Here is a 72,089-nt window from a genome sequence, read left to right as displayed (position 1 = left end):
CCTGTATTATGTTGCTGAAGATAATGGCTTCCAGCTCCATCCATGTCCGTGCAAAGGACATGATCTCATTCCTTTCTGTGGCTTCGTAGTATTCTGTGGTGTATATTTACCACAGTTTCTTTATCTAGTCTATTGTTCATGGGCATTTGGGTTGATTCCATGTCTTTGCTATTGTGAATAGTGCTGCAATGAACATATGCATGCATGTATCTTTGTAATGGAATGATTTATATTCCTTTGGGTATATATCAAGTAATGGAATTGCCAGGTGAAATGGTATTCCTGGTTCTAGATCTTTGAGGAATTGTCACACCATCTTCCACAATGGTTGAATTAATTTACACTCCCACCATTGGTGTAAAAGTGTTCATATTTCTCTGCAACCTCACTAGCATCTGTTGTTTCTTGACTTTTTAATAATCGCTGTTCTGACTGGCATAAGATAGTATCTCGTTGTAGTTTTGATTTGCATTTCTCTAATGATCAGTGATGTTGAGCTTTTTTTCATATGTTTGTTTGGCTGCCTGAGTGTCTTCTTTTGTGAAATGTCTGCGTCCTTTGCCTACTTTTTAATTGAATTTTTTTTCTTGTAAATTTGTTTAAGTTCCTTGTATATTCTGGATGTTAGACTTTTGTCAGATGGGTAGATTGCAAAGTTTTCTCCCACTCTCTAGGTTGTCTGTTCACTCTGATGATAGTTTCTTTTGCTGTGCAGAAGCTGTTTAAAAGTTTAATTAGATCCCATTTGTCAATTTTGGCTTTTGTTGCAGTTGCTTTTGGCGACTTCATCATGAAATCTTTGCCTGTGCCTATGTCCTGAATGGTATTGCTGAGGATTTCTTCTAGAGTTTTTATAGTTTGGGATTTTACATTAAGTCTTTAATCCATCTTGTATCGATTTTTGTATAAGGTGTAAGAAAGGGGTCCAGTTTCAATTTTCTGCATATGGCTAGCCAGTTCTCTCAGCGCCATTTATTAAATAGGGAATCGTCTCCCCATTTCTTGTTTCTGTCAAAGATCAGATGGTTCTAGATGTTTGGTCCTACTTCTAAGTTCTCTATTCTGTTTCATTGGTCTAAATGTCTGTTTTTGTACCAGTACCATGCTGTTTTGGTTACTGTAGCCTTGTAATATAGTTTGAAGTCGGGTAGCATGATGCCTCCCACTTTGTTCTTTATGCTTAGAGTTGTCTTGGCTGTACGGGCTTTGTTTTAGTTACATATTAATTTTAAAATAGTTTCTTCAAATTCTGCAAAGAATGTCAATAGTAGTTTAGTGGGAATAACATTGAATCTATAAATTACTTTGGGCAGTATAGCCATTTTCACAATATTGATTCTTCCTATTCATTAGTGTGAAATATTTTTCCACTTCTTTGTGTCCTCTCTAATTTCCTTGAGCAGTGGTTTGTAGTTCTCTTTAAAGAGGTCTTTCACTTCCCTTGTTAGCTGTATTCCTAGGTATTTTATTCCTTTTGTAGCAATTGTGTATGGGAGTTCATCCATGATTGGCTCTCTCCTTGCCTGTTGTTGGTGTATAGAAATCCTTGTGACGTTTGCACACTGATTTTGTACCCTGAGACTTTGCTGAAGTTGCTTATCAGCTGAAGAAGCTTTTGGGCCGACATAATGGAGTTTTCTAGATATAGGATCATGTCATCTGCAAACAAAGACAATTTGACTTTCTCTCTTACTATTTGAATACTCTTTATTTCTTTCCCTTGCCTGAGTGCCCTGGCCTGATTGCTTAAATACTATGTTGAATAGGAGTGGTGAGACAGGTCATCCTTGTCTTGTGCCAGTTTTCAAGGGGAATGCTTTCAGCTTTTGCTCATTCATTTTGATATTGGCTGTGGGTTTTTCATGTATCACTCATTATTTTGAGGTATGTTCCTTCATTGCCTAGTTTATTGAAAGTTTTTAACAGGAAGGGATGTTGAATTTTATCAAGTACGTTTTGGTATTTATTGAGACAATCATGTGGTTTTTGTCTTTAGATCTGTTTATGTGATAACGTTTATTGATTTAGGTATGTTGAAACAGCTGCAATTGCATCACAGGGATGAATCCCACTTATTGGTGGCAGATAAGTTTTTGATGTGCTGCTGGATTCAGATTGCCAGTATTTTATTGAGAATTTTTACATCAGTGTTCATCAGAGACATTGGCCTGAACTTTTCTTTTTTTGTTGTAGCTCTGCCAGGTTTGGTATCAGGATGATGCTGGCCTCATAGAATGAGTTAGGGAGGAGTGCCTCCATTTGAATTGTTTGGAATAGTGTGGGAAGAAAGGGTATCAGCTTCTTTTTGTACTTCTGGTAAACTTCAGATGTAAGTCCATCTGGTCCTGGCCTTTTTTTGGTTGATAGGCTATTGATTATTGCCTCAATTTCAGAACTTGTTATTGATCTCTTCAGGGATTCAACTTATACCTGCTTCAGTCTTGGGGGGGTGTGTGTGTCCAGGAATTTATCAATTTCTTCTAGATTTTCTAGTTTATTTGCATAGAGGTGTTTATAGTATTCTCTAATGGTTGTTTGTATTTCTGTGGGGTCAGTGGTGATATCCCCTTTTTCATTTTTTATTGTGTCTATTTGATTCTTCTCTCTTTTCTTCGTTAGTCTAGGAGCCATCTATCTATTTTATTATTTTTTTCAGAAAACTACCTCCTGGATTCATTCATTTTTTGAAGGGTTTCTCGCATCTCTCTCTCCTTCAGTTACCCTCTGAGCTTGTTTATTTTTTGTCTTCTGCTAGATTTGGGATTGGTTTGCTCTTAGTTTTCTAGTTGTTTTAGTTGTGATGGTAGGGTGTCGATTTGAGATTTTTCTAGCTTTTTGATGTGGGCATTCAGTGCTATAAATTTCCCTCCTAACGCTGCTTTAGTTGTGTCTCAGAGATTCTGGTACATTGTCACTTTTCTCATTGGTTTCAAAGAACTTCTTGTTTTCTGCCTTAATTTCATTACTTACCCAGGAGTCATTCAGGAGCAGGTTGTTCAATTTCCATGTAGTTGTGTGATCTTTGAGTGAGTTTCTTAATCTTGAATTTTAATTTGATTGTGCTGTTGTCTGAAACACTGTTTGCTATGATATTAGTTCTTTTGCATTTGCTGAGGGTGATTTACTTCCAATTATGCAATGAATTTTAGATGAAGTGCCATGTGGTGATGAAAGGAATGTATATTCTGTTGTTTTGGAATGGAGAGTTCTGTAGATATTTATCAGGTCCACTTAACCAGAGCTGAGTTCAAGTCCTGAATATTTTTGTTAATTTTCTGTCTTGATGATTTGTCTAATATTGACAGTGGGGTGTTAAATTCTCCCACTATTATTGTGTGTGAGTGTGTCTCTTTGTAAGTTGTTTTTTTGTTTGTTTGTTTGTTTTTGACAGTCTTGCTCTGTCACCCAGGCTGGAGTGCACTGGCACGATCTCAGCTCACTGCAGCCTCCACCTCTCAGGTTCAAGCAGTTTTTCTGCCTGACCACCCGAGTAGCTGGGACTACAGTCATGTGCCACCACACCCAGCTAATTTTTGTACTTTTAGTAGAGAATGGGTTTCACCATATTGGCCAGGCTGGTCTCGAACAACTGACCTCGTGATCTGCCTGCTTCAGCCTCCCAAAGTGCTGGGATTACAGGCGTGAGCCATCATGCCCAGCCTCCCTGTAGGTATCCAAGAACTTGTTTTATGAATCTAGCTGCTCCTGTACTGGGTGTATATATGCTTAAAATAGTTATCTCTTCTTGTTGAATTGACCCTTTTGCCATTATGTAATGCCCTTCTTTGTCTTTTTTCATTTTTGTTGGTTTAAAGTTGACTTTTTCAGAAACTAGGATTATAACCCCTGCTTTTTTCCAATTGCTTAGTAAATTTTCCTTCATCTTTTTATTTTGAGTCTTTGTGTGTTTTTGCATGAGATGGGTCTCTTGAATACAGCACAGTGATGGATTTTGGCTCTTCCTCTAGCTTGGCATCTTTTATCTTTCGATTGGGGCATTTGGCCTATTTACATTTAAGGTTAATATTGCTCTGTATGAATTTGATACTGTCATCATGACTTTAGCTGGCTGATTATTTTGAAGACTTGATGTCATTGCTTCATAGTGTCACTGGTCTCTGTACTTCAGTGTGTTTTTATAGTGACTGGTAATGGTTTGTTTTTTGGGTTTTGTTTTTGTTTTTTTTGTTTTGTTTTGTTTTGTTTTTTTCATATTTAGTGCCTCCTTCAGGAGCTCTTGCAAGGCAGTCCTGGTGGTAATGAATTCCTTCAGCATTTTCTTGTCAGAAAAAGATTTTACTTCTCCTTCACTCATGAGAACTTCACTCTGCAAACACAAGTATCAAGAGCTGAATAGACCACACAGAAGAAAGGATATCAGAGCTTGAAGACTATTTGGATGAAATAAGGCAGGCAGACAAAGATTAGAGAAAAAATAATGAAAAGGAATGAACAAAACCTGCAAGAACTATGGGATTATGTTAAAAGACCGAGCCTATGACTGATAGGATACCTGAAACAGATGGGATAATGGGATCAAATTGGAAAACATACTTCGGGATATCATCCAGGAGAATTTCTCCAACCTAGCAGGACAGTCCAACGTTCAAATTAAGGAAATCAGAGAACCTCAGTAAGATACTCCATGAGAAGAACAAGCCAAAGACACATAATCATCAGATTCTCTAAGATCAAAATGAACGAAAAAATGTTAAAGGGAACCAGGTAAAAGGCCAGGTCACCTATAAAGAAAAGTCCATCAGACTAACAGAAGACTAACAGAAGACTTCTCAGCAGAAACCCCTGAAGAGATTGGGGGCCAAAATTCAACATTCCTAAAGAAAAGAATTTCTAATCTACAATTTCATATTTGGCCAAACTAAGTTTCATGAGTGAAGAAGAGGTAAAATTCTGCTGCCAGACATATTGGAGCTCCATTGTATGTTATTTGTTTATTTTCTCTTCCTGCTTTTAGGATCCTTTCTTTATCCTTGACCTTGGCGAGTTTGGTTATTAAATGCTCTTTGGGTAAATCTGCTTGGTGTTCTATAACCTTCTTGTATTTGGATATCGATACATTTCTCTACTTTTGGGAAGTTCTCTGTTATTATCCCTTTGAATAAACGTTCTACCTCATCTCTTTCTCTGCCTCCTCTTTAAGGCCAATGACTCTTAGATCTGCCCTTTGAGGATATTTTAAAATCCTGTAGTTGTGCTTCATTCTTTTTTGTTCTTTTTTCTTTTGTCTCATCTAACTGTGTATTTTCAAAAAGCCCATCTTCAAGCTCACTAATCCTTCTGCTTGATCCGTTCTGCTATTAAAGGACTCTGATGCATTCTTCTGTATGCCAATTGCATTTTTCAGCTTGAGTATTTCTGCTTGATTCTTTTTAATTATTTCAATCTCTTTGTTAAATTTATCTGATAGAATTCTGAATTCCTTCTCTGTGTTATCTTGAATTTCTTTGTGTTTTTTCAACACAGCTATTTCAAATTATGTGCCTGAAAAGTCACATATTTCTGTTTCCCTAAGATTGGTCTTTGATGCTTTATTTAGTTTATTTGGTGATGTCATGTTGTCCTGGACGGCGTTGATGCTAGCAGATGTTCTTATACGTCTGGGCATTGAATAGTTAGGTATTTATTGTCGTCACTGTCTGGGCTTGTTTGCAACCATCCTTCTTGGTAAGGCTTTCCAGATATTCAAAACAGAACTGAGAAGGTCAGGGCCATGTGAGCTGAGTAACTCTATGAGTCTACAAAGCAGATATAGCTTAGATCACAACACCCAAGTCTTTTTGTATTGTTAACAGTTTTTTTCTGTTGAGACGTTTGAGTTCCTTGTATATTCTGGATATTAATCACCTGTTGAATGAATAGTTTGCAAATATTTTCTGTCATTCTGTAGGTTGTCTCTTTATTCTACTGTTGTTTGCTACACAGAAGTTAGTTTGATATAATCCTATTTGTTTATTTTTGCCTTAGTTGTCTCAGAATAACATTGTATTTAATCAATTGCCCTGATTACTGTGCCAATTTGTCAAGAGCTTAGTTGAGCTGCCAGGTGCCAGAGTAGTCAACTAAGACAATAATCCAAAATTAAAGCATTATTTACTCTCTATGATAGCATAAGCAAGAAACCAAAAAGAAGAAAGCAGCAGCTCCCTTATTGGCCTATTTTTCTCCAAGGAATGGTGCAGGCATCAGTCAGCATTCCGATGTATGAGCACAGATGGTGTAAATCATCTCACTGCAGAGAGGAAGCCCTGAAAGTGAAGATGAGGGAAGAGCTAGCAGTGGAAAAATGCTGAGTTCTGAGTCAAAGGGGAGGAAAACATCATCAAGGTTTTTCTTTTCCCTCTGATGAGGAACTCTCAGTAGAGGTGCATATGAAAGACCCTGGATGGAGCCTTCCAATAGTCATCTGGATGGAGGTGCCTGCTTTAAAAATGCATTTATACACAGGAGCATGGCTGTCCAGAAAGTTCTGAGACTTGAATGGAACTCCATTCAGAGACTATAATGCACTACTTATGAACCAAGTCTGGGGTGAGGAGGGGAACTTTCTTTATAATGCCTGAGGGTATTTTTGAAATTGCCTAACGTTGTGCCAGAAAGATCACACATAGGTTTTTGGCTAAGCAACAGACTCCTCAATGTAAGCTCCATGAGATCAAAGACTACATCTTGTGTCCCTGAACTCTCAGTACTTATCACAAGGCATAGCATCTAGTTCACAGTTATCTTTTAACAATGCATAGATGATTGAGCCTCTCTTCAAATTGAGAGGGAGAATTTTCAATTACACTCTACTTCACATTAACTAAGCACATATTACAAAAATGATTGGAGGAAAGTTGGACAGTCTTCTTCACTTGCAAATCCAATCCCAGATGTATAGAAGTAGGCATGTATACCTACACAGTTATACTTATTGCCGGGGACGCTAGAATGAACTCTTTTGTAAAGAGTCTGAAGCCCAATATGGGAGACGTGTGTATCCCCCATGACATATATTACACTGATATTTAATTGATTAATTGCCTATTTTTCCAATAGATATGAAGTTTCTTGAGAATGGAATGCAATTCTTCCCCCTTGTCTCTCTATGGCATGGCACCATTAAGATAGAGAATGTCTTCTCAGTGAATAAGCATGGCCAGTAGAAGGATATAGGAGCAAGATGCCACCAAGGGACCGGGCGCAGTGGCTCGTGCCTGTAATCCCAGCAATTTGGAAAGCCAAGGTGGTGGATCACCTTAGGTCAGGAGTTTGAGACCAGCCTGGACAACATGGCGAAACTTAATCTCTACTAAAAATACAAAAATTAGCTGGGTGTGGTGGCGCATGCCTGTAATCCCAGCTACTCAGGAGGCTGAGGCAGGAGAATTGCCTGAACCCAGGAGGCGGAGGTTGCAGTGAGCCAAGATCGTGCCATTGCATTCCAGCCTGGGCAACAAGAGCAAAACTCCGTCTCAAAAAAAAAAAAAAAAAAAAAAAATACCACCAAGGGATTTAATCTAAACTAAATCACATGTCATTAATTACCCTTGTTATGGAAAATAGGCCTATGCCAACAGAATTTCCAATATATATAGATTGCCACTTCTCCAGTTAAACTAATTAAGGGACTATGATAAAAGGCTTCAGTTTAAGATGTATGGCACTTCTTAAATTTTTTCAAGTTCTTCCAAATGTACAAGGACTGTTGTATATCCTGGATCTGCAACATCTGCCTCCACTAAATGTGACCCTACCTGACAGGAAGGGCTCCTCCTCAGTACACTAGGAGAGCATGTTCCTGGCCCTAGAAAGCTGTGCCTGGCTTTGTCAGGGAGTTGTTCTTGAATGTTCCTTTCTGCTTGCCTCCCTTTTGTAGAAGTTTTGGGTCTTTGATCAGCTGGGTATAGCTGCATTGAGGCCAGGTCTCTGGGCTTAGCTGTTTCCAGGGACTTTCTGAGATCTGAAGGAGCATTCTTCTAATAATAAACAAATGTGTGTGCATATTTGTGTACACATGTGGTATGAACAAGTGTGTGTTTGTGTGTCTATGTGTTTTGAGGCTGCTAATCTATAAAATGGGATTACAACATCTATTGTATAGAAGAGGTACTGGTATTTGCAATAATGTATATAAAGAACCAGGGCTTTGTATGATTATGTGTTCTACAAATAGCAGCTATTGTAAGGTGGATAAAAAGTCATTTGTAAATTCAGTGGGGAGTTATTGGGTACCTGCAATGTCAGACACTTGTCCTAATTCTAGACAAAAAGAAGTAAATGGAATCACCACATTTTCTACTTTTGTGCAGTTGACATTCCAGTGAGGGGTGGGGGAACAGACAATATCAAACAAACTTTATTTAAGTTAATTTCTAAGAGCGGTGAATGTTATGGAACATTGTGAACCAGGGTTGTGTAATAGAGAACAAGTGATGAGGTGACTTGTGGAGGAATTGACCCTTTGAGGAAAGCTGGTCAGGGAAGGCCTCTGAGCAAAGGGACATCTGAATAAAGGCTAATTGATAATGTAAGGTAGGCTAATGAAAGACTTCAAAGAGTAGTGCCACAAGGAGGAAGACAAATGAGCTGGGGAGAACCATGATGATAGTGATGATGAGAAGAAGGAAGACAAAATGAATGTCTATGTGCAAATAAACAAATTCATTCATTCCTCACCATTAATCCTTTTATTCCTTGGATAAGCATGTATTGAGCATATACTCTGGCACTCTGTGCTAGGCTCTTTGAGTCAGAAACATTTCTGGCTCTTAAGGAAAAATCAGCAAAATGAAAAGGCAACTTATGGATTGGGAAAAAATATTAGCAAATCATTTATCTGATAAAAGGTTAATAGCCAAAGTGTATGAAGAACTCATACAACTCAATAGTGGAAAAACAATTTAGGAAAGGGCAAAGGACCTGAATAGACATTTCTCAAAAGAAGACATACAAATGACAAATAGGTGTATGAGAAAATGCTCAACATCAGAAAACCTCTTCTATACATTGGCTTAGGCAAAAAATTCATGGCCAAGGACCAAAAAGCAAATGCAACAAAAATAAATCGATGGGACCTAATTAAACTAAAATGCTTCTGCACAGCAAAAGAAATAATTAACAGAGTAAACAGACAACCCTCAGAATGGGAGAAAATAGACACAAACTAAACATCTGGCAAAGGACTAATATCCAGAATATACAAGGAACTAAACAAATTAGCAAATAACAAATAATCACATCAAATGAATGAGTTAGGGAGAAAACCCTCCTCCTCCTCAATTTGTTTGGAATAGTTTCAGTAGGATTGATATCAGTTCTTTGTACATCTGGTAGAATTTAACTGTAAATCCGTGTGATTCAGAGCATTTTTTGGTTGGTAAGTTCTTTATTGCTGATTTCATTTCAGAAGTTGATAATGGTTTATTTAGGGTTTCTGCCTCTTTCTGTGAATCCATGTTTTTTTGAAGTTCCAGCAAAATAAGCTGGGCATAAATGGATTCTGTCAAACCCTTAAAGAAGGAATATTGACAATTCATCCAAACTCTTCAAGAAAATAGAACAGACAAAAATACTTCCTGTGATAATTAATATAGAGTGTCAAATTGATTGGATTGAAGGATGCAAAGTATTGTTCTTGGGTGTGTCTGTGAGGCTGCTCCCAAAGGAGATTAACATTTGAGTCAGTGGGCTGAGAGAGGCAAACCCATCAGACCCACCCTCAATCTGGGTGGGTACCATCTAATTAGCTGCCAGTGCAGCTAGGAAAAAAAAAAAAACAGGCAGAAGATGGTGGAAGGAGCCGGCTTGCTGAGTCTGCCAGCCTTCATCTTTCTCCTGCGCTGAATGTTTTCTGCCCTTAAACATCAGACTTCAAGTTCTTCAGCTTTTGGACTCAGACTTACACCAGTGGTTTGCCAGGGGCTCTTGGGCCTTCAGCCACAGACTGAAAGCTGCACTGTTGGCTTCCCTACTTTGGAGATTTTTGGACTCAGTCTGGCTTCCTTGCTTCTCAGCTTGCAGATAGATGGCCTATTGTAGGGTTTCACCTTGTGATCATGTGAGTCAATACTCTTTAATAAACTTTCCTTCATATATACATCTATCCTATTACTTCTGTGCCTCTAGAAAACCCTGACTAATATACTTCCCAACTAATTTTATGAATCCATCATTATCCTGATACAAAAACAATATAAAGACATTATGAATAAATGAAATTACACACCATATTTTTTATGAATATGCACACAAAAATTCTCAAAAATATTGGCTAATTGAATCTAGCAATATATTAAAAATACAAAAGTACAATGAGGAAATGAGGCTTATACTGAAAATTCAGGGTTGGTCCACATTTGCATGTCATATGATAATCTCAGTAAATGAGAAAAAAAAGCATTTCATACAATTCAACATCCATTAATGTTAAAATCTCTCAACATCTAAAATGTGAAGAAAAATATTTCTTACAAAACTGACCATACCAAATATTACCTGGGATATAATGCAACTGATACTTGTATATATTGCTAGTGGGAATGTAAAATAACCAGACACTTAGGAAAACAGTTTGGCGATTTCTAATAAACTGTCTTAGTCCATTCAGGTTGTCAAAACAAAATATCATCGATTAGATGGCTTATAAACAACAAAACTTTACTTCTCACACTTCTAGGGACTACAAGTCTGAGATCAGGGTGCCGGCATATTCGAGTTCTGGTCAGAGCTTTCTTCTGGGTTCATTCTGACCCATTCATGAGGGTCCCACCCTCAATACCCAATTACTTCCCAAATATCTCATCTCTTAAAACGATCACATTGGGATTTCAACATACGAATTTGGTGGGGACACATTCAGTTCATTGCATAGACTTAAATATACACTTGTTAGATGATCTAGCAATCCCTCTCCTAAATATTTATTCAAAAATGCCTTCACAATAGTCTCCCAAAGTCTTAACTCATTCTAGCATTAACTCAAAAGTTCCAAGTCCCAACTCTCATCTGGAGATGAGTTCCTTCTTCCTATGAGCCTGTGAGATTAAAAAACAATTTATTTACTCCCAAGATACAATGGTGGTACCAGGCATTGGGTATACATTCCCACACCAAAATGGGGAAATGGGACAAAAAAGGGGGCTACAGGCCCCAAGCAAGTCTGAAACCCAGAAGGGCAGTCATTAAATCTCAAGGCTCCAAAATAATCTCCTTTGATTCCATGTCCAACATCCCGGACACACTAGTGCAAGTGGTGGGCTCCCAAAGACTTAGATAGCTTCATCCCTGTGGCTTGCAGGGTGCAGCCCCTGTGGCTATGTTAATGGGTTGGAGTTGAGTGTCTGCAGCTTTTCTAGGCCCAGCATGCAAGCTGCTGGTGGCTCTACCATTCTGAGGTCTGGAGGGTGGCCTCCTTTACACAACTCCACTAGACAGTTCCCTGGTAGGGACTCTGTGAGGGGAAGACTCTAACCCCTTATTTCTCCTCTGCACCACTCTAGTAGATTTCTTTAATGGCTCTGTTTCTATGGCAGGCTTTTGTCCAGGTAGCCAGATGTTCCTGTACATCCTCTGAAATTTAGAGGGAAGCTGCTAAGCTTCCTTCACTCTTGCATCCTGTGTACCCACAGACTTAGCACCACATGGAAACCTCTAAGGCTTATGGCAGTTTGTGCTCTTTAAAACAGTGATCTGAGCAATATCTGAGGGCCTTTTCACTGAGGCTGGAGCTGGAGCAGCCAGAATGTGGGCAGAAGTGTCCCAAGGCTGCGCAGGGCAACAGGAACCTGAGCCTGGCTGTCAAATCATTATTTCCTTCTAGACCTCTGGGCCTGTGATGGCAGAAGCTGTCTCCAAGATCTCTGAAATGCCTTCAAGGCCTTTTACCATTGCCTTTGATATTAACACTTGGCATCCTTTTAGCTATACTGACCTCTCTAGCAAGTGGCTGCTCCGGAGCCTGCTTGTGTTCTCTCCTGGAAAATGCTCCCTTCTTTTCTACTACATGGCCAGGCTGTGAATTTTCCAAATTTTTATGCTCCATTTCCTTTTTAAATATAAGTTCAACTTTAAGTCATTTATTTGCTCTTGTACCTGATCACATGTTGTTAGAAGCAGCCAGACCACATATTGAACACTTGGCTGCTTAGAAATTTCTTCTGCTAGATACCGTAAGTCATCACTCTTAAGTTCAAACTTCCACAAATCCCTATAGCATAGACACAATGCAGCCAAGCTTTTTGCTAGGGTGCAACAAGAGTGGGCTTTGATCCAGTTCCCAATAACTTGCTCATTTTCATCTAAGACATTATCAGCCTGGCCTTCACCTGAGACGTTATCAGCCTGGCCTTCCCTGTCCATATTTCTATCAGCATTTTGGTCACAACAACTTAACAAACCTCTAAGAAGTTCTGAATGTTCCCTTGTCTTCCTGTCTTCTTCTAAGACCTACAAACACTCCCAACCTCTGCCCATCACCCAGTTCCAAAGCCATTTCTACATTTTCAGTTATCATAGCAATGCCCCACTCCTTGGTACCATTTTTCCGTGTTAGGCCATTTTTACATTGCTATAAAGAAATACCTGAGGCTGGATAATTTATAAAGGAAGGAGGTTTTATTGGCCCATGGTTCTGCAGGCTATAAAGGAAGCATAGTGCCCACATCTATTTCTGGGGAGATCTCAGGAAGCTTATAATCATGGCAGAAGGCAAAGAGGGAGCAGGTGTTAACACTAGGTGAGAAGCAGCGATAGAGTGAGAGGGAGGACGTCCCAGACTTTTAAACAATCAGATCTTGTGTGAACTGAACAAAAACTCACTTATCACCAAGAGGATGGTGCTAAACAATTCAGGAAGGATCTGCCTCCATGATCCAATCACCTCCCATCATAGCCCATCTCCAACACTGGGAATCACATTTAAACATGAGATTTGGAGTAGACAAAATATCCAAACCACATTATAGATCTTTACAGTGGTTTTATCTCCAAGAAAGGAAAACAAATAAAATGTCCTTCAATTTGTCCTTTAATAAAATTATGTTAAATCCATACAGAGAAATGCTATTCATCAATAGAAGGAACAAAGTACTTATAGACAGCATGAATGAATCTCAAATGGATAGTGAAAAGTAAAAGAAGCCAGATGTGAAAAAATTAAATTCTATGATTTTATTTCTATGACATTCTACAAAAGGCCAAACTGTAGTGATGGAGAACAGATCAATGGTTGTCAGGGGATAGAGATAGAGGAGGAGGTTGACTGAAAACAGGCAGAAGGCAAAATTTGGGGATGACAGAACTATTCTATAGCTTGATTGTGGTAGTACTTATACACTGCATGCATTTGTCAAAACTTGAACTGTAGAACAAAAGAGTGAATTTTTCTGTAATGGAATTATGCCTCAATACTAAAAATATTGTCATAGAGTAAACTGAGGCACTACAAAGTAATTCAGATGTGACCCAGTTGATTGAACTATTGCACATCAAAGAATCTCATGCCAACAAATCCAAGGTATGCTTGGATGCACACAATATTTACTCTGAAACAGCTAAGAGTGTTGGAAGGTATGTTCAGGAAGACAGCGTACTTCAATTGGGTTACCTTGGAGGAACAGGCTTCAGTCTTCAATGCTGATGAATCATTGGTAAAGGTTTGGCTTAGGAACTGTTGAATTAAGTGAAAAATGTAGCAGTGGAAAATTAAGCAATGGCTGTTACCAGTACCACCGAAGCATACTTTTTGTGAAGGAAGCCCCTTTACCCAGCTGCAGCACACTGTCATCCTGTGAATCTTGGAATTTTAGGTGCCTATGACTCTAATCTGAGCTGAACGTGGAGGGGCTGCTGCCTCATCATTGGATTCTCAGCCTCGTGTTGCCCAACAGATACATCTGGTAATCTCTCGTCCTCCATGAGGTTTTCTTTCCCTATGTCATAGACTAATTTGTATAATTATATTCCTCATCTAGAGAAGATGATCCCAGCAGCTGAAATAAATATATATTAGACCTCAAGGATCCCTTGCTGATGGAGGCAGAGCAGGGGGGGCAGAGGGCTGGCATCCATCTTCAGTATGGCTTCTGACCCAGCCACATAGTTCCTGACAAAAGTCTATAACCCAAAGCTTGAGCAACAAAAAAACATTTTCTATCACCTTTAGTGGGTAGACTTGAGAATAAATAGGCCAGACTTTATGGGTTTATCTTTATCAGTGGAGAAAACAATAATCTCTCCATTTTTATTCATTCCTCAAGTTTTTCTTCTTCCCCAGACCCAAATTTCTGAATCAAAGACAGTCATCAGATGACTTGGAAAGAATAGCAGGAATCAGTTTTCCCTGAGTTTCAGCATGCCCCAAATTGAACTTAGTTCATTCAAAGCACTCCAAGCAAGGTCAGTACAACTTAAGAATCCCTGCTCCCCATGGGCTATCTTTTTATCCTTTAAAAAAAAATTAGGTTGTTGTCAAAGTTGGTGGGGGGGGAGCTGGTGGCAGTGCCTGCAAGTCTATGGGCAACATACAACTCCAGTGCTGTGTACATCCTTCCATAGAAGAGGGGGAAAAATGAGTATCCAATAAGTTTTAGGAAGTTGCCTTCACTTTGGTACCAACAACGAGTGCTCAATTGGTTAAGCTGTATACTTATATTTTAGCTATCAATTATGAAAAAGTAGTTTTAAAGACTCTTAGAAATTAGGTAGCAAATAAAAAAGCATTCAATAAAAGACAACAGTGAAACAATTTTAAGTTTTAATAAAGGTGATATAGATTTATATTAAGAAAATCTCTGGATACTGAGAACAGAGAAAAAGGCAGAAGAAATTATCATAGAAATCATGCAAAGAAATGCCCCTGAACAAAGAAGGGCATGATTATCCAACATAAGAGTCTCAGACAAAGGTGTTTTACTGTACACTTTCAGAATACCAAGAATAAATATAAATAGTAAATTCTTAAAACACACACACACACACACACACACACACACACACACACACACACACAAGACAACCAACCCAATAAAACATGTCCAAGGCATTTGAGAATACATATGGATGACAAATGAACACATACAAATGTGCTCAATGGCTGGGTACGGTGGCTCACACCTGTAATCCCAGCACTTTGGGAGGTCAAGGTGGGTGGATCACAAGGTCAGGAGATTGAGACCATCCTGGCCAACATGGTGAAACCACATCTCTACTAAAATACAAAAAAAAATTAGCTGGGTGTGGTGGCACGCTCCTGTAGCCCCAGCTACTCGGGAGGCTGATGCAGGAAAATCGCTTGAACCCGGCAGGCGGAGGTTGCAGTGAGCCGAGATCGCACCACTGCACTCCAGCCTGCGCAACAGAGTGAGATTCCATCACAAAAAAAAAAAAAAGTGTTCAACATATTGAAATGCAAATTAAAAACAAGAGGATATATACTACTACACAACTACTAGAATGACCAGAATTGAAACAACTGACTATACCAAGTGTTCATGATGGTATGGAGCAACTATAGCCCTGATTTACTGCTAGTGGGAATGCAAAGTGGCACAGTCCACTTTGAAAAATGTTTTGCCTGTTTAGCAATAAAGTTCTACGACTGCAAATGAATTCAAGAAAAATAATTTTTGGGACAAGCAAAGCAAACTATACATAGCATGTGAATGTTAATTAAAATATAACAGCATTAAGAACAAAAAGATTGTTATTTAGGTTGGTGCAAAAGAATTGCAGTTTTTGCCGTTACTTTTCATGACTTTTAATAGCAAAAACTGCAATTACTTTTGCACCAACCTAATATAATAAAAGATGCATGTAAACTGAAAGGGCTGAAAACCGGCTGTTCCACTGGCCAAAGATTTGAACCTGAATAAGATACTTACCTTCTCTGATCCTTAGCTACCTCATCTATTAAAAAGAGATAATTGAGTGGAGAGATTTATATTTTTTATGAAAAGGGGAATAATAACCAGAGAGATTAAAAGCTATTTACAGTGAAACTACCTAGAGCACACACATCATCCCCTGGAAGAAGCTCCTCCCAACCACTTGGGTTTACAGGGCCAGCTTCTGTGTTCTGAGCATCCCCTGGCTCATCCCTGTCATTGCTTGTTTTACGTTTGTATTGTCATAATCTTCAGAATGGTTCTCTACTAATTAGACTCTGAGCTCTAAGAACTCTTACCCTGCATGAACCATTCCTATGTCCTTAGCGTCTGTCTAGACTAATGCCCAGAGCCTGATTCCCAGGTTATCAGGCAAGTTTTGGGTTTTTGTCTTCATGTTTGTGACATGTGCTACCCACTTAACCAAATATGCCATTATTAGACCAGCAATTTGTTTACTGTGAATAGTACATTGCAAATGACAAATAACAGAACTATCTTTCCAAACTTATGTTCTCTTAGGCAGGTGTTTCTGGCCTTCATCCCTCACTTTGTCTGGAAGTGCCTAGTACTAGCACATTTCCTATCTTTATGTTCATAACAAATCTTGGACATCCTGGTCAGATTGGCCCTCAGTTAAGGGTTGTATTGGCCAATTCACTGATCTTCTCATATCCAAAGGGGCTGAAGAACAGACCAGTCCATCAGTAAACATTTTTTGAATCAACACAAGACTGTCTATCTGGTTATTTTAGTATTTATAAGTGTAAGGCATAAATGTCACTCAACCTTATGGCAAAAAAAAAAAAATCAAGAATATAAACCCAGTAATCAACAGATATGGGAAGTCCAATCTAGTTATTTTACTCTCACAATAGTTCTTTCCCTTTGACTCTTGATTCTAGGCTACAGTATTCATTGTTTTTGTTGTTTTATGGGCCCCTTGCCTGTGTTCTTCTACTCTTCGACTGGTTTTCTATTTATTTGGCTGTTTCTCAAACTAGAGTGTGGTATCCCTCATGGCAAGTACTTTTCAATTTCAGCATCCCAAACACTTCCTTAACATGGCAGGCATTAATGCATGTGTATCAAATTAATATTTCATAATGACCCTAGCAGTGGAAAGCATCTCCCTCACTTTAGAGTCATTATTGTAGATGTTGTTTGAAAGTCCCACACATAGTCTTTGGTGCCAAACCCTGTAGGGGAATGACTCTGCTATGGTGCCCTGGAAACTCTGCATCTCGCCAGATAGGCCCAGGTATATAGACTTAACTATAGACGGAGCTGAGTCTTAACAGAACACCCAGTGGTTCCTCTTGGAACAAGGGAAAAGCAGCAGCATGGTAAGTAGCTGGCATGAAGTCATTTCTCACCTACCTCCCTATACTGCTGGAGCCTGACACAAGGCCATTACTCATCCATCTCCCTAGTCTCAGTTGGGCACAGGACGTTCCTTCTAGCCCCAACTTATAGTTGTGGGCTACAAAACTGCTTACTGTCATAGATTATGGCTATGGGCTCCTCATTGTCGGAGAGACCCACCACCTAGGCTGTCTGTCACTGAGCACATCTGATTCAGTGCCATGCTGTAGAACTAGAGACACAGGAAGCTGACACAATTTGATCTTGCTTTTTCTTTCTCTGTAAGTTAATAAAATGTTTGGATGCATCAAGCATATTGTCACCTTACAAGTCAAATCTATGGAAGTGTGACAAGCTAACCTAATAATACCAGTAGTGATACTTGTGGCTGTTAGACACTGCAGTGCTGCTTAGGAACCGCTTGACAACTTGACAGACTCTGGTAGTGAGTCATAAGGTGGTGCATAACCAGAACATTGACTTACCTTCCTTGGCATCACACAATACTTACAGCAGATTTTGCCAGGTATGGGTAACTTGCAAACCAACGTTAGAACTGATGCCAGGTCTGATGCCAACTACATCATTCTATTAATATATTCAATTTAAAAAATAAAAACTCAATAAGGAAAAAAAGAAAAAGAAAGTTTAAATCAGTTTAAATCAAATTCATCAAAAAGTTAATTTGATATCCCCTACTTGAAATTCAAAAGCAATATTGCTTGCTAGAAGTATAATTGTAAAGGTTAAAAAATGAAAAAAAGAAAATTTTAATGAAAAATGTAATCTAATGAAACAAATCTATTTATGATGTAATATCTCCCCCATATAGGTTTGCTCACTTATTCATGATAGCAGTAATTTAGTATACACATTACAATTCTATTTTGGAAATATAGATGCAGATCTGAATAATTTAAGAACATTTTCCAGCCAGTATATTTCAGGACCAGGATGGAAACCCACGGCTGTTTCATACCTTGGCCAAAAAGAGACAGTACAGATATGACTCAAGAAACTTTACCTCAGCTTATGGATGCCTCACATATTTTGTGGCAAATTGGAATACCTTTAAATTTAGGCTCATTTTTTAATTTGGAACATAGATCTTAAATCTTTTTGGATCAAAGAAATATACTTAAAACTCTGTAGGGGTAAAAATCATTAACATATGTAATCCCCTGGCATTTCCTAAGCACTGTGGACTCTGAATGAAGTCCTTTGTTGAAGAACTGTTTTATTGGGATGGTAAGATGAAAATGGGAGCTCAGAGATGTAATGTAGAAACTTCAATGTAATTTACTACAGAAACCAATTAATAAAGAAAAGTCCTATGATCATCAGAATAGATGCACTACAAGTGTTTGATAAAATTCAACATATACTGAAGATAACTACTCGTAGCAAACCAGGAATAGAAATTCCTTACTCTGATAATTCCTTACTGCACCCACAAGAAAAATACAGTAAACATTATGGTGAAATGTGGAAAATGATCTGTTTCTGATCAGAAACAAGACAAGGATGTCTACAATTGCCAATTGTATTCAAATTGTACTGGGAAATTCTGTCCACTAACATGAATGAGACAAGTAAATAAAAGGAATAATATTAAAAATGGCAAAAAAACCCTGTTATTATTCAAAGGTTATATGATTGTATATGTTAAAAATCCAAAAAGATCTAGAGGTTAACTTTTGGAATTAATAAGCATAGTCAGCAAGGTTGCAGGATGGAAAATCAATATATTATCTCTATATACCATTTCGAACACAGGATTTAAAACTTCAAAATAGATATAATTCTCAAGAGTATTAAAAACCTGGAAATAAATTTAACAAAAGTGTGCAAGAATTCTTTGCAGAAAAATGTAAAACTTTATTAAAAGAATGTCAGCAGTAAACTTTCCAGTATAAGAGCAACATTCTTGGTTTCAGTCTTCATTTGTCTTGGTTTAAACCTCTGGTTGCCCTTCACCTATAATACAAATATAAAATTAGGGCATGTTACTCAGCAGATTTTTATTTAGATGACACTACAGGTATACAACTACAATGCTGATTAGCTAAAATCAGAACCTTAAGGGTGACCCTTTAGCTTACATCCAGTTAGCCTTTGAATAAACTTTGAAAGTAGCCTTCCAGGCATATTAACAATATATTTAATTCATGCCACTTTTTCTAGTACAATATGGAAACAAAGAGACTATTCGAGTTCAGAATGAATTAAATCAACTGAATCTATTTTTTATGTATAAGTAGAAAGCAAAAACATGCATACACTTTCAGTAAAAATTCAACTAAACAAAAACCTAAGGAAAAAAAGAATTTTTTAAAAGTACCATTTAAATATTTTGATATGAAATAACACTCTGAATATAGAATATGCTTAGAACCGCCTAAGTGAAGTAAATAGAAAAGTCAGTATTACATTTGTTTTGTGTCTCTTGTGGAAAAGTGTAAAAATGTTACTTTGGACTAGTTTACCCATTATACCGCTGCTTTAAGTAGGGTGACCATTTGTCACTGTTTTCACCGGTACTTTTGCCTCTTTACATGCTTAAGAGCATTTCAGTTTATTCAGTAAACTAAATACCCACGCTAGCTTCAAGCCATTACCATCATAGTTAACATCACAATATAAACTGATGATTATTATAAACATGTTATGTATTTGTTAAAATCAGGCCTTTATCAAAATATGTGAAAACTGTTGGCTGTTGGTTAAATGACTTACATTCAAAAGTCAGAAAACATTTTCATATCTTTCTTTTAAAAATGACACATAAAATCATATATATTTATCATGCACAACATGATATATTAAAAATATATATATAGTGAAATAGCATGTGCATTACTTCACATAGCTGTGAAGACACTTGAAATCTCCTCTCTCAGCATGTTTCATATCTTTCATATTGTAATTCAATTAGCTTTGACCCAATTTTTCTCTATCTCTTGAACTCCTGGCCTCAAGTGATCCTTCTGCCTCGGCCTCCCAAAGTGCTGGGATTAAAAGCATGAGCCACCACACTTGGCCCTCTATCTCTGATAATGTGTAAGGTAACCATTTGGGGTCTGAGCTATCTTCAAAGACTTGTTATATGTGAAGCATGCTAATAAAATAGTAGTAATTTTACCTGTGTGTCATGCAAAATATAATACTGTGAAAAGAGAAACCCTATAATTTGCATCTTAGTGAATGACATACCTGCTTCCAGCACTGTAGTGAGATCAAAAGTGGGCAGAATCCCCTCCCTGACATCTGGACCATCGCCAGGCTCATCCTCTATCTTAAGCAGAGCTAGTTCCTGTTGAAGAGCTTCCACATCAGGCTCTTAAAGATAAAAAGGTCATCAATTTACAAATTAAAACATGAACTATGAACGAGGAAATGCTAATATTTATTCCCTCATTGTGAAATAAAAACCTGTAGCCTAATTATTTCAATAGTCTGTTGCCAAAAAACAGGAAAGCAGAGATTTTCAAAGACTGCCCTTTCCTTTCCCAAAGTTGGCCCTAGACACCTTACTCGTCCCTTTTGTACTCATTTGTTATACTTAGCACATTAAATCAGTGATTTCTTTGAGTCAGTCTTACTAGACTACGAGCTTTATGCAGAAATTTAGCACTGACATCTCCAGCACTTAGCATATTATGTGGCATGAGGAAGCATTAATAAATGTGTGAAAAAAGTATCAAAAAAATACATGAGCTGTCAGCAAATGGCAGACTAGGAAGCTGCAAGCTGCCATTCTTCCACAGAAACATTAAAAAAAAAAAAAAGGCAGAAACTTGTGGAGTAAAACCATACAAGAGCTGTGGAAAATACTCAGAGTTTTATGGCAACCATGCCAATATCCAAACAATAAAAAACCTCCATCAAAACAGTAGAAAAGTTTTGTGGCTTTTTATGCATCCTTGTCCCACCCCTCCCCACAGCAGCAGTAGGAAATGTTTAAGATTCCTTCCTAATGTTTTCTGTCCTCCTGTTACTGCTATGTCATAAAATATAATGCATAAATACATCTCCACCGCCCACAATCATTATGTTTCACTCTCCCTTCACCTTGAACAGCAGGTGCTCCTTCACTTTTGATCTCCCCACTGGGTGCAATACCCTGAGTTTCAGTTGGTGGCTCCACTTGACATTTTTCCTCAGTGGGCTGCTGGACCTAAGGGTATAAGTTTGTATGCAAATAAAAAGTCAGTAATATTAATACACACAATGCATATGTGCATAATAAGTCAATCATAAGTCTAATGACATTTTCCACTATGTATACATATGTATACATAGTGAAATATCCACATCTATATCCATATCCATACAGGCAACACCAGAATATAATACTCCTGAACCAAAGTTTCCTTCATGAGATGCCATTAATATTTTTTATCAGCATGGAAGACATGTATCAGTTCATGTACCCTAGCTCAGAAATATTTTTAAAACTAAATTGTGTTAATAGGAAACATCAAATGTTGAAGGACTCACAATCGCAGGTCCAGCCGGCTGGGGAGACTCTTCGTTATTTCCTCTTTCTGAGGATTGGGGTCTTGTTCTCACATGCTCACTCATAGCTACCACTGAAAATAGAATATTGTTATATGAAAAATGTGTGTAACAACTTAACTACCTATATATGAACATTCCATAGCAAAATAATGATTTGTACTTTTTAAATTTTGAAAGTATTTTCAAAATGAGTCACAGGGCAATGATAAGCACGCATGCTTTCCAATCAAAATAGTACCGATTTGTTTATATCATAGTGAAGCATAGAAAGCACCTTAATGTCATAGTAAAAGAAAGGGGACTTTTAAATTTTTAAGAGTTTTGGTTTCACCATTAGACTCACCATCATGAACACGTTTTTGAAAATATGGGCCAAGAATTGAAACTGAAGTGACTACTGCTTTTGCCCAACTCTGACTTACTAGGCCCATTTCTCCTCCACATGCCAACCCTCGCCTCCCAAAAAATCATGGCTTATTGGAATGCACAGCTTCGCCCATTATTTCCCATGATGTCCATGGCGGAGGTGAGAAGTTGCGACACAGTGAAGGTTATGCTCCTCACAGGACACCTCTGCCAGGCACTCTACAGACCTCAGGGCCACAGTCACCAGCCCACAGCGTTCCCAGTTCCCAAGCCCCTTTCTTACCACCCATGACGTCCCTACCGAGGAGTCTGGAAGCTGTCCTCCCTCAGAGGGTTCCAGGAGTTTTTCGGGACTCAGACACCTCTAACAGCATTCTCAGCACTCGCCCCATCTTCACGTGTCTCTCCCTCTCCGCGGCTCACCTTCCTCCCTCATCCCAGCCCAGCGACAAGACCCATGGCGGGGTCACGACCTGGGAGGAGCCAGATGACTACCAAGAGGCACGTTTCCCTCAGAAGCCACGGACTGTGCCACAGGACCTGTCCGAAGCTCGCTGGCTCCTCACATTCACTCACAACTAAATTCCCAAGACCGATCTGTGAACCTACCGGCTGAGTCTCAGTCAGTAAGAAAGAATGAAGATGGCGGCAAGAATGAAGACAGGACTTTTCCTTACAGAACTCTACGTGGACAAAGGTGGGCAACAAGGCGCATGCGCAGCAACGGACATGCGCAGCAACGGACACGTGCAGCAACGGACACGCGCAGCAACGGACACGCGCAGCAACGGACACGCGCAGCAACAGGTCTGTGCCGCATGCGCACTGAGTGGGGTATTCCCCACGTGACTGAAGTTTTCCTGCCTCTGTGGAGAACCTAAACCACAAGCTCTCCTGACAATGAAAATGAACTTGCAAAGCACTTTTCTTTTTCCCCCACCCAACCTTTTTTTCACTTCCAATGGCTTTGGAGAATATGAGCCCCAGGTTACTCTTAGGGAAGAATGTGTTTCAGAAAAATTCATCATGATAGAAATAAATATTAAATATTTTAATACCTATTTTACATATGCTCTCATAAATCATTTTCTTGCCTCCTTCATGAGTTTGCTATCATCCCTGCAATGATCGTACCCGCTCCAATACAATAAGAGATTCATAGTTTTTTACTACATTATTGTACCTTCAAAATTATGGATCTAACCGGACAAAGTTAAAGTGGTAGAGAATCAACATTATTTGTGGAATCCCTGTTTCACCCACTGTTTTGAAGTGGCTCTATTATCATCTCCTACATCCCCACTGAATTTTGTATGTAACTCTCTTTTAATTTTTTTCATTGAGTTATTTATAACTGTACCACTACTATACTATTTTGATCACTATTGCTTAATTATATTAGAAATGTGACATAATGCTTGCCCTCCCTCATTGCTTTCTCCTTTTCTATCTATTCTAACACGTTTGTCTTTCAGATGAACTTCAGAATCATTTGATCAGGTGCTAAAATATTCTTGTTGAGATATTAATTATTATTTTTAAATTACATCTTAACTGAGGGACAATAACCGTCTTTTTATTTTAGAATCTCTCTATCCAAGAAACAGCCACTCCTCAATTCCTCAAGTCTTTTATGTATCCCTCTCAATGATTTTATTTGCTTCATATTAGTTCTTCACATTCAAATTAAATTTATTCTTGGGCATTTTTATTGTTCTCTTCTGTTGCAGACACATATTTTCTTTCACTCCACTATGTTTTTCATAGAAGTAAAACAAGCTCTGTTTGCAAACAATATGATTCTATACCTAGAAAATTCCAGACTCTTTTCTCAAAAGCTCCTTGATCTGATAAACAACTTCAGGAAATTTCAGGATCCAAAATTAATGTGCAAAATCCAGGAGCATTTCTATACACCAATAACCTTCAAGTTCAGAGCCAAATCAGAAACATGATCCCATTCACAATTGCCACAAAGAGAATAAAATACCTAGAAATACAGCTAACTAGGGAGGACAAAAGTCTCTACTATGAGAACTACAAAACACTGCTCAAAGAACTTGGGGATGACACAAACAAATGGAAAAACATTCCATGCTCATGAACAGGAAGAAGAAATGTTGTCAAAATGGCCAAATTGACCGAAGCAATTTATAGATTCAATCATATTCCTATTAAACTACCAATGACATTCTTCACAGAATTAGAAAAAAAACTACTTTAAAATTCATATATAGAACCAAAAAAGAGCCTGAATAGCCAGGGAAATCCTAAAATCCTAAACAAAAAGAATGAAGCCAGAGGCATCATGTTACCTGACTTCAAACTATACTAGGAGGTCATGATACCCAAAACAGCATGATACTAGCACCAAAATAGACATATCACTCAATGAAATAGAATACACAGCCCAGAAATAATGCTGCACAACTCACACCTATTACCATCTGATCCTCAACAAAGTTGACAAAAACAAGCAATATAAAAATGATTCCTTATTCAATAAATGGTGCCGAGATAACTGGCTAGCTATATGCAAAAGATTGAAACTGGACCATTTCTTATACAAAAATTAAAGAGGGATTAAGAACTTAAATGTAAAACCTAAAACTATAAAAATCCTGAAAGACGACCTAGACAATATCATTCTCGACATAGGAATGGGCAAAGATTTCATAACAAAGATGCCAAAAGCCATTGCAACAAAAGCAAAAATTGACAAATGGGATCTAATTAAACTAAAGAGCTTCTTCACAGCAAGGAAACTATCCAGAGTGAACACACAACACACAGAATGGGAGAATATTTTTGCAAACTATGCATCTTTCTAAGGTCTAGCATCCAGCATCTATTAGGAACTTAAACAAATTTACAAAAACAGGAAAAAAAAAAAAAGGCGCAGTGCCTCACAACTGTAATCCCCGCACACTTTGGGAGGCTGAGGTAGGCAAATCACTTGAGGCCAGGAGTTCAAGACCACCCTGGCCAACATGGTAAAACCCTGTCTCTACCAAAAATACAAAAATTAGCTGGGCATTGTGGTGCATGCCTGTAATCCCAGCTACTAGGGTGGCTGAGGCCAGAGAATCACTTGAACTTGTGAGGCAGGGGTTGCAGTGAGTGGAGATCACGCCACTGCCCTCCAGCCTGGGCCACAGACTGAGACTCTGTCTAAAACAAAACAAAACAAAACAAAGCAAAACAAAAACAATACCATTAAAAAGTGGACCAAGGACATGAACAGACACTTTCAAAAGAAGACATGGATGCGGCAAACAAGCATATGAAATAAAGCTCAACGTCACTGTTCATTATAGAAATGCAATTCAAACCACAATGAGATATCATCTCTCACCAGTCAGAATGACTATCACTAAAAAGTAAAAAATAATAATAATAATAACATGCTGGTGATGTTGTGGAGAAAAAGAAACACTTATTTACTGTTGGTGGAAGTGTAAATTAGTTCAACAACCATGGGAAACAGTGTGGTGATTCCCTAAAGACCTAAAAACAGAACTAACATTTGATCCAGCAATCTCATTACTGGATATATAGCCAAAGGAATATAATATAAATTGTTCTATCATAAAGACACATGCATGCGTATGTTCAATGCAGCACTGCTCACAATACCAAAAACGTGGAATCAACCTAAAAGCCCATCAATAGTAGACTGGGTAAAGAAAATGTAGTGCATATATACCATGTAATAGTATGCAGTCATAAAAACCAATGACATTATCCCCGTTGTTGGAACATGGATGGAGCTGGAGGTCATTATAGTTAGCAAAGTAATGCATGAACAGAAAACTAAATACTGAATGTTCTCACTTAAAAGTGGGAGCTAAAAGTTAGAAAAAAATTGACACAGAGGAAAACAACAGACACTGGGGCCTACCAAAGAGTGGGGGATGGGACGAGGGAGAGGATCAGGAAAAATAGTTCATGAGTACCAGGCTTAATACCTGGAAAACACAAGAATCTGTACAACAAACCCTCATGACACAAGTTCACCTGTAAAACAAACCTACACCACATGTACTCCTGAACTTAATATAAAAGATTTTTTTAAAAAATAAAGAAAAACAGATTTCAAAACAAAAACTTTGAGAGGAGACAAAAATGTCACTATATAATAATAAAGTGGTCAATTCATCAAAAGCCTATAACAATTTTAAATATATATGCACCCAACGCCGGAGCACCCAGATATATAAACCAAATACTATTAAAGAGAGAGATAGGTCCCAATGCAATAATAGATGGACATTTCAGCACCCCACATTCAGCACTGGACAGATCTTCCAGACAGAAACTCAACAACAACAACAACAACAACACAGACTTAATCTGCACTATAAACCAAATGGAGCTAATAGATATTTACAGAACATTTCACCCAATGGCTAGAGAATACACATTCCTTTCCTCAGCACATGGATTAGTCTCAAGGACAAACCATATGTTAGGTTATTAAAAAAATTCAACAAAAATGAAATAATATCAAACATCTTGTCAGACCACAGTGGAATAAAACTAAAAATTAGTAACAAGAGGAATTCTGGAAACTATACAAATACATGGAAAGTCAACGATCCGTTCCTAAATGATTAAGGGGTCAATGAAGAAGCTAAGAAGGAAATTGAAAAATTTCTTGAAACAAATGATAATGGAAACACTACATACCAAAACCTATGGGATACAGCAAAAGCAGTACTAAGAAAGAGGTTTATAGCTATAAGTGCCTACATCAAAAAAGGTAAAAACTTCACATAAACAATCTAATGATGCATCTTAAACAGCTTCAAAGAAAGAGCAAACCAAAACAAAAATTAGTAAAAGAAAAGAAATAATAAAGATCAGAGCAGAAATAAATGAAATTGAAATAAAAAAAAAACCTACAAAAGAATAATAAAACAAAAAGTTGTTTTTTAATAAGTTCATCAAATTTGACAAACCATTAGCCAGACTAAAAAAAAAAGGAGAGAAAAAAACCCAAATAAATAAAATCAGAAATGAAAAAGGATTTGGGAGGCTGAGGCAGGAAGATCACTTGAAGCCAGGAGCTCAAGACCAGCATGGCCAACATGGCGAAATCCCATCTCTACTAAAAATACAAAAATTAGCTGAGCATGGTGGTAGGCACCTGTAGTCCCAGCTACTAGGGTGGCTGAGGCAAGAGAATTGCTTGAACCCAGGAGGTGGAGGTTCTAGTGAGCTGTGATTGCACCATTGCACTCCAGTGTGGGCAACAGAGCAAGATTCTGTCTCAAAAGAAAAAACGAAAAATAGAAAAGAAATGAAAAAGGAGACATTACACAACTTATGGTGCAGAAATTCAAAGGATCATTACTGGCTCCTATGAGCAACTATATGCCTATAAAATGGGAAATCTAAATACATACAACCTCTCAACATTGAACCAGAAAGAAATCCGTAACCTGATCAGACCAATAACAAGTTACAAGATCAAAGCCATAATAAAAGGTCTTCCAATAAAGAAAACCCAGGACCTGATGGCTTCACTGCTGAATTCTACCCAACATTTAAAAAACTAATACCAACCCTACTCAAACTATTTTGAAAAATGGAGGTGGAGGGAATATTTCCAAACTCATTCTATGAGGCCAGTATTACCCTGATACCAAAATCAGACAAAGACACATCAAAAAAAGAAAACTACAGGCCAAAATCGCTGATGAATATTGATGCAGAAATCCTCAACAGAATACTAGCAAATCAAATTCAACAATACATTAGAAAGAATATTCATCATGACCAAGTGAGATTTATCCCTGGGATGCAAGGATGTTTCAATGTATGCACATTAATTTATGTGATAAATCATATCAACAGAATGAAGGGCAAAAGCCATACAATCATTTCAATTGATGCTGAAAAAGCATTTAATAAAACTCATTATGTCATCGTGATACAAACCCTGAAAACACTGGGGATAGAAAGAACATCCTTCAATGTAATAAAAGCCATATACCACAGACCCACAGCTAGTACTGAAGCGGCCTGGTTGCCTCAAATAACAGCCAGAATTCTTGGTCTCATGACCAAGGAAATCAAGGACACGGACCCACCAAGAGTGAGGTTTAGAGCAGAAATTTAAGAGGAGAAAGAAAGATGACAGCTCTCTGCTACAGAGAGGGGTCCCAGAAAAAGCGTTGCCATCCTGCAGTGAAATACAGGGGTTGATATAGATGAGCTAGTGGGGAGGAAGTATCTGATCTACATAGGGTACAAACAACCAGTTAGGACCAGGTGTGTCATCTGCGTGGGTCGTGAATCTCTGGCAGCCTCCACCCTAATCTTTTATTATGCAGGCGGGTCCTCAGCCTGAGCCACTCCATGTTGCTCATTTATTTCTTAGTATGCATGTGCTAAAAAAAGGGAGGTAGAATCCCCATGGTGGAGATGCCTGGCCCTAGGTGGCCTTTTCTATCTGTGCAGCTCCTTGCATCCCCCTATGAAAGCTTCCAGCTTCCTTATCTATGTTTGGCCCTCAATCTTCCAGGCTGCTTTTGTTAGAAAAGAGGTGATTTATGGAGCTGCTTTTTTTTAGAAGGGAAGTTCTTCCTAGGATTTTTGCCCTCACTATCTGCCAAAATAGTTACTTTCTGAATGAGGAGAAACTGATATCCTTTCCTCTAAGTCCTGGAACATGACAAGGACTCCCTCTGTCACTGCTGTTATTTAACATAGTACTGAAAGTCCTAGCTAGAGCAATCAGATGAGAAAGATATAAAATGCATCCAAGTTAAAAAGGAAAAAGTAAAATTATCCTTGTTTGCAGATTGTATTCTCTTATAAGCCTAAAGACTACACAAGAAAACTTTTTTTTTTTCTGAGACCGAGGGTCACTCTGTCACCCAGGCTGGAGTGCAGTGGTGCGATATCGGCTCACTGCAACCTCCACCTCCTGGGTTCAAGCTATTCTCCTGCCTCAGCATTCTGAGTAGCTGGGATTACAGGTGCCCACTACCACACCTGGCTAATTTTTTGTATTTTTAGTAGAGATTAGTTTTCACCACGTTAGCCAGGATGGTCTTGATCTCCTGATCCACCTGCCATGGCCTCCCAAAGTGCTGAGGTTACAGTCATGAGCCAACACACCCAGCCAAGAAAACTCTTAAAACTCATTTTTTTTAATTCAGTAAAGTTGTAGGATATAAAATCAACATACGAAAATTAGTAGCACTTTTATATGCCAAAAGTGAACAAGGTGAAAAAGGAAAAAAAAAGTAATCCCATTTACAATAGCCACACATAAAATTAAATACCTATGAATTAGCTTAATAAAATAAGTGAAAGAGCTCTATAATGAAAACTATAAAACACTGATGAAGGAAATTGAATAGGACACCAGAAAATGGAGTAATATTTTATATTCATGAATTGGAAAAATAAATATTGTTAACATGTATATACTACTTAAAGCAGTCTACAGATTCAATACAATCCCTATCAAAATACCAATGACATTCTTCACAAAAATAGAAAAAAAATTCTAAAATTTACATGAATAAATTTTTTTGTTGTTGTTTTTTTGGAGATGGAGTTTTGCTCTTGTTGCCCAGGCTGGTATGCAATGGCATGATCTTGGCTCACTGCAACCTCCGCCTCAGGGGTTCAAACAGTTCTCCTGCATCAGCCTCCCAAGTAGCTGGGATTACAGGCATGTGCCACCATGCCTGGCTAATTTTTTGTATTTTTAGTAAAGACGGGGTTTCACCATGTTGGCCAGGCTGGTCTCCATCTCCTGACCTCATGATCCACCCACCTTGGCCTCACAAAGTGCTAGGATTACAGGTGTGAGCCACCACACCTGGCCATGGATAAAATTTATATGGATAAAAGACCCAGAATTAGCCAAAGGTATCCTAAGCAAAAAGAGCAAAACTGGAGGAATCACATTACCTGACTTCCAATTATACTACAGAACTACAGTAACCAAAACAGCATAATACTGGCATAAACACACACACATAGACCAATAGAACAAAATAGAGAACCCAGAAAAATATCCACACACCAGGCCAGGCATGGTGGCTTATGCCTGTAATTCCAGCACTTTGGGAGGCCGAGATGGGCTCATCACCTGAGGTAGGGAGTTCGAGACCAGCCTGACCAACATGGAGAAACCCTATCTCTACTAAAAAAAAAAAAAAAAAAAAAAATGCAAAATTAGTTGAGTGTGGTGGTGCATTCCTGTAATCCCAGCTATATGGGAGGCTGAGGCAGGAGAATCACTTGAACCGGGGAGGCAGAGGAGGCAGAGGTTGCGGTGATCTGAGATTATGCCATTGCACTCTAACCTGGGCAACAAGAGCAAAACTCTGTCTCAAAAAAAAAAAAAAAAATCCACACACCTACCGTGAACTCACTTTTTACAAAAGTGCCAAGAACATACACTGGGGAAAAGACATTCTCTTCAATAAACTGTGCTGGGAAAACTGGATAGCCATTATAGAAGAGTGAAAATAGACCATAAGCTCTGGCTACATACAAAAATCAAATCAAAATGTATTAAAGACTTAAATGTAGGACTGAAAACTATGAAACTGCTACAAGAAACATTGCAGAAAATCTCTAGGACATTGGTTTGGGCAAAGACTTCTTGAACAATACTGCATAGGCACAGGCAACCAAAGCAAATATGGGCCAGTGTGATCACATCAAGTTTCTGCACAGCAAAGGATACAATCAACAAAGTAAAGAGACAACCCACTTTGGACTGTGGAGATGTTTACAAACTATCCCTTTGACAAAGGATTTATAACCATAATATACAGGAGCTCAAATAACTGTATAGGAATAAATCTAATAATCCAATTAAAAATAGGCAAAAGATTTGAATAGACATTTCTCAATAGAAGATGTAGAAATGACAAACAAGCATATGAAAAGATGCTCAACATCATGGATCATCAGATAAATGTAAATCAAAACTACAATGAGATATCATCTCACCCCAGTTAAAATTGCTACTATCCAAAAGAAAGGCAATAACAAATGCTGGTGAGGATGTAGAGAAAAGGGAGCCCTTGTACACTGTTGGTGGGAATGTAAATTAGTACAACTACTATGGAGAACAGTTTGGAGGTTTTTCAAAAGACTAAAAATGGAGTTAACATATGATCCAGCAATCCCACTGCTTGGTATATACTCAAGAGAAAGGAAATCAGTATATGGAAGAGATACCTGCATTCCTACGTTTGTTGCAGTACTGTTTATAATAGCTCAGATTTAGAAGCAACTTAAGTGTCCTTCAACAGATGAATGGATAAAGAAATTGTGGTACATATACATAATGGGTTACTATCAGTCATAAAAAATAATGAGATTCAGTCATTTGCTACAACATGGATGGAACTGGTCATTATGTTAAGTAAAATAAGCCAGGCACAGAAAGACAAATATTGTAGGTTCTCACTTATTTGTGGAATCTAAAAATTAAAACAATTGAACTCATCAACATAGAGAGTAGAAGGATGGATACCAGAGTCTGAGAAGTGTAGTGGCGGGGAGCTAGGGGTAGGTGAGAATAGTTAGTAGGTACAAAAAAATCTAGAAAAAAATGAAGACTATTTTATTTCACAATAGGGTGACTATAGTCAAGCATAATTGTATATTCTAAAATAAATAATGTTTTTTGTATTAAAATACAAAGGATAAGTGCTTGAGGGGATGGATACCCCATTCTCCATGATGTGCTTATTTCACATTGCATGCCGGTATCAAAACATCTCATGTACCTTGTAAATATATAGACCTACTTTGTACTTACAAACATTTAATATAAAAGTAGATTTTTATAAATTCAGTGTATGTTGCATCAAGTTGGTCTGCATGGTTATTCAGGTTCTAGAGTCCAAATTATAAAATACCAAAACAGTGAGTAGATTGCTTTAAATCAATGTGTCCTAAAACATAAGAAACGTTTCAATGAAGGTAAGCACTTACAAGCAATGAGTGTAACATGGAAAATAATGATATAATCAGAGTGAATTACTAAACCAAACCTAAAACCAGGCATAGAGCAGAAGTGCTGTCATAGTCTGACAGGTTCAACACTGTCGTAGGAACCAGAGGCTCCTTATTCACAGTGATAAACATAGGTTTTTTGTAGCTTCTGCCCTTAGTTGAGCTACTTCAGATGCCGGTGCTTGTGTGAACACACTCCCTTGTGTGATTGTATGAATATCATTTTCATACCTGCTGCATAGGAGTTAGAGCACATGCAAAGTATGTTGGCATTCAGATGTGTATCTTTATTTTTCTGATACATAGTGGATTGTATTGAATACCTAGCTCTTAGTAGAATCCTCTGACAGGCATTTAACACAAATCATAACATTCCTCTGATGGGACAATTCTGCAGTGTCAATATCCTTACAACATAATTTCCAACACTGTGTTTTTAGTGAGTCATACTACTTTTGTCCCAAAATAAATTATAAAGCTAATAACATGGGCTGAAAAGCACCCTTGTGACTTCATCAGAGAAAATGAGACTTAAAATTTACATCCATCTATGCATGCAAGAAGTCATGACACCACCCATCCATCAATTCAAGAGGTATGATTTGAGATCCTCCGTAGGTCATAAGCAAAAATACAGTTCATATACCTTTAAAAGAATACAAAATTACAGTTAGATAGGGAGAATAAGTTTACGAGATCTTGAAAAATGCTGAGAGTGGATATTAAGTGTTCTCACCACAAAACAATAACTATGTGAGGTAATGCAACGTTAATTAGCTATATTTAACCATTCCATAACACATATGTACTTCAAACTATCATGTTGTGCACAGTAAATACATACAATTTTATCTGTCAATGTAAATATAATAAATACATTTAAAAAAAAGTCTTCAGCATTAGGGCAAGGGAGTCTCTGAAGGAACCTTCTTCCTAATTTTGAAACTCTGGTCCTCTCTAGCCTTCTCTGAGCCCAGTTACTTCCTTTGGATGTTCTTTGACATATTTATGTCCAGCTCAGACATAAAAGCTCTCAGAGACAACCATGGGTTTTATGCATCTTTTTAGATGGTGTAACACTGAGGTTCTCCCCACTAGCTGTGGGCGAATTACTACAAAATACCCAAATGACCAAAGTGCTACATATCCACTTGAATGGTGCTTTTCAACCCATAGGCATCCCGGAGCAGGAACTGCAACATCTAAACCCTTGTTTACAATGTAAAATTTTGAGGTCAATTTAAAAAATATGCAGGTTAAGCATTTGACTTATTACTAAGCAAATGTCTATCTCAATTTATCTGAAGAGAGGAAATGTCTGTGATTCTTTTTGTTCCTAAATTGCTAGAAATATGACTGAACTTCTTTCAGGTGAAGTAGGTTATTGGTAGAATTTGCTATAAATAACTAGTTGTAGATATAGCTTTAAACATAATGTAAATGAGCCTTGGTGGATAACCACATACAAAAAAAAAAAATCAATCCAGACACAGTCCGTATACCTTTCATAAAAATGAACTCAAAATGGATCTTAGATCCAAATGGAAAACTGAAAAACTTCTAAAAGACAATGTAGGAGAAAAGTCTAGGTGATTTGGGGTTTGGTAATGACTTTTTTTTTTTTTTTTTTTTTTTGAGACCGAGTCTTGCTCTGTTGCCCAGGCTGTAGTGCAATGGTGTGATCTTGGCTCACTGCAACCTCCGCCTCCTAGGTTCAAGTGATTCTCTTCCCTCAGCCTCCCAAGTAGCTGGAATTACAGGCGCATGCCACCACGCCCAGCTAATTTTTGCATTTTTAGTAGAGATGGGGTTTCACCATGTTGGCCAGGCTGGTCTCGAATTCCTGACCTCATGATCTGCCCACCTCAGCCTCCCAAAGGGCTGGGATTACAGGTGTGAGCGACCACACCTGGCCTGGTGATGACTTCTTAAAAATAAGTCAAAAAATACAATATGGGGACGGTGTGAAAGCAGCAAGATGGCGGCGGCGGTGGCGGTGGTAGAGTTTCAGAGAGCCCAGTCTCTACTCAACACCCACCGGGAAGCCTCCATCCACCTGTTCCACTCCATTGTGAAGCGTGACATTGAGGAAAACGATGAGGAGGCAGTGAAAGTCAAAGAGCAGAGCATCCTGGAACTGGGATCTCTCCTGGAGAAGACTGGACAAGCTGCAGAGCTTGGGGGACTCCTGAAGTATGTATGTGTGACCCTTCTTGAATTCTATCAGCAAGGCTAAAGCAGCTCGCCTGGTCTGATCTGTTTCTTGATATGGAAGCAGCTACAGGGCAGGAGGTGGAGCTGTGTTTAGAGTACATCGAATGGGCCAAATCAGAGAAAATAACTTTCTTACGCCAAGCTTTGGAGACAAGACTGGTGTCTTTGTAATTTGATACCAAGAGGTACCAGGAGCCATTGTATTTGGGTTCTCAGCTGCTGTGGGAATTGAAAAAGATGGAAGACAAAGCCCTTCTGGTGGAAGTATAGCTTTTAGAAAGCAAAACTACCATGCCTTGAGCAACCTGCCGAAAGCCCGAGCTACCTTAACCCTGCTTGAACCACAGAAATGCCATCTACTGCCCCCCTAAATTGCAGGCCACTTTGGACATGCACTCATGTATTATCCATGCAGCAGAAGAGAAGGACTGGAAAACTGCATACTCATACCTCTATGAGACATTTGAGGATTATGACTCCATCGACAGCCCCAAGACCATCAAATCACTGAAGAACATGTTGCTGTGCAAAATCATGCTCAACACCCCAGAAGATGTCCAGGCTTTGATGAGTGGGAAGCTTGCACTTCGGTATGCAGGGAAGCAGACAGAAGCATTAAAATGTGGACTCAGGCTAGCAAGAACAGATAACTGGCAGATTTTGAAAAGGCTCTGACAGATTACTGGGCAGAGCTCCAGGGTGACCCAATCATCAGCACACACTTGGCCGTGTTGTATGATATCTTACTGGAACAGAATCTGATCTGAGTCATTGAGACTTTTTCTAGAGTACAGATTGAACACATATCTAGTCTCATCAAACTGTCCAAGCCTGATGTGGAAAGGAAATTATCACAGACGATTCTTGACAAGAAATTTCATTGGATTTTGGACCAGGGGTAAGGTGTCCTGATTATTTTCAGTGAACCCCCAGTAATAAAACTTATGAAGCTGCTTTGGAAACAATTCAGAACATGAATAAAGTAGTAGATTCCCTCTACAACAAAGCCAAGAAACTGACATAGAGTTGGATGTGTAGCAGTACTTTGGAGAGTGTGTGTAGCGGGAGAGTGAAATCTTGGGGGGAAATTCTAGGAGATTCTTTTTTCTTTCTTTCTTTTCTTTTTTTTTTTTTTTTTTTTAATCTTCGGCCTCTGATATCCTTTCTTCTGCTTGGTCAAGGAGATTCTTTTTTCTTCTTGTTCCACTTTTCGCTCAGACAGTTTTTAAATCCTCATTTGGTACATCTGTATTCCAGCCAATACGTGTGCCAGTTTTCATATAATCTTTACTGGCCCTACTTGGGAGTGGGGAAATTGCTTTAAAAAAGAAAAGATTATTCGAAATAAAAGGAAAAAGGCTTACACTACCTAAAGCTGTGTTCTCTGCCTCCTGGGAGAGGGCCGCAAAGCCAGGCACCCAGCCAACCACTGGGGGGCCTAATCCACCTGCTGGGCATCACCTCTCCTCCTCCTCACAATTGGGTGACCATCAAAAGCAACAACTTTTTATTCTGTTTGTACTGAACCAAAACAAACAACTGTGTATAGACTACTGTTTTCTTTTTTATTTGAAATGAGGCCTTTTGGTATTGTTTCCCCTACCATACGGCCTGTCCACCCTTCCGTCCCCGACATTGGCTCCAGCAGAATAGCTGGAAGTCCTGCCGCCACTGCCACGGCCACCACCACCACCACCACTGCAGCAGCAACAGCAGCAGCAGCAGTACCTGCAAAGCTCCTCTCTGACCTGTGAAGGAATGGGGATGAGGCCAGGAGCGAGTGTCTATCACAGCCACACGGGGAGCAGTGTGGGCCTTTAGCTTCCAGGGGGCCTGCTATGCATGCGACTTTTTTTTTTTTCACACGGTAAACCAGATTAGCCATCAGTGTTTTAATTGCTCCTCCTCTCCCGTCCCCTCCTTTCTCCTCTCCTCTCCTCTCCCTTCTCTTCCCCTTTCAACCAGGACACTGTTATGTCTCTCTGCCTTCTCCCTCTCCCCTCCAGGGGAGTCAGGCTGTCTGAAATCCATGAGCTTCTCTCCCTCTCCCACTCCTTCTCTCCTGCTTTCAGATGGATTTATTCTTTTTTTAAACAGTGAACATCTGAAATGAGAATGTGGGGTGTGGTTCTTTTTTTTTTTTTTTCCTTTAATTTTCTTTGTTGGGTTTTTGAGCAACCTCATGTCCCCTTCCCAGGGAGCTTCTTTATTTACCTGTTAGAACTCGAGTGGATGGGAAGTAGAGCACCATGTGTCAGCATGCTTTGTTTTCTGACACGATTACACAGCAAGGCTTTAATGCCATTTGGGTAGGTGAGCTTCCGCACCTCTGTTGTGCTGAACTGTATTTTCTTCTCACATCTCCTCTTTGTCTTTTCTCTTTTCCTCTTCCCCTCTTCCTGCCTCCTTCCTGCTGGTCTCCTTTTCTCTTTCTTTACCTTCCTTGGATTATCCTTCCAGGTTTTCGCAATACACTTATATTTTGTACAAGGATTTTGTTGTGCCAGGTTTTGCATCCTCACTGAATATGACTGGCTTTTATTTTCCTCTCCAAAATCAGGTTTTTGTTCTCAACATTTCTCCCCACTATGCCCAGTCACTGGTTTTGACACCATCAACATCCAATGTACAAACGGTTCTTGCTAACCAACACCATGTATATCTGATGTTCAGATGAGTTCCAATAAAAATATTTTTTGGAAAAAAAAAATACACTCTATGAACGAAAAAATATGATAAATTGGACTTTAATAAAATTAAATGCTTCTGCTTTCTGAAAGACGCTGTTCAGAAAATGAAACAAAATTAAGAACACTAAGAGAAAGTATTTGTAAAACACATGTAATGAAGGTCAGGTATCCAAATATGCAAAGAATTCTGAAAACAATAAAAAAGGAAGAACCCAATTAAAAAATAGATTAAAAATCTGAACAGACACCTGACCAAAGAGGATATATAGATGGCAAATAAGTGCATGAAGAGATGTTCAGCATCACATGCCATTAAGGAACTGCAAATTAAAACAACAATGATACACCAATACACACCTAGTAGAATAACTAAAATTTATAATACTGTCTATATCAAATTGTCACTGGTAGAGGGTAGTAATTGCAAGTTGTCCAGGTTCTTGGCATTTTGAAAAACAAATTGGACTAAACGCCCCGCAAAGCAAAGAAAGAATGAAGCAACAAAAGAATGAAAGCAGGGATTTATTGAAAAGGAAAGTACACTCCACAGTGTGGGAGCAGACCTGCAGTGGCTCAAGGGCCTGGATATGGAATCTTATTGGTTCCAAATGCCCCTGGAAGTTTCCCATTGGCCACTTCTTGCTCACCTCATGTAAGGGTGAGCAAAGAGTCTTCTTTTGCATAGAGCAACCAATCAGGAGCCAGGGTGAAGTTACAAAGTTATACTTCTATGCAAAAGAAGACTCTGCAGGCAATCCGTCTGAATGGTTGTGGACAGCAACCATTCAGAGGCTGGAGTGGAGTTACAAAGTTGCAAAGGAAGACTCCATCGGAACTCAGTATGATTTATTGCCAACAACCAATTTCCCATCTGCCACACGGAAAAGGTGAAATGGAGTAGCCTCTGGTCCTTTTGTTACTTAGGGGAGGAAAGTTAGGGTTTTCCTTTCAATTTAGTTCTAGGAAGCCGTGAAACAGCCTTAGGTTCCCTGCCCCCAAACCCTATTCTCCTGCCTCAAATGTTGGCAAGGATGTGGAAATTGAAACAACAATGAGATACCAATACACACCTAGTAGAATGACTAAAATCTAAAATAGTGATTATCAAACGATGGTAAGGATGTGGACCAACAGAAACTTGTTCATTGCTGGTGGAAATGCAAAATGGTATAGCCGCTTTGGAAGACAGTTTGGGGGCTTTTTACAAAAACTAAGCATATTCTTACAATAAAACCCAGAAATCCTGCTCCTTGATATTTATCCAAATGATTTGAAAACTTAATATGTAAGCCAGGTGCAGTGGTTCACGCATGTAATCCCAGCACTTTGGAAGCCCAAGGCGGGTGGATCACCTGAGGGCAGGAGTTTGAGACCAGCCTGGCCAACATGGTAAAACCCTGTCTCTACTAAAAATACAAAAATTAGCTGGGCATGGTGGCACGGGTTTATAGTCCCAGCTACTCGGGAGGCTGAGGCAGGAGAATCACTTGAACCTGGGAGACTGCGGTTGCAGTGATTGCGCCATTGCACTTCAGCCTGGGCAACAGAGCCAGACTCCGTCTCAAGAAAAAAAAAAAAGTAAAATGTGCACAAAACCTACACATCAATGTTTATAGAAACTTTATTAATAATTGCCAAAACTCAGAAGCAATGAAGATATCCCCCAGTAGGTGAATGATAAACAGACTCTGGTATGTCTGTACAATTGAATATCATTTAATGATAAGAAGAAATGAGCTCTTAAGCCAAAAAAAGATATGGACAAACATTAAGTGTATACTGTTAAGTGAAAAAAACTTCTCAGTTGATGGACTTTTTTCATGATTCTCTGTTTCTGTCTGTCTGTGTAGCTGTATGTGTTAGTGTGTGATGTTTATATAAAAGAGCTCTAGTTAACTGGCTTAAACAAAAATAAGCACTCGAATCAAACATGTTGTCAGAAAAATAGAAACATTACTGCTTTTAGGTCATGTGACCCTGATAGCCTTTGAAAAATAAAGGCAGTTTAAAGATTATTAGTTAAATTAAAATAAAAACGTCTTCAAAGTTCACACGTTTGGTCTACATTAGGCAAGTCAGATACTGTCTACTAGATGTTTTAAAGACATAAACTGCTATGACTTTTAGTAACTGTTTCACTTGTCTGTTTTACAGTTGTTGCATTCTAGGTAAGTCATGGGGTATATGGAGTTAGCCAAGTACCCTGACTAAGCTAGGAAAAGTCATGGGCTCTGCAATCTTATACATTGTTAAAATTTCTTACCTACTAGGTTTCTCACTAAAAACAAAAGCTGCTAGGAATTAACATTGTAACATGTGTACTTGAGACTACTGGAAAAACAGTTTTCCATGCAAGATATAGAAGCAAAGTATAATGTTTTGGTGGAAGGCTGTAAGATAGCATGGGAATGTGGTTTTTGTTAAAGGGAATGTAATTTTGTCTGGTTCAGAGGTTTTAAGGATTTTTAGCCTAAAAGAGCAATGGGGCAAAACTGAAGGTTTAAGCAAGTTGTAAAGTGTTTGTGAAGGGTTGATCTTGTAAAAGAAACTCTGTGTGTATGGGCAAGTTGGCTAAGATTTGAAGGGGATTATTTCGTTTTTCTGTAGGTTGAACATTGAAATAAAAGCACACACATGCAGGGTCAGAACCTGGGCCCACATGACTGAATAACAGGGTTTTATTAGAGAATTGATCAGCTGTTTAATAGGAAATTGTAAAGGGTTATAAGAGGTTTATGAAAATTTTACCTTATGGTCAAACCAATTAAGATTGCATAGATTTGATTATAAGGAGGTTGTTTTTTGGTCTTTTTTTTTTCTTTTTTTTTTTTTTTTAAACGGAGTCTCCCTCTCTTATCCAGGCTGGAGTGTAGTGGTGTGATCTCAGCTGACTGCAGCCTCTGCCTGCTGGGTTCAAGCAATTCTCGTGCCCCAGTCTTCTAAATACCTGGGATTACAGGCATGTACCACCATGCCCAGTTAATTTTTGTATGTTTGTAGAGAGGGGCTTTTGTCATGTGGCCCAGGCTGGTCTCAAACTCCTGGACTCAAGCAATCCACCTGCCTCAGCCTCCCAAAGTGCTGAGATTACAGACGTGAACCACTGTGCCTGTTCTGTAAAGTTTTATTTAGAATCAGATTTAAGATTAATAATATACTAATGCAAAGGAGAAATTTGGCTTTCTCTTTTAAACAAGATTTTCATGCTTTATTGGGTCATGTTTGGAAAACTGAATCTCTCCTCTATCAGTGAGTAAAGATTTTTGCCTTTAACAATGTTTTGAGTTATCATTTTGGCTAAATAAATGACTTACAGTGACCTGGGATTTTATCTTGTAATATCAAGTGTTTAAACCTTTGATATTTGATGAACTTTCCAAAGTTAAATTCTAAATTAAGCCTTTTTAAAAATCTGGTTAACCTTTTAGATATTAGTTACCCTAAAGTCCAAAAGCCATGTATTTGGCTTATCTGGTATGTAAAAACAGTACAAAAACATTGTCAACTATGGAATGGTGTTAGGCTTTCTTTGGACTATATTTATATGAGTCTGTTACTGGTATGTGTTTCATCATTATATAAGATTTTCATAATTCTGTTATGTCTCAGTGTAATTATGATTGTCATGTTAAATTACTGTGTGCCACAGAGATGACCAGTCTTTATCATGGCTGTTCTGAGACTTTTGTCATCTGCAGTTGTTTCACTTGGTTATTTTTAAGGTGGTTTTATAGTCAGCTGTAGGCCTATGACAGATGCTCTTGAATGCAGGTTTCTGATAACTGTGGAGATTGTGACACTAGAATAGAGGAAAATAACTTCCAAGACTCCCATAGAGAGCTAATGTGTTCATGAATATCAAGCAGAACAAGAATTAATTACAAAGACTGAACTAATGGGAGACTAAAATAATTTTTATGACTTTTTGTTTGAAATATTGCTAATTTTTGGTTTTTCAGAGTTCAGAAAACCTTTATTTCCTTAGACATACTCACAGATTTTAACAATTGGGTAAAGTAAACCCCTGTGAGCAAAACTTGAAGTGTATTTCTTTCTCTCTAGCTGATTTCTCCAGAATATGAAAACTATTCATAAGTGTACCTAATTTATGGTGGTAGAGTTATTTGCATATGTTCAATAAGCACCTGTTTTCTTTTGTAACAGGACGCAATTGGAGACACTGGCTATTTTACCCAGGCTTTCACTGGAATGACATACTTTCAGACATAAATAGATTGAAACAAAGTTGATTTATAGAGCCAATAAAAGCCCCTTGGGAAAGCTGGCCTCGTATCTTGTCTACACAGCCGCTGTACAGGGTTTCTGACCTGTGGTAAGTAAAGAGTGTCACTCTTTGACACTCATGACAGTGTCACTTTCTGACAGGCCCAGGAGCCCCAAATTACCCTGGGACTTCAAGGTGAGGAATTTACCCAATTAATACAAGTATTTGTAGGCACAGATAAATCTGTGGCTGGCCTCAAAGTTTTGAAGTCTAATCTAAGATTCTTTATGGAATAAAGTTCCAGCAAAGCCAATTTTTAAAAGAACCTATATGGCAAATAATATGCTGACTTTATGCAAATACTCAGTCCAAGCACAATAAAACTGAAACTTATTTTGCAAATAAATTTGTCCTACTGTGATTTGTCTTTAGTAAAAGCAGGAACTGGAGAGAGAAAAATTATGTTTCAAAAAAAAAAAAAAAAACTATAGTATACCTGTTGTTCGATTCTAGTCTCATCCACTGTTTTTGAGTTTTTATTATTTTCTGCAATTGAAGCCACCGTTGCAAAATTATAACTGAGACAGTGAAAGAGATCTAACCTAAGCAACTCTGTCTTACTTCTAACCTCCATCCTGCCCTTGTTCATTCCTGAGTGTAGGCTGAACTAACTGGGAGGAACTTAGTTTATACTTTAGCTTTGAAACAAAGGGGATAGCAGTTCCTTCCCAAAACAAATCCCCTTCCTGCCTGGGGACTAGACTGCCTTTGCAGGACTAACAAATTAGCCGCAAGATTAGAAATTATGATTTGGAACATGGGGAGAAATGCCAGATATAGTATACACCTAAAGAAAAATAAATAAATTCAAAAAGAAATTATGATTTGGTAGTCATACAGCTGCATATTGCGAGATTCTAAACCTCCCCAAGTTGCTCCCAGGGATAACATCACTATTGTCAAACCTAAGACCAGAGCTTGAGATATTTTGCAAGCCCTGCACTCAATGGACTAGTTAGATCCATCCAGATACATAAACTGGCTCATCTGGTCTTGCGGCCCCCCTTCCAGGTATTGAATCAGCACAAGGAGACAGCTTCAACTCCCTGTGATTTAATTTCTGACCCAACCAATCAGAACTCCTGATTCACTGGCCTCCTACCCACCAAATTATCCTTAAAAATTTTGATCCTCAAATTCTCAGGGAGACTAATTTGAATAATAATAAAACTCCAGTCTCCCACATAGACGGCTCTGCATGAATTACTCTTTTTCTATTACAATTCCTCTGTCTTGATAAATTAGCTCTGTCTAGGCAGTGGGCAAGGTGAACCCATTAGGTGATTACACAATTTGGGCTGAATCCTGAATTCTTTCTGGGCTACAAAGTCCCCATACTAATGCTTTCAAATTTTTCTTTTGTTTTTCTGATTTGTCCTCAATGAAATTGCTACTACCTCTTTCTTAAGATCCTGCAAGCTGAAGCTTATGCCTTGTAATATAGGCAAGAGAAAAAAATGTCAGATTGCCCCTGCCTTCCTCCTCTATTACTAAAGATATCTGGATAAATTGTGCTCAACATTAACCTTTGTTTTTCTTCTGTCTCTATAGAAATGCCTCTTATTAAAAATCTGTTTGTCTTCATAACATACAGAAGCCTTGCCCATTTGCAATGCCACTTCCTACTGGATACAGCTGTTTAACTGGACCAATCTAGTCTCAGGACTACAACAATGACTAAAAAGATATGGAACATTATGTTTAAATTTGCTCATTCCTGTTTATCCTGTAAACCGAAACGTATCTGGGACAAGTGTCAATCAATTTAGAAAGTTTATTTTGTCAAGGTTAAGGACACACCCATGACACAGCCTCACAAGGTCCTGACAACATGTGCCCAAGGTGGTCAGGGCAGACCTTGGTTTTATACTGCGAAAGGAAAATCTTGGGGCCCCTACATTACTAAGCTAAGGGAAAAGTCAAGCTGGGAGCTGCTCAGGACAAACCTGCCTCCCACTCTACTCAAAGTCACCCCTCTGCTCACTGAGATAGATGTGTATTCTGATTGCCTCCCTTGGAAAAGCTTATCAGAAACTCAAAAGAATGTAACTATTTGTCTCTCATCTACCTGTGACCTGGAAGCCTCCTTCATGCTTCAAGTTGTCCCTGCCTTTATGGATGGAATCAATGTCCTTCTTACATATGTTGATTGATGTCTCATGTCTCCCTAAAATGCATGAAATGAAGCTGTGCCCCAACCACCTTGGGCACATGTTGCCAGGACTTCCTGAGGCTGTGTCACCAGCACACACCCTCAACCTTCACAAAATAAACTTTCTAAGTTAACTGAGACCTGTCTCCAATATTTGGGGTTCACATTTGGTAACCACGGAGGGATTCTGAGTGGAGATGCCCCTGACATTTGACAAATCTCTTGTTGGTGCTTGGTATCAGCCTGAGCTAACTTTAGGGCTCAAACCAAAAGGACAATTTGCTGAGGTCTGAGAGCACCATTTCCAGAGAATCCCTCATCTCCCAAAATTTGGTTAAGATCTAAAGTTTATTTTGCTGTCCAACTCCTCTTTTTTTTTTTCAGTTTTACTTGCTTGCCATGAGGAAGGCAAGATTTCCTGTTTCTGTAACTATGGAAGGCAGGTAACTCCTTGATGGAGTTTGAGCTCGATTCCAACATGGAAGATGAGTTGTTTTTATTTTCCTTCTTCTACAATGGTAGAGAGCAGTCTACAGCTTGAGACCCATCCGTAGGTAAGTAACTGAATTGGGATTTGTCTTGGCTAAAGTTAAGATTAACAACCAGCTGGTCTTAATTTCTCTTTACCATTAGAGCACTCAGTAATTATATAATTTGTGCAATCATTTATTTTGCTTGACTGATTTTTCTGTTGTTTGTTTGTTTGTGATTTTGTTGTTTTTTCCATCTTTTTCCCATTGGGTTTGAACAACTCTATCTGACTTGATCAAATCTGAAGGAAAGTTCCAAATGAGGGGGAACAAGGCCTCTAAAGTGGCTAAATTCCCACTAAATGAAAGGTGGTATAGTGCAGGGAGAAAAACAGCCAGCAAAAGAAAACAGAAAAATAAAAGGAAAGATTTTTGATTTTGACTACTTAAGGAGCTTTATTTACATAACAAAGCTATTTTTTTTTCCGCTAACCATGCCACACTGAAAGCAATGACTGTGCTTTCTCTCCCCACCACCATGCTGCAGTTCAATAGCTAAGAGTCTTACTTCTTTTTTATTCCCCACCATGACAGCCTACGTTTGTTCCTAAATCAAACTCTTTCTGGTTTGATACTTGGTACTTCGGAAACAGCAGCAATTTGTTCTAGCTGAAATATAGTAATGAAATTTTAAAAGATTTTTTTAAAAGAGCTCAATGGTTAAAAGTCCACTTAATTAAAAGCTAACATCCATGATGTGTGTATATGTGTGTGTATATGTGTGTGCCTGTTTGTATTTAAGGCCTTCATGTTTTTGTGTTGGTTTGTTTTTTGTTTTCTCTCCTAGGACCTTGTTTTGTTTGTTTGTTTGTTTGTTTTTTGTTTTGTTTTGTTTTGTTTTGAGCAAAATTTTTTTTTAATTTCTCAGCTGACTGAATTCTGTTTTCTTCATTAATAGCTAGTGTAACAGAGGTTACTCCCTAGTTTTTAAGGAAGAGTACAGCTTAGACACTTAGAAATGTCTTTGTTAAAAAAAATTAAATGCACTGTAAAAGCATCATGTGGTCTAACTTCAAGATGATTATTCCTTTTTTTGGAGACCCGAGATTCAGACTGGTAGGCTCTGCCCAAAGCTCAGAGATCCAGCTAAAAAGATAGGTAATCCCTATCTAAATAAAATTGGTCTCCCTATACAATCCTGTGATAAATTTTTGTAATTTTATGTGTAATTTGGCTTAAAGAAAAATAAAAATGTCTCCCTCTAACACCACCAGATTTTTTTTCTGTACCTTATGATGTAAATTTTGCTATTTGATTTTCACCTGGATTGTTTCCTTTAATATACAAATTTGAGGCTATTTAGCTAACAATTGCCTAGGGTTGTAAAACAGGTTATTAAGAATCTGAAAGTCTAAAATAGGAAAAAAAGAAGGGGGATCTTCATGAATCTATAAGATGTATTTCCATCTGCATGCTTAATATGTCTATGCATTTATGTGTTGTTTATACAATAGTTCACTACTTTTTGGTTGCATTTATTAATTCAACCAATTTCACACTTATCTCTGCCAAATACTATAAAGTGACAAAATTTGAAATAGCAGTTACAAAACTATAAACCCAGCCCAAACCAGAATAATCTTTTCTTGTGCAATCTTTAATAAATCAGACATTGATATTCGTTTAATAAAAACAGCTGCATCTTGAATTTAGTAAGATTACCATAACTTCTAATCCTGTGGCTTTAGGCAGTCTAGTCCACAGGCAATAAGGAGGTTTGTTTTGGAAAAGGAACGTTATTGTATTTGTTTCAAAGCAAAACTATAAACCATGTTCCTCCCAAAGTTTAGGAATGAACAAGGGCAGTTTGGAGGTTAGAAGCAAGATGGAGTCAGTTAGGTCATATCTTTTTCGCTGTCTCAGTTATAATTTTGCAATTGTGGTTTCATAACTTTAAATCATGACTATCAGAGCTTTCATAAATAATCTAGGTAAACTATTAAAACAAAATAATTAGGCAAATGTAATGGGATGAATACCTGTAAACAAATGACATAATTTAGAATATAAAGTTATATTACATTAAATAATAGATATTTCATTATTTGGGTATTTTCCAATAAAAAATATATTGTAGGAAGACATTCTTGCCAAAAAAAGTATGTTCTTTTTTAAAAAGGTGAACAAGTTTTGTCTAATTCAAAGCTTATGTAAAAGTTATGTGTAAAAGAAGGTAAAGGAACCAGGAAAAAAAATGTAAAGAAAGTTATAAAATAAAGAGGATTTTGTGGTAAGAAAGATTAAAGAGAAATAATTTTATGTCATAAAGAATCTTGTATGGTAAATTTAGTGCTAATATAAATGACTGGTTCTTTAAGAGGAAGGATGCTCAGAACAAACAAGAAAGTACAAGCATGTCATGAATAGTCTGTGTGAGTAACAATAAGAGAATTTATATTTTTAAAAAATATATGATCAAATTGTTTATAATTAAAGAATTAAAATGCTCTTTCTAGAGACTGGACTTAATATAAAACAACACTTATTCACTAACTTATTGGCTAAAACAATAAAACTTTCCTAACGGGTTAATTTGTTTATTTATTTGTTTGTTTGTTTTTAATGAGACAGAGTCCCTCTCTGTTGCCCAGGCTGGAGTGCAATGGCAGGATCTCGGCTCATTGCAAACTTCGCCTCCCAGGTCCAAGTGATTCTCCTGCCTCAGCCTCCTAAGTAGCTGAGATTACAGGGCCATGCCACCACATGCAGCTAATATTTGTATTGTTTTTAGGAGAGATGGGGTTTTGCCATGTGGGCCAGGGTAGTCTCAAACTCCTGATCTCAGGTGATCCACCGTCCTCCACATCCCAAAGTGCTGGGATTGCAGGCATGAGCCAATTTTACTCTTAATAAATTATAAGAGATTTTAATTTTTTTAACCCAAAGTTCAAATTTTATTGCATTTCACCACTTTTCAGCATTCCCTTCCCTTTTAAAAGGCATGTTTTCTTAAAGGTCTAAAGGAAATATTTTCTTCCAACGTACTATTCTGTGCACTGCCAAAGGTTTTTTCTTTTGCCCTTTGGTAACTGGCATAATAGATTTTCCATTTTATTAAAATAATTTCTATGACATTATTATTAAGTTTGGTTTTGCTTATGAAAAAACTGAGATTTAAAAACTTTTAAATTAAGGTTATTACAACCCTGTATCTTTCTGTATGTGCTTTTAAAGTACTTGTGACATTAAGTTACAGGGCTTTAACTCCTGGGTCTAAAAAGAATACCATGTCCTGATAAATATTAAATACTGATAGCAATTAAAGCCTCATCTTCAGGCCCTGTAGAAGACACCAACCAAAATAAACTGCATTCCTAAGACACAAAGCCAGAAATTAAATCCATTCAACTCCTCAAGGCCCAGGTACTGTTACAGAATAGGTGGGCATGTGAGATTGTGAGGGTCAATTTTACAAGATAAAATAAGTTCATTTTCTCTAAATTAATCATTAATGTCAAAGGCAAACTGATGCAAGACCAGCATATGGACCCCGGTGTCAGATTAACAAGGTTTTCTGGAAGCATTAATTAACTCCTTAATAAAGGTTATAAAAGGCTTGTGGAAGTTATATTTTATAATCAAGATTAAATTTTATAAATTGTTTACAGAATTTTAAAAAAAAACAAATTTAATTGGCTTCATGATGTTTTTATTAGGGCTTCTGGTTTGAATAATTGTCTCCTCTCTCAAAGAATGAAGGTTTTCACTTTTTAAAAAATCTTCGAGTTATAACTTTGGTTAAATGAATGACTTTACAATAACCTGTAATCTTATTTTGTAATATTGAGTGTTCTAAACCTTTAATATTTAATAAGCTTTACAAAATCAAATTATAAATTATGTCTTTTTCTGACCAAATTAATCCTTTAAGATATCAGGTTCCCTAAAGTCCAAAAATGACATAATCTGGCTTATTTGGTATAAAAAATATACAGAAAGCTTTGTCAAATATGAAATGATGTTTCGTTTTCTTTGGGCTGTATTTGTATAAACATGTTATTGGTATGTGTGTTCCAAAATTATGGGAAACTCCTATAATTCTAATATGATTTATTGTACATTATCAGTAATAATCATAATTGTTATGTTAAAATTATTGTTTGCCACAGAGGTAACAAATTTCCTTGTCAATTGTATCTTTGACTATGGCTTCCCTAAAACTTTTGGTCATCTATGGGCAATTGTGTTGTTTCTGACTTCTTTTGAAGGTAGTTTTATAATCAGCTGTAAAACTCTAAAAGGATTTATATGCAGGTTTCTGATAACTTTGGAGACTGTGACATCAGAATAAAGGAAAAACTTTCAGGACTCATGGAGAGATAAAATGTTTATGAGTATCAAGCAAAACAGCAATTAACTGCACAAACTGAACTAATATTTTGACTTTTTGCTTAAAATGTTGCTGATCCTTTGGGGTTTTTTCGGAGTCTTGAAACTTGTCTTTTGAGCTATTGGCAGCTTTTAACAATTTAGTATACTCCTATGAACAAAATTTGGAGCATATTTATTTCTGTCTACCTGATTTCCATATTTGTTTCTCTCTACCTGATTTGGAACTATTTATAAGTATTCTTAACTTATGGCAATTCAGTATTTGAATAAGTGCAATAAGAATCTGTTTCCATTTGTAACAGGATACAGTTGGAGAGACTGATTATTTTACCAAGGCTTTGACTAGTATACTGTGTTTTCCTTTAAAAAATCAAACTTGGCTTATGGAGCTAATAAAGCTCTTGGAAAAATTGGCCTCATATTTTGTGTACACAGTCCCTGTACAGAGTTTCTGACCTGTGATAAGTAAAGAATGTCACTTTTTGACAGGCCCAGAAGCCCCAAGTTTACCTTGGAACTTCAAGAGGGAGGAAATTAACCCAACTCATAGATATTTGATGTCGAAAATCCATGGCTGGGCTCAGCTTTTTAAAAGTCTTATCTGTAATTCCTTCTATGGAACAAAGCTCCATCAAAGCCAATTTAAAAGCCTATGTAAAAATTAATTATTCTTGCTGTGCTATATACAAATAATTAGGTCAAGTACAATAAAGCAAACCAGTCCTACCATGATTTGTCTTTAACAAAAATGGGAAACTGGATTGAGAAAAATTATGTTTCAAAAACTATAGTACACCTATTGTTAGTTTCTAGTCGTGCCCAGTGTTTTCAATTTTCATTATTCTCTACAGTTTGGACTAAATTTTAATTTTTTCTTGGCTATAGTCTTCAAAAATATGTTTTCAATTTTTTTCTTCTTTTTTTCCCATATTTCCTAATTTTGAGTAATCAAAACTAAGCTGTGTTTTCATAAAGCCCTGCAAATTGAAGCCAGACAAGTTAAACATGAGAAGAAAATAACAGCAACCTATTCACCTACATAAGCCACTTTTATACCTGCCTACTGATGTAGGGACTTCAGAGTAATGTGGCCTATGTCGATTTTCCAGAGTTGTTTTTCATTAGTTGTTTTTCTCCCTTCCTACCCCTATTTTTTTTCATAGGACACGAGATTTCACAATCTTCTAGAAATGAGCTTTCCTAATAAATCTGGACCTACCTGTACAGGAATAAACCATCCTGGCCATGACAGATCAATAAAACCTGGGATCGGAGACTCATTTTCTTCTAAAATGCTTTCTCCAAAAGACTTTTTTAAAAAGTGGGAGGGAAATGTGAATAGAAATTAAATCTTGGAACCCCAAACTCATTAAGCCAAAGGGAAAAGTCAAGCTGGGAACTGGGTCACAAAGACCTGCCTTCCCCTTTTGGTTCCTAAATAAGATGGCTACAAGATGAAAAGCTACATGCCTCCCCTATATTTTGCCCACAAGGAAATTCCTAGTGAGCTGCAAAGTCTTTCAAGGTGTTTCTGTTAAAATTTCACCATAACAGCGTAAATTGATAGCTTATCTTTAGAGGTGCAGTAGCCCCCTGCCCACAAGACATATCTGATTGTTCCCTTCCCCCATTTTTGTCTATGTTATCTTATGTAAAACGCATATTTCCTGCATTTTTCCTCTGCCCCGTTTCTCTATGGCATCTTATGTAAAAAATACAGATTCACTGAGACAGACAAAAGTATGAATGGCTATTTTTCCCCACCCCCCTCTTTCATTAAATTGTGTACTTCTCAGTATCCCATCCTTTCCCCTTCAAATTTGGGAGCCCTCAAAATCATCTCCCAAGAAAGGCACAGACCTATCTCCCAGGCATGCACCTTTAACTTTGGCAAATAAATCTCTTAAAATGATTGAGACTTATCTCACCATTTGTCTCAATTGACAGTCTTTTTACGTTCCCAGATGAAGCAACACACAAGCCTCCCTCAGTTTATAGGGAGTGACATATATTGAAAGTCCAGTTGTTTTAAGACTCTGGAAAAACACATTTGCCTCCCTGTAACCTTAAGCCCTCAGATGCTGGTAACCCCTGCCAATCATTCCAACAATCAAAGTTGTACTTGGAAACTTCCAAAATGTCCCAAAGTAGGTGATGATATTCTGCCTATGAGCCACAAGTATACAATTTAAAAGAAGTACCCTCAAACTTTGTACTTACATCCAAAGAATAGAAATGTTTCCATCAGAACAGAAGAAATAATATGGCACCAGGAAGATCAAACTAAGCCAATCAGGAAAAAATAAAGAAAAAAATACTAAAAATGAATAAAGTCTCCAAGAAATAAGGTATTTTGTAAAATGGCCAACCCTAAGAATAATTGATGTCCCTGAGGGAGAAGAGAAAATAATATCTGGAAAATTTATATGAGGGAATAATTGAGGAAAACTTCCTGGACCTGGCTAGAGATCTAGATATCCAAATCTAAGAAACTCAAAGAAATCATGAGAAGTTCACTGCAAAAAGATCTTCACCAAAGTATACAGTCATCAGGCTATCTAAAGTCAGCATGAAGGAAATAATTCTAAGAGCACCAAGACAAAAGTAGCAAGTAATATTCAAAGGAAAGCTATCAGACTAAACATAGACTTCTCAGCAGAAACCTTACAAGCCAGAAGAGATTAGGGCCTTGTCTTCAACCTCCTTAAACAGAACATCTGTCAGCCAAGAATTGTGTATCCCACAAAACTAAGTTTATAAATGAAGAAGAAATAAAGTCGTTTTCACACAAACAAATGCTGAGGGAATTTGTCACTACCACTACAAGAAATTCTAAAAGGAGAGTGAACTAACCTTCCCAATTGCTACAAAGAGAATAAAATACCTAGGAATACAGCTAACAAAGGATGTAAAGGATCTCTTCAAGGAGAAGTGCAAACCACTGCTCAACGAAATAAGAGAGGACACAAACAGATGGAAAAACATTCCATGCTCATCGTTAGGAAGAATCAATATCAAGAAAATGGCCATACTGCCCAAAGTAATTTATAGATTCAACACTATCCCCATCAAGCTACCAATGACCTTCTTCACAAAACTGGAAAAATCCACCTTAAACTTTATATGGAAACAAAAGAGAGCCTACATATCCAAGACAATCCTAAGCAAAAAGAACAAAGCCAAAAGCATCAAGCTACCTGACTTCAAACTACACTACAAGGCTACAGTAATCAAAACAGCATGGTACTGGTACCAAAACAGAGATATAGACCAATGGAACAGAACAGAGGCCTTGGAGGCAATGCCACACATCTACAACTATCTGATCTTTGACAAACCGGACAAAAGCAAGCAATGGGGAAAAGATTCCCTGTTTAATAAATGATATTGGGAAAACTGGTTAGCCATGTGCAGAAAGCAGAAACTGGACCCCTTCCTGAAACTTTACACTAAAGTTAACTCCAGATGGATTAAAGACTTAAACATAAGGCCTAACACCATGAAAACTCTAGAAGAAAACCTAGGCAAAATCATTCAGGACATCAGCATAGGCAAGTACCTAATGACTAAAACACCAAAAGCATTGGCAACAAAAGTCAAAATAGACAAATAGGATCTAATTAAACTCCAGAGCTCTGTACAGCAAAAGAAACAATCATTAGAGTGAACCAGCAACCAACAGAATGGAAAAATATTTTTGCAATCTATCCATCTGACAAAGGGCTAATATCCAGAATCTACAAAGAACTAAAACAGATTTACAAGAAAAAAAACAAACCCATTCAAAAGTGGGTGATGGATATGAACAGACACTTTTCAAAAGAAGATATATATGAGGCCAAGAAACATGAAAAAATGCTCATAATCACTGGTCATCAGAGAAATGCAAATCAAAACTACATTGAGATATCATTTCATGCCAGTTAGAATGGTGATCATTAAAAAATCTGGAGATAACAGATGCTGGAGAGGATGTGGAGAAATAGGAACTCTTTTACACTGTTGGTGGGAGTGTCAATTAGTTCAACCATTGTGGAAGTCAGTATAGTGATGCCTCAAGTATCTAGAAATAGAAATTCCATTTGACCTAGCAATCTCATTACTGGGTATATACCCAAAGGATATAAATCATTCTATTATAAAGACACATGCACACGTATGTTCATTGTGGCATTGTTTACAATAGCAAAGACCTGGAACCAACCCAAATGCTCATCAATGATAGACTGGACAAGGAAAATGTGGCACATATGCACCATGGAATACTATGCAGCCATAAAAAATGATGAGTTTGTGTCCTTTGTAGGGACATAAAAGAATCTGGAAACCATCATTCTCAGCAAACTGACACAAGAACAGAAAACCAAACACTGCATGTTCTCACTCATAGGCGGGTGTTGAACAATGAGAACACATGGACACAGGGAGGGGAGCATCACACACTGGGGTCTGTTGTGAGGGGCTAGGGGAGAGACGGGGGTGGGAAGGTTGGGAGGGATAGCATGGGGAGAAATGCAAGATACAGGTGATGGGCGGATGGAGACAGCAAACCACCTTGCCATGTACGTAACAATCTTGCATGATCTGCACATGTACCCCAGAACCTAAAGTACAATTAAAAAAAAGAAATTCTAAAAGAAGTTCTAAACCTTGAAACACACCAAAATAGAACCTCTTGAAAGCTTAAAACTCACAGGGTCTATGAAATGATAACACAATTAAAACAAATCTAGGTAATAATTGACATAATAAAGAAAACAGTGCCTCATATCTCAATATTAACATTGAATGTAAATGGTCTAAACCCTCCTCTTAAAAGATACATATGGCAGAACAGATAATAAATCACAATCCAAATATCTACTGTCTTCAAGAGACTCACCTAACACCAAATGTTCTATACAAATTCAAGGTAAAAGGGTGGAAAAAGGTACTCCATGCAAATGGAAACCAAAAGTGAGCAGGAGTAGCTATTCTTATATGAGACAAAACAGACTTCAAAGCAGTGACAGTTAAATTTAAAAAAAAAAGACAAAGATGATCACTATAAAATGATAAAAGGATTAATTCAACAAGAAAATAATAGCATCTTAAAGTTATATGCACCAAATCCTGGAGCTCCTAGATTCATAAAACAGTTACTACTAGACCTCAGAGGAGAGACCCCCTTACCTCCTATTTTACCTCCTCCCTCCCCGACTTCCAGATGGGAAGAAGGGTGAAGAAGGGATAAATAAAATAAAATAAAATGCCAAAGAGCTGGGAAAATGACTCCCTTTTTAGTTCCCAGCATCTCTGCTATCTGTTAACCTTGAAAGAGTTGCGAATGAATGTTATTCCTGCTGGCTGGAGCCCGGCACTGGGTCATACCCCCACATCTGCATGGACCAGTCTCCCTACTGGAATCACCTCTACCAACAAACAGCTTGTTGCTTTTGTCTTATCTCTGTAAGCCCCCTCCCCTGCCGGTCCCCACTCATGCTGCATATGAAATAGCAATCAATAAAGCCAAAAGATTTTAAGGTCAGATGTCCAGCAAATGGACAATGACATAGTTCCACCTCAGTTTCCCCTTTATGGTTGTAAGCCTATAAAAAGGGAGAGAAGCTGCAACTCGAGGAGCTCGGTAAATGAGGCTGTAGACCCCGAAGCTCCCGGCCAAATAAAAAGCCACTTCCTTTCTCAGTTCAGTGTTCTAGAGGTTTGTTCCCCACCACTCCTGCTTCATTTTTGGTTCCCTGACTGGGAAACAAGTTTTGGTTGGCAGACAGCCAGGACAGCCTTCCAGGCAGCTTTTCCCTGCCCTGCAGAGCATCCCCATGGAGACTCCAGCCCACTTGGGCAATGGGATGCTGAGAGGGCTCCCAGGTAGGCATTGGACCCAGTGGACCCTTCTCCCACAGCACAGCCAGGCAGACCCTTGGGGATCTGGCGCAGAGGCTGAGCCCCAAGAAGGAACTGGTGTGCTCAGATACTGGATGTCAGAAACTTGGTAGGATTAATTCTGAGAAGCTTCACTGGCCCACCCACTGGGTGGAAGTGTGGCACTGTGTGCCAAGGTAGGCACTTGGTTTTGGTTCTTTTCTTGTGTGTGTGTGTCCTGAGAGCCAGCAAAGAGTGGGATAGGACCTACTGAGCTGGCAACCGACATAGTGCAGTGGGGAATAGCTTACCTGCTGCCAGGGCAGTCATGATAGAGCACGCTGAGTCAGCACCCTGGTTCTGGTTTTGTTCCTGTGTGTGTGCCAAGGTAGGCACCTTGGTTTTGGTTCTGTTCTTGTGTGTGTGTATCAATCTCGGAACTTTGGTTTTAATTTTGTGACTCTGTAAGCCAGTCTTGGCGTCTTAAATTTGTTTCTGTTTCTAACTTGGCTAGAGGGAGATGGATAAAATGCAGAGTAAACCCACTCCATTGAAAACTGTGCTAAAGAATTTCAAGAAGGGATTTAGTGGAGATTATGATGCCACCATGACACCAAAAAAACTTAAAACTCATGTGAAGTAGCCTGGCCAGCATTAGAGGCAGATTGGCACACAGAAGGGAGCCTGGACAGGTCCCTTGTCTCCAAAGTGTGGCACAAGTTTGCAGGAAATTCATGACACCTTAACCAATTTCTATACATAGATACTTCGTTACATTTAGTTTTAAACCTCCCACAGTGGTTTAAGAGGCCAAGCAGCAGCAGTGTTAGTAGCAAAGGGACAGGCAGTTAGGAAAAAAATCTTACTCCACCTGCCAGGGGACACAGGCTTCTAAGATCTTGGCTGACTCGGCACCAGAGGACCTTCTTCCAATAACACCCCCTCCTTACCAGGAAGAGAGGCTCCCCTCTCCAAAGCCAGAGATCTCAATGCCTCCACAGGGTCTGAACCCTCCTAGACAGCCCAGAGTAAATAAATAAATAAATTGCAGCATCAGGAGGCACTCCTCCCATAGCAGCCCTCTTCTCAGGGGCATCCCCTCCCCTGGGGGCTCATTTGCAGCCCGAGGCTGGAATGCAAATGCCCCTGATAGAGCAGCAGTATACAAGAGTAAATGAGGATGAATATACGGTGGAAAGGCATGTCTTCACATACGTACCATTCACTTCGTCCGACCTCATCAACTGGAAGAATAACAACCCATCTTACACTGACAGACCACAAGCTTTAATTGACCTGATTCAAACTGTCATCCTAACTCATAACCCTACTGGGGCTAATTGTCACCAGTTGCTCATGTATCTTTTTAACACTGATGAGAGGTGAAGAGTGCTCCAAGCGACATCTAAATGGCTGGAAGAGCATGTTCCAGCTAATTACCAAAATCACCAGGAATATGTAAGAACCCAGTTACCAGGAATCAACCCTCAGTGGGACCCAAATACCCCTGAGGGCATGCAAAGGCTAACTCAATACAGAGAGGCCTTACTGGAGGGAGTAAGAAAAGGAGCGGAAAAAGTCACAAATATATGTAAAGTATCTCAACTTAAGCAGGGGCAAAATAAGAGTCCAGCCCAGTTTTATAAAAAACTTTGTAAGGCCCCCACATGTATACTCCTTTTAACCCTGAGAACCCCGAGAATCAGCACGTGGTAAACTTAACTTTGGTCAAAGTGCAAATAATATCAGAAAAAAGTTACAAAAACAGAATGGGTTCGCAGCCATGAGCACTGCACAGTTTTTGGAAATAGCCCATCAGGTATTTATAAATAGAAATGCAGTAAGCTACCGAGAGAATAAGCGAAAGAACCAGCGAAACATTGATTTGCTGGCCACGGCTATCAGAGGAACCACCTTAAAGGGGCAGGGCAAGGGGGGCCCTGGAAAAAACACCCAGTTAAATCAACCATGTCTACAGTGCAACCACTGTGCCCATTGTAAAGAAATGGGGCACTGGAAAAATGAGTGTCCTCATTTTTTTGGCAGGGGAACAGGGTAACTCCAAGCAAGAAGCCTCAGGAAAGGTGAGACTACCCTGTTTGGCTTGGCGGGGGGGGCCAATGGACTAAAGGGGACCGGGCTTGGATGCCCCCAAAAAGCCCATGGTCAAGATGGACAGGGGAGCAAGGACGTTGATTTCTTAATTGATACTGGAGCAGAGCACTCGGTGGTGACCCAACCCGTAGCCCCTTTGTCCAGTAAGACAATAAATATAATTGGGGCAACTGGAGTTTCAGAAAAACAGGCTTTTTGCCTGCTACTTACCTGCTCAATGGGAGGCCGAGATTATACAACAGTTCTTGTGCAAGCCGGATTGCCCTCTACCCCTCTTGGGAAGAGACTTGCTGAGCAAACTAAGAGCTACTATCACTTTTACTGATAAGGGCTCTCTGCAGCTCAAACTGCCTCAGGCAGGAATAATTATGGCTCTCACAGTCCCGAGGGAGGAGGAGTGAAGACTCTTCCTGACAGAGCCAGGAGGAGAATTAACCCCTGCACTGACCAAGTGATGGCCACAGGTCTGGGCAGAAGACAACCCCCCAGGTTTGGCAGTAAACCATGCCCTGGTGGTTATCAAAGTAAAGTTGGGGGCACTACCAATTAGACAGAAGCAGTACTCAGTACCAAGAGAAGTTCTTTGAGGGCATCCAGGTTCATCTCAGACACCTGAAAGCTTATGGTATTATGGGTCCCTGCCAGTCTCCTTGGAACACACCTTTCCTACCTGTCCCCAAGCTGGGGACCAAGAACTTTAGATTGGTGCAGGATCTGTGCTTGGTCAACCAGGCATCTGTGACCTTGCACCCCACAATGCCCAATCCCTATACGTTGCTAGGACTATTGCCAGCTGAGGCCAGCTGGTTCACTTGCTTAGACTTAAAGGATGCTTTCTTCAGTATCTGGTTAGCTCCTGAGAGCAAGAAACTGTTTGCCTTCCAGCGGGAAGATCCAGAGTCAGACGTAACAACACAGTACACCTGGACTTGACTTCCACAGGGATTCAAAAACTCCCCAACCATCTTTGGAGAGGCATTGGCCCAGGACCTCCAGAGGTTCCCCACCAAGGAGCTGGGTTGTGTGCTGCTTCAGCATGTGGATGACATTTTGCTGGAACACACAGTACCAACCAGATATGCCCAGGGAACTGACTTGCTGCTCAGACACCTGGAGACCTGTGGATACAAGACCTCCAAAAAGGAAGGCCCAAATTTGCCAACAGCAGGTGTGCTATCTGGGATTTACCATCCAGCAGAGGCAGCGAAGCCTAGGAATAGAAAGAAAGCAGGTTATCAGTAACCTGCCGGTGCCTAAGAATCAAAGGCAGGTACGAGAATTCTTGGGAGCTGTGGGATTCTGCAGACTGTGAATTCCTAACTTTGCAGTTCTGGCTAAACCCCTGTATGAAGCCACAAAGGTGGCAGGGATGGAGAGACATCTGAGTGGAGCTCAGAGCAGCAGGGAGCCTCCTTGCAGTTAAAAGCAAAACTGGTGTCTGCCCTGGTTCTGGGACTGCCGGACTTGACAAAACCCTTTATGCTGTATGTATCTGTATATAAATGGTGGTGGGGGTCCTGACCCAGACTGTGGGCCCATAGCCTTTACCAGTGGCATACTTGTCCAAACAACTGGATGGAGTTTCCAAGGGATGGCCCCCATGTCTAGGAGCCTTAGCAGCCACTGCCTTAGTGGCACAAGAGGCTGACAAGCTAACTTTGGGACAGAATTTAAAGATAAAAGCCTCCACACCGTGGTCACCTTAATGAACACAAAGTGCCATCACTGGCTCACCAATGCCCGCTTGCCTAAGTATCAGAGGCTACTGTGCGAGAATCCACACACAACCATAGAAGTTTGTAATGCCCAAAATCTGGCTGCCTTACTCCCAGTGTCTGAGGACCCAGTAACACATAACTGCCTAGAGGTACTGAACTGAGTTTACTCCAGTCAGCTGGACCTGCAGGACCAGCCATGGTCTCAGGCTGACTGGGAACTGTATGTGGATGGAATCAGTTTTGTCAACCCTCTAGGGGAAAGGTGTGCTGGGTATGCAGTGGTGACTCTGGACTCAACTCTAGAGGCCAAGCTATTACCTTAAGGCACTTCAGCACAGACAGCAGAGTTAATAGCCTTAACTCGTGCCTTGGAATTAAGTGAAAAAAAACTGCTAACATTTTCACTGACTCACAGTATGCATTCCTCACTCTCCAAGTACAAGGAGAAGTTCCTACTTAACTCTGGGGGCAAAGAAAATACCAACAGGAAATTTTGCAGCTACTGGAAGCAGTATGGAAGCCCCAAAAAGTGGCAGTCGTGCACTGCAGGAGACAGCAGCAAACCTCCACCACAGTAGCACAGGGAGATGCCCGTGCTGATGCGGAAGCCTAGAGGGCCACATCCATCCCATATCGGGCATCAGTTGTGGTTCCCCTACTGCCCCAGGTCCCAGACTTGGTGCCAGTTTACTCAGAGGGAGAAAAAAATCTCCTCCAAGCTGAAGGCGGAAAGGAAATAAAGGGAGGATGGATACGCCTGCCAGATGGAAGGGTAGCAGTGCCGCAGCTGTTAGGACCTGCAGTGGTCTTAGCTGCCCATGAAGGCTTCTCCTACCTTGGTCAAGAAACCCTTGAAAAATTGTTAGGCTGGTATTTTCACATCTCTCATTCATCTGCAATAGCAAAAACAGTGACACAATGGTGTGTAACATGCAGACAGCACAATGCCAGACAAGGACCTACGGTCCCACCAGGAATCCAGGCTTATGAAAATAGTCCTTTTGAAAAGCTGCAAACAGATTTCATTTAGATGCCTAAGTGCAGAGGTAACTGACATCTGCTGGTTCTGGTATGTCCTTACTCTGGGTGGGTAAAAGCGTACCCAACACAGACTGAGAAGGCCCATGAAATGACTTGTGCTCTTTTAAGAGACATCATCCCTAGATTTGGACTGCCTTTGCGAGTTGGTTCAGACAATGGGCCTGCATTTTAGCTGACCGGTGCAGAGTACAGCTAGAATGCTAGGAATAAACTGGATACTACATGCTGCCTACCAGCCTCAGAGTTCAGGCAAAGTGGAGCGAATAAACAGAACTATAAAGAATAGCTTAGGGAAGTGTGCCAGGAGATGAGGTTAAAGTAGGTATAGGTCCTTCCTGTGGTTTTGTTTAAGATTAGCTGTATTCCTTCTTAAAAAACTGGATATTCCCCTTATGAGACCCTGTATCATAGGCCTCCTCCCACTCTCTGGGGACTCCTAGGGACTTCCTGTGAATTAGGGGAAACCGAATTATGTCAGCAATTACAGGCTTTGGGAAATGTGGCAGAGAAGGTGTCTGAATGGGTTAATGAAAGATGGCCTGTCATCTTATTCTCCCCAGTTCACCCTTTCTCACCAGGTGACTGAGTTTGGATCAAGGACTAGAACGTGGGCTCCCTATGACCGAGGTGGAAAGGACCCCAAACTGTCATTCTGACAACCCCAACTGCCGTGAAGGTCAAGGGAGTTCCTGCAGCATCAGACACCTGGGAAGCGAAGACAGATCTCGATAACCCACGTAAGATCACCTTAAGGAGAACCGAGACAACAAGCCCTACTCCAGTCACACCCCGGAAGCTGACTGGTCTACGAATGGCCAAAGCATGAGGACTGCCTCCATGGGACAGGTACTCCTTCTCTTTGGACTATGGACTTGTGTCTTTGCTACCCCAGTAGATGTAAATCCCCCATCCAAGGATTGTTCCCAGTGCATACATAAGGTTACTATGGTAGGACAAAAGGTTACCACAGTTCTCTTGTTCTACAGTTATTATGAATGCACCAGAACCCTCAAAGGAACTTGTTTATGTAATGCTACCCAGGACCTCATGATTGAAAATATTGTAAGGGACATGACAAAACTGATGCATGTACCCGTACAGGTCCGGCATGGGTTCAACCCTGAACCAGTGTTTGGGAATTTGTTTCCTGCTATAGGAGGGCTCAAGACCATTATCATAAGTGTGTCACTCATGATAGGAGCATGAATATTGCTCCCCTGCTTAATGCCTTTACTCCTTCAAGTGATAAAAGGATTTATTACCGCCATGGTTCAAGAAAAAACATCAGTGCAGACCTATTGCATGAACCACCACCACCAATCTGTCTCACCAGAAAATGCCAACAGTGAGGCTGAAGGTAAGAGTGAGAATTCTCACTAAAAAAAAAAAAAAAAAGTAAGTGAGATTCTCAAACGGGGGTAAGAGGGAAGACCCCTTTGCCTCCTTCTATTTTATCTCCTCCCTCCCCAGCTTCCAGATGGGTGAAGAAGAGAAAAAATAAAATAAAATAAAGTAGCAAAGAGCTGGGAAAATGACTCCCTTTCCAGTTCCCAGCGTCTCTGCTATCTGTTAACCTTGAAAGAGTTGCAAATGAATGTTATCCCTGCCGGCTGGAGCCTGGCACTGGGTCACGTCCCCACATCTCCAAAGTCCAGGCTCCCTCCTGGAAACACCTCTGCCAACAAACAGCTTGTTGCTTTTGTCTTGTCTCTGCAAGCCCCCTCCGCTGCTGGTCCCTGCTCACGCTGCATATGAATTAGCAAATCAATGAAGCCAAAACATTGTAAGGTTGGACGTCCAGCAAATGGAGAATGACATAGTTCTGCCTCAGTTTCCCCTTTAGCATTGTAAGCCTATAAAAGGAGAGAGAAGCTGCAGCTCAGGGAGCTCGGTGAATGAGGCTGTAGCCCCCTGCAGTTCCCAGCCAAATAAGAAGCCACTTCCTTCCTCAGTTCAGTGTTCGAGAGGTTTGTTCCCTGCCACTCCTGCTTCAGACCTAAGAAATGAAATAGACAGCAAAACAAAACAATAATAGTGGGAGACTTCAATACACCACTGATAGCACTAGACATATCTTAGAGGCAGAAAGTCAACAGACACAATGGACTTAAATGACACACTAGAACAAAGGGACTTCACAAATATTTACAGAAAATTCTGCCAAAGATTTGCAGAATATACACTCTTTTCGTCAGCTCATGGAACATTCTCCAAAATAGACCATATGGTAGGCCACAAAACAAGTCTCAATAAATTTTTTAAAATCAAAATTGTATCCAGTATCTTCTCAGACCACAGTAGAATCAGACTAGAAATCAACTCCAAAAGGAACCCCAAAAACTACACGAATACATAAAAATTAAATAATCTACTCTTAAATGATATGTGGGTTAATGATAAAATCAAGTTAAAAATTTTAAAATTCTTTAAGTTGAATGATAATATTGAGACAAGTTATCAAAATCTCTGCGATACAGAAAAAGCACTGCTAAGAGCAAAGTTTACAGTGCTAAATGCCTACATTAAAAAGTCTGAAAGAGCACAAATTGACAACTTAATGTCACCCCTCAAAGAACTGGAGAAACAAGAACAAACTAAACCTAAAGCTAGGAGAAAAGCAGTAACAAAGATCAAGCTATGGATATTTCTGACCCATACACTGTCTAAATGACCTACAGGTAGCTCTAGAATGGGGATTAGAGGGTTGGGACTTTCAGACCCACCCCCAACCCTCAGGTAAGGGAGAGGGGCTGAAGGTTAAGCTGATCACCAATGGCAGGCCAATGGTTTAATCAAACACGCCTGCATAATGAAAACCTCTATCAAAACCCCAAAGGACAGGGTTCATAGAGCTTCCAGCTAGCTGAACATATGGAGGGTACCATGCCCTCTATGGGCATGGAAGCTCCCTGCCCCTTCCAACATGCCTTGCCCTATGTATCTCCTGATCTGCATCCTTTCTTGGGGTATCCCATTTGCCAAAAAATATGTGAGAAGTCCCTAGGCTGCAGAGCTGGGTGACAGAATTAGGGCATAGGTAGAATAAAGGGGAAAGCAACAGGGCAACTTGCTAAGGCAAGATGACTTGGGTCCTATCTATACTGTCTTTTTATAGGCTATGGCATGGAATAGCCATGGGTTTCTCTCCTGCCTCTCACACACTGGCTTTGAGATGTTGGGCAAGATACATGTATCCTTTGGGACAGTTTCCCCATTTCCAAATTAGAAATGAGAATATTTATACTAAATTATTCCTATGAAGAATCAATGAAATAACATACCAAGTAGGCATTACATTGCAGATAAATTTGGTTTACTAGTTATATTTCCTTTTTTCCTTTAAAATTTCCATTTTTTTCTCATTCCAGTTTTCTTTACAACTGCATCTCTAGTATGTGATAACTGCTTTTGAATGTCAAGCAGAGATATCTACTTACCTTTTCAAATGAATTTCAGTTCAGAAACTTATTTGATTTAAATAAATATGTTAATTAAATAGCAGTGTAGCTGATGTCAGACATGGCATCGATTCTAAAGTTGATTTGTAAATAACCAAGGTGTGACAAGGCCAACCCTAAGTCAATAGCACATGCTGAAATCTTGTTTGCTGTGTGTGATGCCATGAAGAATAGGCCAATATTCTGGTCAGGCAACACCACACACAACTGAATACAATAGTGTGTCAAGTGTTCAAGCATTCCCTAAGCAACCCTGTGGTGGCGAACAGGGCCACAAGGATCACCACTGCAGCTGTTAGTTCGGATTGTCACATATCCACAGATTTGGCCTGTAGGGAGACAATGAGCCCAAATGGATCCAAGTGGTTGATTGCTTGAAGACACAGCAAAAGCAAGAACAGCATCATGTCCCATAGTATGACACTAATTTGGAGGTACTCAGTGACAGACAGCACAGATGGTGGGTCTCTCTGCCTATGAGGAGCCCACAGATATACCCTAAGGCAGTGAGCACTTATATATTTTATAACTGTACCTTAAGATGAGCAAAGGCCTGGGCTTAACTAAAACTAGGAAGATGAATGAAGAATGGCCTTGTGTCAGCCTTCAAGAAGATAGGGAGCTGGCAAGAAAGTACCTTTGGCAGCTCCCACCATGCTGCGTATCTCCCTTTGTTTCAATGAGATTCGAGGTATTCTGCCAAGAATCAGGTTAGCCTGCAGCCTGGCTTTGCCTATGTGGCCTATGTGGTGGCGTGCAAGAGCTCCAGGGCACCATGGCAGAGCTATTACCCTAGAGTGTCTGGCATGAAACCAAACGCCATGTGTAAGGTGCCTAGAAACATACCATCTCCAATAATGAGTCCCAAAAAGAAGAGATGCCTATCTGTTAGATTGGCAGAAGATTGATTAATCAATTCAGTAGACATGCATTGATGCCTGCCATGTTACAGGAAATATCTGGAATGCTGGAAATAGGAAGACCAGCCAACAACACAAGGTACTTGCTGTGGGGGCTATCACACTGTGATGGGACAGACAGATCCTTAAACAGAAGAGCAGTTGAAGTGCAAAGGGGAAACACAGAGAAGGGATGCAGAGGAATTAAAAAAATGATGAATGATGTAGTGGCCAAGAAGCAGGAAGAAAACAACACTATTTCTTGAAAAGACAATTTTTCTCCATCGCCTTTGAACCTTTTCTGAAAATGAATTTACCGTGTCTGTGAGTCTGTTGCTGGATTCTATTCTGTTCGGTTAATTTTTTCTCCGATAGCACCCTGTCTTGATTCCTATAGATTTAACATAATTGACATATGGGGCTGGATGATTAAAAATCATATTAAAAAAATAATAAATAAGATAGAATTAATGTGAATCTTGACATTATGCAGTCTGAATTCCCCAAAGTTATCCTTCAGAATTGTTTTGGCTGCTCTGATTCATTTTCCTTTCCAGACAATTTCGAAAATTGATTCCAATGCAGTGAGTTGTTTCCGTTGATGCAGTTTCGCTTTCAATGGCAGCAGATAAATATGTTAGTAGCTACACAAGGACATGGGGGAAGGAGGTGAGTCTCATCTTAGCTTGGGGAATGATCCAATATATAGGGAGCAGTGATGGTTCAGGAGAAAGGAGTGATCATTGCAGGAACAAAGCCCATGAGAAGGTGGGAGGCATGGGATCCTGAGCTAAGGTGAGGGGCCTGGCTTCAGTTATGAGCACCGTATACAGAAGGGTGGCAGGGAATGGCAGGGAACCACTGAAAGTGAGGGTGGCCTTGGGGATCCCTGACACAGTGTGAGTCACCAGCAAGACCCTAACTCACTAAAATATGGTGAAAGCCTTCTTCCAATAAAGGAAGAGTGAAGGGCTAGAGATGATGAAGCTGTCACACCTGGGAGACTATGGATTTCCCCATAATGTGAAGCAGCAGCTGACCTGTTGTCTGTTATGAGAAATACATGGATGCACTCCCAGTATTTAACAATAATCCCTCCAACTGTAAGAGAGCTGGCTCACTGAATCCCTTAACCGCTGTTCTGTGCTGGATAATGGAAGGGGGAAAAGTGCAGCCAGGTGCTGACTTTGGTTTCTGTTTTCTCCTGCAGGCAGGTAGAGAAAGGACCCAAATGTCAAAGAGCTTTGAGTAGACAAAAATTCCTGAACATTTTAATTGCTCTTTCCTCCAAGTGGGAGGGAAAAAAAAGTTTCCTGGGCTTGAACAAAGCGTTAGATCAACCTTAAGTCTTAAAGAAAAAAAAAAGGGGGTGGGGAACAAGCCAGGTGTAGTGGCTCACACCTGTAATCCCAGCACTTTGGGAGGATAAGGCAGGAGAATCACTTGAGGCCAGGAGTCCAAGACCAGCCTGGGCAACATAGTGAGACCTCTTGCTCTACAAAATTTTAATAATTTGTTGGGTGTGGTGACACATGCCTGTAGTCCCATCTACTCAGGAAGTGAGGCAGGAGGATCAGTAGAACCCAGGAGTCTGAGGTTGCAGTGAGCTATGAGCCCTCCAGTGTACTCCAGCCTGGGCAACAGAGCAAAACCCTGTCTCAAAAAGTGGGGTTGGGGGTGTGACGACCATTCCAGCCTTGTTTTCAGCTGGGCTGCTGCTACTAAAGCCACCTCCCAACGTATGAGCCAGGATCTCTCTTGTCCATCGTGTTTTAACTCTGTGAATGCTGAATTTACTGCAAGGTGTTTGAAGGAAGCTTCCTGGAGATGAAAAAGCGGGGGAGTTTTAAAATGGCCTTGCATTTTGTGGTTAATACATCTGGATGTGTGACAATATTGACAGAAGAGGTCCAGCAGTTTCACTACTCAATGCAGCAGCCACGAGCCAGGAATTGCAGTTTTCCACGTTTCTCTGGATAAATGTTAGAGACAAAAGGGATGGAGGTGCTGTAAACCCATTTTTTAATTTCTTCAGAATTTTTATCCTGACCATTTCTTAAACATGAATATTTTTACTTAAATTATACTAAAGTGTGTTTTTTGAAAATGCTGTGTCCCTCTTGCATACAACTCTTCCAGAAAAGTCAAGTCTGGAGGAGAAAGGGGATGATTAAATAGATAAAAAATTTTCAGCACAGAAAAGCCTCTCCCTTCCCCGAAGGTTGAGGGTGTGCCTGAAAGTGCCATCCCTCTAATCTCCTCATCTTAGAGCTGTCTAGGGGCTGCCAGCCTCCATCAACTCACTAGCACATAAAATATGTCACTCCAATAAATGGGAAAAAAAAAAAAAAAAAAAAAAACACTTTCCTAAAAAAAAAAAAAAAAAAAAAAAGATGTCACTTCTTGGAGATTCTAAAATTTTGGGGAGTTGTATACCAGTAAACTGGCTGGAGGACCAAACATATATTTCACAGTATCACACTTGTATATACTAGTTCAATCAGAACACAAAATTTCTCAAAATTCTCTTTTCCCCTTTTTTCAAAACAAAGTCTCCCTCTGTCACCCAGGCTGAAGTTGCAGTGGCCTGAACATGATTAACCTCATCCTCAACCTCCTGGGCATAAGGGATCCTCCCACCTCAGCATCCGGAGCAGCTGGGACTACAACTACATACATACATGCATCCATTCCTACATTCCTTCATTCATTTTCATAGAGGCTATGTTGCCCAGGCCGGTGTCAGTCTCCTGAACTCAAGCAATCCTCCTGCTTCTGCATCTCAAGTGCTGGGATTACAGGCGTGAGCCACTGCACCCAGCCACAATTTTCAATAGTCTCAAACACTTGGAAATAAAATTAACAAAAGATGTGCAAGAATTCTTTGGAAAAAGCTGTAAAACTTTATTGAGATCTTTTAAAGTCAAACACCTTAGATAAAACCAGTTTGTATTATTTCAGCCTTTCTTCATTTAAACCTGTAGTCAGGCATTCAGGGTCTGAACCACCTTTGAAAGAAAGTCTGCATTTGAGCTCTGTTTTTAAAGGGGCACTAATGTTCACTCTTTTTATTATCAAAAGTATAATATTGTGGAAAACAGAAAGCATGTAATTTTGCATCTTAACGGATAACATACCTCCTTCTGGCATTTAAAAATGGTCTAGTTTTTTTTTTTATATATATGTTCAGTAGCTTTATTGGGATGGTTTTACTGTGCATATATAACTTACCATATTGTTGAAAACATCAAATTGTACACTGCAAATATATACTTCATATAAATTATATCCCCAATAAAGTTTTAAAAAATAATTCTAAAATGTAATATTCTAAGGCAACATTTTTCTAATCAAAGTATTAATAAAGAATTGAAACCACAAAAAAAAATGGTCTAGTTTTGGCAGAATCTTCCCCTTGACATCAGGACCATCTCCGCATTCATCCGGTCTTTGACTGAGACAGCTCCTGAAGATCAGTTTCCAGGTCACACACTTTAAAATGCAAAAGTTATCAAGTGAAGCAGGCAAACATAAAATATAAATAAGGAAATGATAATATTCTTTTCCTCAGTGTTAAAAGCCTGTAGGCTAGCGTCATAGCAAATGTGATGCAAAAATGTTACCATTTTGTTATCTCATATTATGAAGGCTTATTTTATGTATTTAATTGTTTTTTTTTTTTGAGACGGGCTCTCACTCTGTCCAGGCTGCAGTGCAGTGGCACCACCTCGGCCCACTGCAGGCCCAGACTTCTGGGCTCAACGGATCCTCTTGTCTCAGCCTCATGAATAGCTGAGCCTACAGATGAATGCCACCACCAAGGATAATTTTTTTATTTTTTGGTAGAGATGTGGTTTCCCCATGTTGCCCACGCTGGCCTCAAACTCCTGGGCACAAGGGATCTGCCTGCCTTGGCCTCCCAATGTTTTGGGATTATATACATAAGGCACTGGTCCTGGCCTGAAATCTTATTTTAAATGACAATCTAAGGATCAATCATACTACACCAACATTTCCCATACTTTACCATTGTGTATTACAAACAGCAAGTATCAACTATCTAAGAAATTTGAAGTCTGCCACATAAATAGCATTTTAATCATAACTTAAATGTAATTTTCTGAAAGTTTACATCAATGTATTGGCTGGCCTATGACAAGTCATACAGTCGTGACACCCATCCCTTGTTGAGGTAACTTGAAAACTTTCTGGTTAAAATTAATTAAAGTTATGCTTAAGTCGAAAGGCCCTATATGTAACTTTCCATAAATGAAACTCATTGACAATAAAGTACCACCACCACCAACAACAAAATCACTGTCCTGCAGTGAGAGTACAGGAAGTTGAGTGCAAAGAAGTAGTTGGGTATATACCCAAAGGATTATAAATCGTTCTACTATAAAGACACATGCACACATATGTTCATTGCAGCAATATTCAGAATAGCAAAGACTTGGAACCAACCCAAATGCCCATCAATGATAGACTGGATAAAGAAAATATGGCACATATACAACACCATGGAATACTATGCAGCCGTAAAAAGGATGAGTTCATGTCCTTTGCAGGGACATGGATGAAGCTGGAAACCATCATTCTCAACAAACTAACACAGGAACAGAAACTAAACACCACATGTTGTCACTCATAAGTGGGTGTTGAACAATGAGAACATACGGACACAGGGAGGGGAATATCACACATGGGGGCCTGTCATGGGGTTGGGGGCTAGGGGAGAGATAGCATTAGGAGAAATACCCACTGTAGATGATGGGTTGATGGGTACAGCAAACCACCATGGCACATGTATACCTATGTAACCAATCTGTACATTCTGCACATGTATCCCACAACTTAAAGTCTCTGTCCATGTTTACCTTGAAAATGCTACCCGTTGAGGAAACAATTTGTTTCATGATAATCTCATGGCACTTTAAGTTTTCTAATTACAAAAGTGTTGAAACGACTTTTAAAAGTCCCTTAAAATCATACTAATATAGCTATCCGTATGCCAGTGTCCTGAATTATCCAGCTTTTACCAAACATACTGTCAAAAATACCAATGAAAGGAAACAGTGGCTGTCATTCACTGAGCTCTTTTCCGGAGTTGCTGTCCTGCTTCACTGAACCGTGTTTTGTCCTAAGCCAATACTGAAATACCTTATAGTACAGACATATTTAAGTATTATGCATCTTAAGCAAAACCAGTCACATTTTCTTACAACATAGATGACAGAAAGAACACAATCCTTGGAACGAAATATGAATCCTGTCTCCATGACTCAAGTGTTCTTTGGCAAGCCTCAACCCATGAGCCTCAATTTTCTTATTAATAAAATGGGGCTAATATCCCTATGCAAATGGGCTTTATTCAGGGTGTTATAAGGTAGGGTGACTTGGCACTCTACGTGCTATTAAAGGGTGCTTATGACACTGTGGATACCACGGCTGAGAAGATGATACAACATTCTAAGGAGATCAAATTAAACTAGTGAAATAATGTACACTTTCTTACATCAGATGGTTTCAAAAATCAATTGTTGTTAAAATGCTGAGCCCCTCCCGTTCGAACCTCCAGGGTGGAGTTGAGAAGTTGCAACACAGCACTGGGTGCTTCTCACTGAACACTCTACCAGGCACTCTACAGACCTCAGGGCTGTGGTCACCTAAGTCCTAATTTAGCAAGGACTGAATTTCAAGCATACAAAGTAAATCTCAAAGAAAAAGAGAAGATTCACTATATCCAGTGACTGCATAAAACTAAACTATACGCTTCACTTTTCCAGCCAACTTTCAGTAAATGTTTGAGATCCTTTCCTAATGTTTTTTTTTTCCTCCTGTTGCTGGTTATGGCATAAAGCATGATGCACACATAGGCCTCCTCCCCTCATAGGAGGCCTTTCTTTCCCCTCCCAGCACCTTGAATCTCAGCTGCACCCTGATCTTCTTCTCTCTCCTGACCGAGTGTAGGATCCTGACTTTCAGTGGGTGGTTCCCCTTCTTGAGATTCTTCATGACTGGTCTCACTCACACTCACAGGAGGAGTGAGAGTGTGCAAATAAAAAGTTTTGTTATTCGTACATGTCAATAATATAAATATACAGAATACATAGATATTTCTGAACATAAGTCTAAAGACACTTCTCCAACACTATTCCATATTCTCTCTTTTTCTTCTTCTTTACATGGAGTCTCGCTCTATCGCCAGGCTGGAGTGCAGTGACACGATGTCAGCTCACTGCAACCTCCAACTCCCCAGTTCAAGCAATTCTACTGCCTCAGCCTCCTGAGTAGCTGGGATTACAGGCACACCACCATGCCCTGCTAATTTTTGTATTTTTAGTAGAGACAGGGTTTCACCATGTTGGCCAGAAGGTGCTGGATCTCCTGACCTCGTGATCTGCCCCTTGGCCTCCCAAAGTGCTGGGATTACAGGAATGAGCCACCGCGCCCGGCCCACTATTCCATATTCTTAATGCTTCATAAAATTACTCTTCCCACAGACAGTTTACTCTAAGTTACCCACAAGGGCTTTGGAAGTCATTCTAACCTATCTTGGTAAGGATGTGTGCAATCAGTCATCAATAAGCATGAAAAGGAAGTCATGGGCAAAAACTGGGGAACAAAAGATCATCTATCCAGACAAAGCCAGAACATAATCCTCTTGGATTAGTCTGACCTTCATGAGATGCCATGATTATTTTATCAGCACGGAAGGCTGATAAAAACTATACTAATTCAACAACACTATGACAAAAACAAATTTCTGCTAATAAAAAATGTCGAATCTTAAGGCACTCACGAGCAGAGACACACTGAGCTCAGAAAATTGTAAACTTCGTCTTGGTATAGGCCTATATGTTGATGTTCCTTAGCACCTCATATTTCACTCTGCAAACAGAATACTGTGATTGGGAAAATGCGCTTGAGAGGATAGCTATATTTAAGCACTTCTATGGACAAATGTTAACTTGTAATTCTTTTTTAATTTGGAAAAATGTTGAAATAACTCCCAGGGCAAGTATGTGTGTATGCCTTGTGAATCGTATGCTTGCAAAGCTACTTATGTTGATTAAGCTAGCACAGCAATGTCTTAAGGCTCCTGGCAAAGACGCAAGAAATTTCCAATGAAGTTTGGTGTCACGACTGAACTCTCCATCATGGAGACATTTAGGAAAATACAGCTAGAAAATTAAAATTTGAGTGACAATGGCTTTTCTCACACACCCATTTGCTAGGCCCATTTGCACCCTAAAATCAAGTTCTGTTGGAATGCAGAGCCCCGCCCATTCAAACCTCCATGGTGGAGTTCAGAAATTGTGACACAGCGCTGGGTGCTCCTCACTAGCCACCTCTGCCGGGCACTCTACAGAACTGAGGACTGTGGTCACTAGCCCACAATGTTCCAAGTTTCTAGGCTCCTTCCTTACCACCCACCTGCTCCCTTCCTATCTCTTCCCACCCACACAAACCCCCCGACCTAGGAGTCTGGAATCTGTCATCTGTTGGGGGTTCCAGGTGCTTCCAGGATTCAGATACCTCCAACAGCAACCCCAGCACTCGCCCCATCTCCACCTGACCCCCGTCCACTCCGTGGCCCTCCTTCTTCCCTAGTTGTGACCCTACAAAGACAAGAAGGCCCATGGCGGTAGTGCCGCTTGAGAAGGATGATGACCCGGAGGCAGTTTTCCCTCTGAGCACCGGACCACGCTGCCTGTCCCATTCAGAAGCTTGCTGGCTCCTCACACTCATTCTCATTTCACCTCCTGGTAGGCCTGCCCTGGGGACAGACCTACCCGCTACGTTTCAGTAGGGGAGAAAGGGTCCAAACAGCAGGAAAGAGACCCGCACACCCTCACAGCTCCACAGCAACGGCGACGTGCTGCAAAGGGGCTGAGGGAAGAAGCCTAGAAAACATGCGCACCAAGGCGGCCACCCAAGGAGCATGCGCAGTGAAATACGAGTTTGTCTTGCGGCCCGAATTGCCCTTCCTCGTCCCGCCACGGCCACTCCTCCGCTTCTTCCCAGGTCCCCACTAAGGATGTTGGAACCCAGAGAGGACGGATTCATATGCTCTAAGGACTCAAAGACCTCAAATAGTGTACCCCTTCACAACTCACTCTGTTCAGCTGACCCTCCTCCCCTCTAGGGCCTTTGTTCCTCCCTTGTCTGGGCTCCCCACGACGACAAGGCCATGGCAGTGTCGCCTTTTAGTAGAAGGATGACCACCTCAAAACCCTTTTCCCTACGTGGCCATGAACCCAGTCACCTGATCCATGCAAAGACCACCCGCCCCTCCTCACACTCACTTCCCCTTCAACTTCTGGGAGGACTGATCTGGGGACCTACCAGCTGGATCCTAGTTGGCAAGAATGAAAGAAGTCACTATCTGTCAGGGCTCTGCAGGGACAAGAGACAGACATCAAGGCATATGGGCAAAAAAGGACTTGCTCAGCAAGGGGTTAAGTCAGTTAAGTCAGGCACAGGCAGGGCCAGACAGGGTTTTCCCACTGTCCCCAGACTGGCATCTACCGGGTCTCAGGAACACAAAGAAAGAGACTTGAGAGATCTTTTTTGCTTTGTTTTGTTTTGTCTCATGCATCCAGAAACTTTGGAAACAGACAGTCCCACGTCACGCTTGGTGGAGGACGTGTCTCA

At 39.6% G+C, this 72,089-nt stretch overlaps 1 protein-coding gene and 1 pseudogene across 1 annotated transcript; one reads left to right on the top strand and one right to left on the bottom strand.

Annotated features, from left to right (window-relative positions):
- Positions 1-19,103: 19,103 nt before the first annotated feature.
- On the bottom strand, positions 19,104-56,809 carry LOC116542220 (putative G antigen family E member 3). Its single transcript, XM_032267033.1, has 5 exons — positions 56,526-56,809; positions 21,750-21,841; positions 21,321-21,426; positions 20,463-20,588; positions 19,104-19,226 (listed from the first exon to the last, which is right to left on the bottom strand). The coding sequence occupies exons 2-5, from the start codon at positions 21,831-21,833 to the stop codon at positions 19,204-19,206; spliced, it is 339 nt and encodes a 112-aa protein (XP_032122924.1). The 5' UTR covers positions 21,834-21,841; positions 56,526-56,809; the 3' UTR covers positions 19,104-19,203.
- Positions 22,779-35,442, top strand: LOC116542216 (annotated as a pseudogene).
- Positions 56,810-72,089: the final 15,280 nt, after the last annotated feature.

The sequence above is a fragment of the Sapajus apella genome, unplaced genomic scaffold (assembly GCF_009761245.1).
Source record: "Sapajus apella isolate SASKATOON/1434 unplaced genomic scaffold, GSC_monkey_1.0 scaffold164, whole genome shotgun sequence".
In the NCBI taxonomy this organism is placed as follows: domain Eukaryota; kingdom Metazoa; phylum Chordata; class Mammalia; order Primates; family Cebidae; genus Sapajus; species Sapajus apella.
This window is presented reverse-complemented; position numbering and strand designations above follow the sequence as displayed.

Coding starts and splice junctions, on each gene's coding strand:
- LOC116542220 (XM_032267033.1), bottom strand. CDS start 21,833: ATGAGTGAGCATGTGAGAACAAGACCCCAATCCTCAGAAAGAGGAAAT. Junction 21,427..21,749: donor AGCCGGCTGGACCTGCGATT/GTGAGTCCTTCA, acceptor TTATACCCTTAG/GTCCAGCAGCCCACTGAGGA. Junction 19,227..20,462: donor CACTACAGTGCTGGAAGCAG/GTATGTCATTCA, acceptor TTTGTATTATAG/GTGAAGGGCAACCAGAGGTT.